Below are 72,089 nucleotides of genomic sequence, written 5' to 3' on the forward strand. Positions count from 1 at the left end.
ACATGTCCAGGCCCGTCTGAAGTTTGCTAGAGTGCATTTGGATAATCCAGAAGAGGATTGGGAGAATGTGATATGGTCAGATGAAACCAAAATATAACTTTTTGGTAAAAACTAAACTCGTCGTGTTTGGAGGACAAAGAATGCTGATTTGCATCCAAACACCATACCTACTGTGAAGCATGGGTATGGAAACATCATGCTTTGGGGCTGTTTTTTCTGCAAAGGGACCAGGACGACTGATCCGTGTAAAGGCAAGAATGAATGGGGCCATTAATCGTGAGATTTTGAGTGAAAACCTCCTTCCATCAGCAAGGGCATTGAAGATGAAACGTGGCTGGGTCTTTCAGCATGACAATGATCCCAAACACACCGCCCGGGCAACGAAGGAGTGGCTTCGTAAGAAGAATTTCAAGGTCCTGGAGTGGCCTAGCCAGTCTCCAGATCTCAACCCCATATAAAATCTTTGGAGGGGAGTTGAAAGTCCGTGTTGCCCAGCGACAGCCCCAAAACATCACTGCTCTAGAGGAGATCTGCATGGAGGAATGGGCCAAAATACCAGCAACAGTGTGTGAAAACCTTGTGAAGACTTACAGAAAACGTTTGACCTGTGTCATTGCCAACAAAGGGTATATAACAAAGTATTGAGAAACTTTTGTTATTGACCAAATACTTATTTTCCACCATAATTTGCAAATAAATTCATTAAAAATCCTACAATGTGATTTTCTAGAAAAAAAATCTAATTTTGTCTGTCATAGTTGACGTGTACCTATGATGAAAATTACAGGCCTCTCATCTTTTTAAGTGGGAGAACTTGCACAATTGGTGGCTGACTAAATAATTTCCCCCCACTGTATGGCTGCTGAACTAGGACGGGAGAGGTATGGCTGCTGAACTAGGACGGGAGAGGTATGGCTGCTGAACTAGGACGGGAGAGGTATGGCTGGAGAAGAGTCAACGCTAGCTCTCCATGTTGCGCCTTTTGCTTTATGATGATAAGATTTTGGGATTTTAGCTCGACTCACGTTGGTTGAGCACCCCCCAATTATTTCTATTAACAGATACTGTAGTAAACTATAGCCTAATCATATTTAAGTTAATTTCCTTGGAAAGATAACTGCCACGTGATTTATTCGCCCATTCATAGGTAGCCTGGTAGGCTAGTGTGTGAATAATTTGACAGAGGTGCTTTTAGTACAATAGCTAGGCTAACGCATACACAGCAGAAAGACACCGTTTCCAAATAATCTGCGGGGCAAGTATATTTATCACATTGTTTTCTGTCTGACCGCCCTTAACATGAAAAATATGGACCGCAGCCCGTACCTCCAAACGTCTTTGTTGTAACATTTGAAAGTGGAAAAAATATATACTGCTCAAAGAAATAAAGGGAACACTAAAATAACACATCCTAGATCTGAATGAATGAAATAATCTAATTAAATACTTTTTTCTTTACATAGTTGAATGTGCTGACAACAAAATCACACAAATTATCAATGGAAATCAAATGTATCAACCCATGGAGGTCTGGATTTGGAGTCGCCCTCAAAATTAAAGTGGAAAACCACGCTACAGGCTGATCCAACTTTGATGTAACGTCCTTAAAACAAGTCGAAATGAGGCTCAGTAGTGTGTGTGGCCTCCACGTGCCTGTATGACCTCCCTACAACGCCTGGGCATGCTCCTGATGAGGTGGCGGATGGTCTCCTGAGGGATCTCCTCCCAGACCTGGACTAAAGCATCCGCCAACTCCTGGACAGTCTGGTGCAACGTGGCGTTGGTGGATGGAGCGAGACATGATGTCCCAGATGTGCTCAATTGGATTCAGGTCTGGGGAACGGGCGGGCCAGTCCATAGCATCAATGCCTTCCTCTTGCAGGAACTGCTGACACACTCCAGCCACATGAGGTCGAGCATTGTCTTGCATTAGGAGGAACCCAGGGCCAACCGCACCAGCATATGGTCTCACAAGGGGTCTGAGGATCTCATCTCAGTACCTAATGGCAGTCAGGCTACCTCTGGTGAGCACATGGAGGGCTGTGCGTCCCCCCAAAGAAATGCCACCCCTCACCATGACTGACCCACCTCCAAACCGGTCATGCTGGAGGATGTTGCAGGCAGCAGAACGTTCTCCACGGGCGTCTCCAGACTCTGTCATGTCTGTCACGTGCTTCAGTGTGGACCTGCTTTCATCTGTGAAGAGCACAGGGCGCCAGTGGCGAATTTACAAATCTTGGTGTTCTCTGGCAAATGCCAAACATCCTGCACGTTGTTGGGCTGTAAGCACAACCCCCACCTGTGGACGTTGGGCCCTCATACCACCCTCATGGAGTCTGTTTCTGACCGTTTGAGCAGACACATGCACATGTATGGCCTGCTTGAGGTCATTTTGGAGGGCTCTGGCAGTGCTCCTCCTTGCACAAAGGCGGAGGTAGCAGTCCTGCTGCTGGGTTGTTGCCCTCCTACGGCCTCCTCCACGTCTCCTGATGTACTGGCCTGTCTCCTGGTAGCGCCTCCATGCTCTGGACCCTACGCTGACAGACACAGCAAACCTTCTTGCCACAGCTCGCATTGATGTGCCATCCTGGATGAGCTGCACTACCTGAGCCACTTGTATGGGTTGTAGACTCAGTCTTATGCTACCACTAGAGTGAAAGCACCGCCAGCATTCAAAAGTGACCAAAACTGAGAACTGAGAAGTGGTCTGTGGTCAACACCTGCAAAACCAGTCTTTTTATTGGGGGTGTCTTGCTAATTGCCTATAATTTCCACCTGTTGTCTATTCCATTTGCACAACAGCATGTGAAATGTATTGTCAATCAGTGTTGCTTCCTAAGTGGACAGTTTGATTTCACAGAAGTGTGATTGACTTGGAGTTACATTGTGTTGTTTAAGTGTTCCCTTTATTTTTTGAGCAGTGTATATACAGTACCAGTCAAAAGTTTGGACACCTGCACATTCAAGAGTATTATTTTATATTTTTACATTGTAGAATACTAATAATGTTGTAATTTGAAATTAGCACATCAATTACAAAAAATTATAATTGAATATATTTCAATCCCACTTTGTAACGTAACAAAATGTGAAAAAGGTTCAAGAGAGTGCAGACGTTCTAAAGGCAATGTATTATATTACATTAAGATTTCAAAATAGTCTGATGCATATCCTGAAGATCAGATCAAATAGCCTGTAGATCAGATCAAGGAACGCTGTCTATACTTCCATCCCTTTTGTTATTGGCTGATTCCATCGCCAGCAATGCCCAAAAATATTCTTGGAATTCTCACATAGAAACGTAATTAGGGTCTAAAATAAAAATAAGCTAAATCAATTTGCCCTTTTTCCCGATAGGGAATGTCCTATTGGTCTGAAGTGTAAGATATTAGTTTCTCCCGTGGGAGCCCCGGGTTCATATCGTGCGTGTTACATACAGTTACAATATTTGAGCGCTGCAAATCTGCGTAGCAAGCAAACAGACGATGTGTATTATTTTCAACATGCTGTGAAAGTAGTACTCACTTTTAGGAATGGGTAATCGCTTACAAGTTGCAAGCTATATCATAAACCCATCGTTGAAAACCACATTTTTCATCTTCTGTGGTTTGGTAACTTCCTGTTGTTCAACGGACCGGAATGAAGAAGCAGAGTTTGGGAAAAAATGTATTTGGTGTCCATTAAGTCTTAAACAGCAAAGGGGGCATTGTTTCCACTCGTTGTGGCCGCCCCCCATTTAAATGCAAGACCTCATCATACCATTGTTGTTGTTTTACCCTCAGTGTACTAACTTGAACTCCACTACCCTCTTTTTGGGATTTACAGGAAACACCTATCCTACCCCTCCTCCCTCTCCCTCCAACCCCTCCTCCCCCCTCCCCCTCTTGGGGTCCCCAGGTCGTGCCTCTCCTGGTAACTTACTGATGGGTCTGAAGAGGGTGTCTGTGCTGCTGGTCGACTGCAGGGAAAACACCGGGACGGAGTGAGTTTATGCTCTTACATACATTTATTTTGGGACACTCCTAAATGTCCTTAATTACCATTAAATACCTTCTTAAAATGTAGACTAATTAGAAGCACTCCTACCCCATTGGTTACATTGATGATTTTAACCCATCCAAAATGCTCAAATCCGATCACAAGAGTTTGGAAAGATGGGCCTTGAACTAACTTCGATATGAAGAAGGAACCCTAACTGTCTTTCTTTGTTTCACAGGGGACAGCCCTAACCGTCGCTCTCTCAGTAGAAGGGGCTTATCATCTGGGGAGGCTAACCAACATCATGATGCTGATGAGACAGAGAAGAGTCTCTCCAGATCAGAACACCTCAAGAAACACCAGCAGAGACTTACAGGGAAGAAACCTCACTGCTGCTTTGACTGTGGAAAGAGTTTCACCTCTTCAGCAAAACTTAAAACACACCAGAGAATACACACAGGAGAGAAGCTTTACAGCTGTGATCAATGTGGGGAAAGTTTTCCTAGATCAGACCAGCTGGTAATACACCAGAGAACACACACTGGAGAGAAAGATTATAGCTGTGATCAATGTGGGAAGAGATTCACTCAGTCAGGAACCCTGGCTAGACACAAGAGAATACACACAGGAGAGAAGCTTTACAGCTGTGATCAATGTGGGAAGAGATTCACTCATTCAGGAAGCCTGGAGTTACACAAGAGAATACACACAGGAGAGAAGCCTTTTGGTTGTGATCAGTGTGGGAAGAGATTCACTCAGTCAGGAAGCCTGGCTGGACACAAGAGAATACACACAGGAGAGAAGCCTTTTGGTTGTGATCAGTGTGGGAAGAGATTCACTCAGTCAGGAACCCTGGCTAGACACAAGATAATACACAGGAGAGAAGCTTTACAGCTGTGATCAATGTGGGAAGAGATTCACTCACTCAGGAAACCTGGCTAGACACAAGATAATACACACAGGAGAGAAGTCTTTTGGTTGTGATCAGTGTGGGAAGAGATTCACTCAGTCAGGAAGCCTGGCTGGACACGAGAGAATACACACTGGAGAGAAGCCTTTTGGTTGTGATCCGTGTGGGAAGAGATTCACTTGGTCAAGAAGCCTGGCTGGACACAAGAGAATACACACAGGCGAGAAGCCTTACCACTGCTCAGACTGTGGAATGAGCTTAACCACTTCACAGGGACTTGTAATACACAAGAGAACACACACAGGAGAGAAGCCTTACCACTGCTCAGACTGTGGGCATAGTTGTAGTACTTCAGGGTATTTCAAAGTTCACCAGCGAACACACACTGGAGAGAAGCCTTTTGGTTGTGATCAGTGTGGGAAGAGATTCACTCGGTCAGGAAGCCTGGCTGAACACAAGAGAACACACACAGGAGAGAAGCCTTACCACTGCTCAGAATGTGGGCATAGTTGTAGTACTTCAGGGTATTTAAAAGTTCACCAGAGAATACACACTGGAGAGAAGCCTTTTGGTTGTGATCAGTGTGGGAAGAGATTCACTCAGTCAGGAAGCCTGGCTGGACACAAGAGAAAACACCACACTGTTGGGTAACCTTTCCACTTTTGTTAGCTCAGTCCAGTTAATGGCAGACTAGTGTACACACACCGGAGAGAAGCCCTACAGGGTGAGTTTTGCCACCTCAAGCGTTCTTAATGTGGCCTTCCTTAGTGTAATTTGATGTACTGTCAACAAGGGGTCCACCCTCTGAAAACTTTAACTATCCATTATTTCCAGATTTCTATTAATTGCAATGTGAGTGAAGTAGTCTGTGTTTGAATGGTGTGGGCGTACGTACCCCAACAACAGAATGGTGTGGGTGTTTCCCAACAACAGGATTGGTCAGCTCAGAGAAAGCAGGAGGCGGTAGCTCCTCCCCCCTCTCTCTGCAAGTCTATCGTTAGGGGTTAATGCAAGGATCCGTTTAACATTTTGACTAGTTGGGATGTGGTCAGAAAAGTCCCTTAAGTCGCTGCCGTCCCACAGTCTGTTGACAGATGCTACGATACCAGTTGGGTCTGTTCACCAGAGATTACAGAAATGTTGGCAGGTAGATTTATTTGGTTTGCTTAGCGAGCAAGCTAGAGGGATCTGAAGACTGGAAACAATGTCTAAGGACAATTCACCATCACCATGATCAACCCTGTCTACCATCCAACTCACCATGATAAACCCTGTCTACCATTCGACTCACCATCACCATGATCAACCCTGTCTACCATCCAACTCACCATGATCACACCCTGTCTACCATCCAACTCACCTTATTTTGAAATGACACGATATTGTTTGGCAGAATGAACACAGTATAGTGAATATTTTCCCAAACTGCGTTACCCACTCCAGTCAGCAGATGACGATGTAAGTCTTTCAAGAGCTGTTTCCTCCAGTGGACAGGACGCTTTTTCAACAACAACACGGACTCATGAGCCGCCTCGGTAGCTTGCTAGCAAACAAACAAACCACAAAGTTTGCTGCTTCAGTGTTTTTAGATATTTTTCTCAGACGTTACTATGGTATACTGAAGTACAATTACAAGCATTCCATAAGTGTCAAAGGCTTTTATTGACAATTACATTAAGTTTATGCAATGAGTTAATATTTGCAGTGTTGACCCTTCTATTTCAAGACCTCTGCAATGGCATGCTGTCAATTAACTTCTGGGCCACATCCTGACTGATGGCAGCCCATTCTTGCATAATCAATGCTTGGAGTTTGTCAGAATTGGTGGGTTTTTGTTTGTCCATCCGCCTCTTGAGGATTGACCACAAGTGGTCCTCTGTAGCTCAATTGGTAGAGCATGGCGTTTGTAACGCCAGGGTAGTGGGTTTGATCCCCTGGGCCATCCATACGTAAAAATGTATGCACACATGACTGTAAGTCGCTTTGGATAAAAGCGTCTGCTAAATGGCTTATTATTATTATTATTATTATTATTATTATTATTAAGTTTTCAATGGGATTAAGGTCTGGGTAGTTTCCTGGCCCATGGATCCAACATTTCAATGTTTTGTTCCCCAAGCCACTTAGTTATCACTTTTGCCTTATGGCAAGATGCTCCATCATGCTGGAAAAGGCATTGTTCGTTACCAAACTGTTCTTGGATGGTTCATCAGAGAAAATGACTTTACCCCAGTCCTCAGCAGTTCAATCCCCTGTACCTTTTGCAGAATATCAGTCTGTCCTCCTGGAGAGTAGTGGCTTCCTGTCATGAGAATTTTGTTATCTAAATGGTTGAAGTCAACTACTTCTTAAATCTTTGAATAATTCCCAAAAGGTTGTAAATCTCTTAGTTTAAATAAATTCAACAAAGACTCAATCCTGCAATGGTCAGCATATTTATTCATGAGAGCGCTCTGAAACAAAATGGTCGTACAATATTTTTATACGCACACATCAGAGGAAAAATCCCACCACTCTTTAGGCGGGCTGTAGTTTTCCACTGGAAAACTGCTCTCCTGACCATCAGGTCACACACACACACACACACACACACACTGTTCTTATCTACTTCCTGCTAGGGCAGGCTGCATTCCTTAGATATCGCCGTCCTCACAATATTCTGAAACCTTTTCATACTCTCCTTGGGAACCAGTCTCCTGTTATTTGGTTTCAATTGTTTTCTGTTGCTGGGATATAAACACATTTGATTAACTCTCTAAGCTCTAGTCTACTAATTAGTCAGACATTATTAGTTTAACTGAGGGTGTTACATTTTAGTCATATCTTACTCACACATTTCTTTATCAATCCACCCTTTGACTAAATTTCACACACATTTAAAATACATTCTTATAAAATGAAACACACAAGAAGGCATACAACTTATTTTGCATATTAAATGAATCACTAGTACAAAACACACTATAAAATACAATTTGTCTTGTATGCTACCAAATTTTACTTCAACCATAACTCACTCTCCATGTTAGGAGATAGTATACTAAACATTAAACATTGTAAACATAAAGGCATGCCTTGAGCCACTTCATCCAATCTGGAGGAGTAATATGCAATGGGCTTATTTCCCCCATGTTTTTGTGTAAGGACTGATGTCATAAACCCCTGTCTACAATCTACAGTTTGTGTAAAAGGGCGGGGTCATATCTAGGGAAGGCTAGAACTGTATTTGATGTTAATAGTTTCTTTATGTTAGCAAACTGTACCTCAGCCTCCTCTGTCCACTCGATCTTATCCTTAGCAGCCATTGCTTTTCCATAGATATATCCACTTAGCTTCCCCGTATGTAATGCAATGTGTTGCACCCAAGCCCCTGCGGTAGTTAATCATACCCAGAAAACTCATAATTTGTTTCTTGTTAATAGGTTTTGGGGGCCTCTAAGATAGCCACCTTCCTAGAGGCATTCAAAGTCCTTCCCTCTTGAGTTAGTGTATGTCCTAAATAGATTACTTCCTCCTGCCATAGTTGTAACTTTTTCTTACTGACCTTGTGACCCTGCTCTGCCAAGAACCGCAACAGTGCTATGGTATCAACCTTCCTGGGTTCGCAACCAATATGTTGTCCACATATACTAACATTTGGCTGCCCTCCTGAGGGGTCAAACTGGCCTAAATCCTGGGTTATTGCCTGACTAAATATCGTGGGACTCTCCGAAAATCCTTGGGGATGACGCGAATATTTCAATTTCTGACCTTGAAAGGTAAAGCCGAACCAGCCTTGACTATCTGGGTGTACCTGTATGCTAAAAAAATGCATTAGCTAGATCTATCACTGGAAAATAATTATTCTCAGGTTTCAATTGGTTCAACAAAGTATGTGGGTGAGGCACACAAGGTGCCCTTGGAATTATACTATTGTTTACCCCTTGCAAATCCATCACCATTCTCCAATCTGTACTTGGAGCCGCTTTCTTAACTGGGAACAGGGGAGAATTACAAAATGCCTCATCTCCTGGAACAATTACCTCTCCCTTCCTTAACTGTTCAAAAGTTGGAGTAATACCTTTTTATTGCTTCTGGTTTCATAGGGTATTGCTTCTGATATGGCCTATGATTAGATTTGGGTATCACCTGTACTGGAATTACCTCTTTTATTAATCCTACGTCTGCTGGACCCCGGGACCACAAATGCTCTGGAACTTATTTTAAGTCTGACTCCTGTTGTTCTGTCAACAGGTATTCCTCTCCTCAGTATCTGCTATTCTCATCTAAATGTACTCCGGAACTGAATTGGCTCTCCAATTCAATTTCCGACGATACCTATCTGTGGATGGGCTGTGTTGATCTCCACTCACAATATTGACCCAATCAGTGATCCTCTTACCCTTGGATACCCACTGGCCCATGTCTTTCCAGTCCTCTGCTGGCTCCTTTGCTAGGGACACATGTGGGCTCCATCTCTCCCTGAACAGTTTCTGACTTTGGGGCACTAGTTCCACTTCCACTGCTGCGTGGGTGTTATCATAGTGAAACCATTTCAAGGCTACGGTCCTTTCTGTGGTTTTAAATAATGCTTCCTCATAGATTGCATCTGGACCTTGGTGTTGGTTATACCAGACAGTAGGTCATCGGGGGACATTTTAGTGGGGCCTGGTACCACATCATCAGCAAGTTCCATCAAGGTTCGGGAATATCAGTTATCCCCCCCTTAACAAATCTTGACTATACCAATAACATGGTTCCCCTTCCCCACAGACCACCATATTGTCTCTGACTATGTGTGCTTTCATCCCCCTCTCAGTGGAATTGACGGCCACATTCAATTTAGTCATTACATCACGTCCTAGTAAATTTACTGGACACAGCTTAGATATCAGGATGGGTATGGTTGCCTCTCCTCCTGATTGGTCATGTTATTGGGGCTGATAACCTTTCAATAAATTGATGACCAGATACCTTGATTTTCTCCCCATCAAACCTGACTCCATCTGGCTTGTCTGTTGCACAGATTGCTGTCCTGCAGGCTCCCATATCACAAAGGAATTTAATTTTCTTACCCATTATTGTCAATGTCAAATAAGGTTTCTGTTCCTGTTGAAGTGCTAAGTCAATAGTAGCCAATTCAAACACCTCACAATTTGGATCAAGGGTTCCTTAGTCTCCCCCTCACTAGAGTCTACTCTTTCTCCCTCAAGGGCTAGTCACGCCTCATCTTCCTCACGCTCAAAGCTGGGGGAATAGACGTCTGTTAGGCTTCTCTCTTTTTCTTTCTTTTCCCTTTCCTTTAGGTTTGCATTGAAAAGAGTTATGGCCTGTCTTACCACAGTATCTGCATGGGGCCTCACACTCTCTGGCGAAATACCTCCTTTGTTACAATTGAAGCACCGACCTCCCCGCTGTAGCCTTCACTTTTCCCTGTGTTTCTGCCTTTACCCGCTATTTCCCCAAGAGTGGCCATTAGGTACTCTGCTCCTTTCTGCTCTTTCTTGGCTCTGTTCTGTCTGTTATTCTGCTCATGATGGATTGCATATCGTTTAACCTCAGCTAGTGATGTCACCCCCCAACCCACCAAGGTCCTTTTTAATGGTTCTGCTGATCTCTGGTCTCATTCCACTGAGGAATGCTATCTTTAATTGCTGATGGTAGGGCGTATCATTCCCCAGTGCCTGGTCTGGCTCGGGTATGCCACTGTTTGCATTGAACACATCCCTAAGTATTGGCTGATAGACTCACTATCCTGTTGTTTACACTCATGTACTTTAGAGAAGTCTGCGTGACGATGGTAATGTTCCCTGAGGCTATTACACAATTAATTTATTTTCCCAACATAGTCTCATTGATTAGCCCATGGCAAAAGTGCTCCCTGGAACCCACTGGCCTCTAACGGCAGCCCAATCCTTTCCTACCATTTGTCTCACTGCTCTCTCAATCTCCCCGTGTTTAACTTAAAACTTGCTGCCAAGCCTTCCAGATCTCTCCTAAACCCTTCTATTTCTGTTTTGGGGTGGGTCATTCCTTCTACCGCTCGGGCCACGTCCCTCTGTGTCCATGGCCTGTATACATCTAATGTGGCTGGGGCTCCATCATTCCCTGCCAATGGGTTAGGTAAGACTATCATTGGGTACTACTCTAAATCCCCCTGTTCCTGTCTCCTAACTGGACTTTTGTTGTGGGGTTTGAGTCTGCTCAGGGACATGTCCTTTAACCTCCTTTTCTCTTTAAAAAATGTTTTTTTATAAAACCCTTGAATGAGTAGGTGTCCAAACTTTTGACTGGTACTGTATGTTATTACATTTTAGTACATTTGTCAGCCAAAACATGACACCCACCCTTTCTTAAATGTGTTCTATCGCAAACTGTCATAAACATAAAGCTTTCCCAACGTAACATCAACTATCCAATCAAAGCCACATTGACAATTTGAAAATTAGCACATCAATTACAAAAAAATATAATTGAATATATTTCAATACCACTTTGTAACGTAACAAAATGTGAAAAAGGTTCAAGGGAGTGTAGACGTTCTAAAGGCAATTTATTATATTAGGTTAACATTTCAAAATAGTCTCTGATGCATATCCTGAAGATCAGATCAAATAGCCTGTAGATCAGATCAAATAGCCTGTAGATCAGATCAAATAGCCTGTAGATCAGATCAAATAGCCTGTAGATCAGATCAAATATCTTTTAGATCAGATCAAATAGCCTGTAGATCAGATCAAGGAACGCTGTCTATACTTCCATCCCTTTTGTTATTGGCTGATTCCATCGCCAGCAATGCCCAAAAATATTCTTGGAATTCTCACATAGAAACGTAATTGGGGTCTAAAATAAAAATAAGCTAAATCAATTTGCCCTTTTTCCCGATAGGGAATGTCCTATTGGTCTGAAGTGTAAGACATTGGTTTCTCCCGTGGGAGCCCGGGTTCATATCGTGCGTGTTACATACAGTTACAATATTTGAGTGCTGCAAATCTGCGTAGCAAGCAAACAGACAATGTGTATTATTTTTAACATGCTGTGAAAGTAGTACTCACTTTTAGGAATGGGTAATCGTTCACAAGTTGCAAGCTATATCATAAACCCATCGTTGAAAACCACATTTTTCATCTTCTGTGGTTTGGTAACTTCCTGTTGTTCAACGGACCGGAATGAAGAAGCAGCAAAAATGTATTTGGTGTCCATTAAGTCTTAAACAGCAAGGGGCATTGTTTCCACTCCGTTGTGGCCGTCCCCATTTAAATGCAAGACCTCATCAGACCATTGTTGTGTTGTTTTACCCTCAGTGTACTAACTCCACTACCCTCTTTTTCGGATTTACAGGAAACACTTATTCCACCCCCTCCTCCCTCTACCTCCAACCCTCCTCCCCACCCCTCTCCCTCTTGGGGTCCCCAGGTCGTGCCTCTTCGGGGAACTTACTGCTGGGTCTGAAGAGGGTGTCTGTGCTGCTGGTCGACTGCAGGAAAACACCGGGACTGAGTGGGTTTATGCTCTTACATACATTTATTTTGGGACACTCCCTAGATGTCCTTAATTACCATTAAATACAATCACTAACCTTCTTAAAATGTACAATCATTAGAAGCACTCCTACCCCATTGGTTACATTGATGATTTTAACCCATCCAATATGCTCAAATCCGATCACAAGAGTTTGAAAAAGCTGGGCCTTGAACTACCTTCGATATGAAGAAGGAACCCTGACTGTCTGTCTTTGTTTCACAGGGGACAGCCGTAACCGTCGCTCTCTCAGTAGAAGGGGCTTATCATCTGGGGAGGCTAACCAACATCATGATGCTGACGAGGCAGAGAAGAGTCTCTCCAGATCAGAACACATCAAGAAACACCAGCAGAGACTTACTGGGAAGAAACCTCACCGCTGCTTTGACTGTGGAAAGAGTTTCACCTCTTCAGAAAAACTTAAAACACACCAGAGAATTCATACTGGAGAGAAATCTTATAGCTGTTCAGACTGCGGGATAAGTCTTTCGCATCTAAGAGACCTAACAATTCACCAACGAATACACACTGGAGAGAAGCCGTACCACTGCTCTGACTGTGAGAAGAGCTTTTCAACATCACAGACTTCATCACAGACTTCAAATGTGCACCAGAGAACACACACAGGAGAGAAACCTTACAGCTGTGATCAATGTGGGAAGAGTTTTCCTAGATCAGACCAGCTGGTAATACACCAGAGAACACACACTGGAGAGAAGCTGTACCACTGCTCAGACTGTGGGGTGAGTTGTACTTATTCAGGGGATTTAAACGTTCACCAGCGAACACACACAGGAGAGAAGCCTTTTGGTTGTGATCAGTGTGGGAAGAGATTCACTCACTCAGGAAGCCTGGCCGGACACAAGAGAATACACACAGGAGAGAAGCCTTACCATTGCTCAGACTGTGGAATGAGCTTTACCACTTCAAAGGGACTTCTACTACACAAGATAACACACACAGGAGAGAAGCCTTTTGGTTGTGATCAATGTGGGAAGAGATTCACTCGGTCTGGAAGCCTGGATGGACACAAGAGAATACACACAGGAGAGAAGCCTTATAGCAGTGATCAATGTGGGAAGAGATTCACTCAGTCAAGAAACATGGCTAGACACAAGAGAAAACACCACACTGTTGGGTAACATTTCCACTGTTGGTAGCTCAATCCAGTTAATGGTAGACTAGTGTACACACACCGGAGAAAAGCCCTACAGGGTGAGTTTTGCCACCTCAAGAGTTCTTAATGTGGCCTTCCTTAGTGTAATTTGATGTACTGTCAACAAGGGGTCCACCCTCTGAAAACTAACTATCCATTATTTCCAGATTTCTAGTTATTGCAATGTGAGTGAAATAGTCTGTGTTTGAATGGTGTGGGTGTTTCCCAATAACAGGATTGGTCAGCTCAGAGAAAGCAGGGCGGTAGCTCCTCCCCCTCTCTCTGCAAGTCTATCATTAGGGGTTAAGGCAAGGGTCCGTTTAACATGTTGACTAGTTGGGATGTGTTCAGAAAAGTCCCTTAAGTCGCTGCCGTCCCACAGGCTGTTGACAGATGCTACGATACCAGTTAAGTCTGTTCACCAGAGATTACAGAAATGTTGGCAGGTAGATTTATTTGGTTTGCTTAGCGAGCAAGCTAGAGGGATCTGAAGACTGATTACAATGTCTGAGGACAATCAACCCTGTCTACCATCCAACTCACCATGATCAACCCCGTCTACCATCCAGCTCACCATATTTTGAAATGACATGATATTGTTTGGCAGAATGAACACAGTGTAGTGAATATTTTCCCAAACTGCATTAAATCAAATCAAATCAAATTTTATTGGTCACATGCTCGAATACAACAGGTGCAGACATTACAGTGAAATGCTTACTTACAGCCCTTAACCAACAGTGCATTTATTTTTAACAAAAAAGTAAAAAATAAAACAACAACAAAAAAAAGTGTTGAGAAAAAAAGAGCAGAAGTAAAATAAAGTGACAGTAGGGAGGCTATATATACAGGGGGGTACCGTTGCAGAGTCAATGTGCGGGGGGCACCGGCTAGTTGAGGTAGTTGAGGTAATATGTACATGTGGGTAGAGTTAAAGTGACTATGCATAAATACTTAACAGAGTAACAGCAGCGTAAAAAGGATGGGGTGGGGGGCAGTGCAAATAGTCCAGGTAGCCATGATTAGTTGTTCAGGAGTCTTATGGCTTGGGGGTAGAAGCTGTTGAGAAGTCTTTTGGACCTAGACTTTGCACTCGGTACACAGCTGCCGTGCGGTAGCAGAGAGAACAGTCTATGACTAGGGTGGCTGGAGTTTTTGACAATTTTGAGGGCCTTCCTCTGACACCGCCTGGTATAGAGGTCCTGGATGGCAGGAAGCTTTGCCCCAGTGATGTACTGGGCCGTACGCACTACCCTCTGTAGTGCCTTGCGGTCGGAGGCCAAGCAGTTGCCATACCAGGCGGTGATGCAACCAGTCAGGATGCTCTCGATGGTGCAGCTGTAGAATTTTTTGAGGATCTGAGGACCCATGCCAAATCTTTTTAGTCTCCTGAGGGGGAATAGGCTTTGTCGTGCCCTCTTCACGACTGTCTTGGTGTGTTTGGACCATGATAGTTCGTTGGTGATGTGGACACCAAGGAACTTGAAGCTCTCAACCTGTTCCACTACAGCCCCGTCGATGAGAATGGGGGCGTGCTCAGTCCTCTTTTTTTCCTGTAGTCCACAATCATCTCCTTTGTCTTGGTCACGTTGAGGGAGAGGTTGTTGTCCTGGCACCACACGGCCAGATCTCTGACCTCCTCCCTATAGGCTGTCTCATCGTTGTCGGTGATCAGGCCTACCACTGTTGTGTCGTCGGCAAACTTAATGATGGTGTTGGAGTCGTGCCTGGCCATGCAGTCATGGGTGAACAGAGAGTACAGGAGGGGACTGAGCACACACCCCTGAGGGGCCCCCGTGTTGTGGATCAGTGTGGCAGATGTGTTGTTACCTACCCTTACCACCTGGGGCGGCCCGTCAGGAAGTCCAGGATCCAGTTGCAGAGGGAGGTGTTTAGTCCCAGGATCCTTTGCTTAGTGATGAGCTTAGAGGGCACTATGGTGTTGAATGCTGAGCTGTAGTCAATGAATAGCATTCTCACGTAGGTGTTCCTCTTGTCCAGGTGGGAAAGGGCAGTGTGGAGTGCAATAGAGATTGCATCATCTGTGGATCTGTTGGGGCGGTAAGCAAATTGGAGTGGGTCTAGGGTTTCTGGGATAATGCTGTTGAGTCAGCAGATGACGTACAATCCAAAACATCAGCTTTCTTTTGACCATTTTGTGTATATTAACATCAGGGTTTTAAACACAGTCTGTATGCTTACTATTTATTAAATGTCATATATATGTTGTTAGTCAGCTGGCTTGTTAAGATAGCATTAGCGTAGTGCTAGGCTAATTAACTAGCCAGCCAACTAACGTCCACAACCATGAGCTCAATAAGCTACTGCTACGCACTAAAGAAGAGGTCTGCTGGTCGGAGAAAGAAGCTCTGGGGCTGAACATTGTCGTGAAAGAGGAAGAGGAGGATATCACAGTGAAAGGGGAGGAGGGGGAGATGACTGTCACAGTGAAAGGGGAGGAGGGGGAGATGACTGTCACAGTGAAAGGAGAGGAGGGGGAGATGACTGTCACAGTGAAAGGAGAGGAGGGGTAGATGACTGTCACAGTGAAAGGAGGGTGACTGGCCTTTTTAACTATCCCAAAGCCTAGGACCAAGAGGCATGGAGAGGCAGCCTTTAGAACGAAACTGTGGCATTTTTTTAAATAGATCTTAAAACACCTTTTTAGTGGTGCTTTTCCTCAGGGTGCTTTTTAGTCGTGCATTTTTTATTGTAATTCTTTAGTTTTTTATCCTCTTATATTTGTGTAGTAAATATTTATTTTTATTTTTATTGTTTTTATTAGTTTTTTTCCTGTGAAGCACATTGTGTTCCATTCCATGTCTGAAATGTGCTGTATAAATAAAGCTTGATTCGATTCTCTATGGTGTTATTAGATTGACCTGGCCAAGGCTTTCGACTCTGTCAACCACCGCATTCTTATTGGCAGACTAAATAGCCTTGGTTTCTCAAATGACTGCCTCGCCTGGTTCACCAACTACTTCTCAGATAGAGTTCAATGTGTCAAATCGGAGGGCCTGTTGTCTGGACCTATGGCAGTCTCTATGGGGGTGCCACAGGGTTCAATTCTTGGGCCGACTCTTTTCTCTGTGTATATCAATGACGTCGCTCTTGCTGCTGGTGACTCTCAGATCCACCTCTACGCAGACGACACCATTTTGTATACATCTGGCCCTTCATTGGACACTGTGTTAACAAACCTCCAAACGAGCTTCAATTCCATACAACACTCCTTCAGTAGCCTCCAACTGCTCTTAAACACCAGTAAAACTAAATGCATGCTCTTCAACCCGACACGCTGCTTGCACCCGCCCACCGACTAGAATCACTACTTCGACGGGTCTGACCTAGAGTATGTGGACAACTACAAATACCTAGGTGTCTGGTTAGACTGTAAACTCTCCTTCCAGACTCACATTAAGAATCTCCAATCCAAAGTTAAATCTAGAATCGGTTTCCTATTTCGCAACAAAGCCTCCTTCACTCATGCTGCCAAACATGCCCTCAGTAAAACTGACTATCCTACCGATCCTTGACTTCGGCGATGTCATTTACAAAATAGCCTCCAACACTCTACTCAGCAAATTGGATGTAGTCTATCACAGTGCCATCCGTTTTGTCTCCAAAGCCCCATATAATACCCACCACTGTGACCTGTACGCTCTTGTTGGCTGGTCCTCACTACATATTCGTCGCCAAACCCACTGGCTCCAGGCCATCTATAAATCACTGCTAGGCAAATCCCCGCCTTATCTTAGCTCATTGGTCACCATAGCAACACCCACCCGTAGTCTGCGCTCCAGCGGGTATATCTCACTGGTCATCCCCAAAGCCAACACCTCCTTTGGCTGCAATTCCTTCCAGTTCTCTGCTGCCAATGACTGGAACAAATTGCAAAAATCTCTGAAGCTGGAGACACTTATCTCCCTCACTAACTTTAAGCATCAGTTGTCAGAGCACCTTACCGATCACTGCACCTGTACACAGCCCATCTGAAATTAGCCCGCCCAACTACCTCATCCCTATATTGTTATCTATTTTGCTCATTTGTACCCCAGTATCTCTATTTGCACATCATCTCTTGCACATCTATCATTCCAGTGTTAATACTAATTGTAATTATTTTGCACTATAGCCTATTTTATTGCCTACCTCCATAACTTGCTAAATTTGCACACTGTATATTATATGTATTTCTGTTGTATTTTTGACTTTGTTTTGTTTTACCCCATATGTAACTCTGTGTTTGTTTTTATCGCACTGCTATGCTTTATCTTGGCCAGGTCGCAGTTGTAAATGAGAACTTGTTCTCAACTGGTTTACCTGGTTAAATAAAGGTGAAATAAAAAAAAAAATAATCCCTAATATTTAGGCCTATAAGGTAAGATAGACTGATATGATTGAAATTTACATTTACATTTTAGTCATTTAGCAGACGCTCTTATCCAGAAGCGACTTAGTTTTAGTGAGTGCATACATTTTTTAATTTTTTATCATACTGGTCCCCCGACTGATATGTTTGAAATCTCTATGGTGTTATTGAATTTAAACAAGGCACTCAACCCCGTGGATTATTGTGAACAACTAATAGCTGTTCTCTAACATGACGTGAAGAGGAGTGAATAACGCAGTACTTTGTTTGTTTAAATAAGTATAGGGATAATTTACTACAACAATAGCAACTAAATAGCCGCTAAATACTGTATATACAGTGCCTTCAGAAAGTATTTATACCCCTTCCACTTTTTCATATTTTGTTGTTACAACCCTGAATTTAAAATGGATTAAATTGAGATTCATTTAGTCACTTGCATACACACAATACCCCAAAATGTCAAAGTGGAATCATGTTTTTCGAACAAATTAATTAAAAATGAAAAGCTGAAATGTCTTGAGTTAATAAGAATTCAACCTATTTGTTATGACAAGCCTAAGAAAGTTCAGGAGTAAAAATCTTCTCAACAAGTCACATAATAAGTTGCATGGACTCACTCTGTGTGCAATAATAGTGTTTAACATGATTTTTGAATGACTACCTCATCTCCGTACCCCAGACATACTGTACAATTATCTATACGGTCCCTCAGTCGAGCAGTGAATTTCAAACACAGATTCAACCACAAAGACCAGGGAAGTTTTCCAATGCCTCGGAAAGAAGGGCACCTATGGGTAGACGACATTGGATGTTCCTTCATTCATTACACTTTGGATGGTGTATCAATATACCCAGCCTCTACAAAGATAGAGACATCCTTCCTAACTCAGTTGCCGGAGAGGAAGGAAACCGCTCAGGGATTTCACCATGAGGCTAATGCTGACTTTTAAACAGTTACAGAGTTTAATGGCTGTGATAGGAGAAAACTGAGAATGGATCAACAACATTGTAGTTACTCCACAATACTAACCTAAATAACAGAGTGAAAAGAAGGAAGCCTGTACATAATAAAAATATTCCAAAACATGCATCCTGTTTGCAACAAGGAACTAAAGTAATAATGCAAAAAAATGTGGCAAAGCAATTAACTTTTTGTCCTGAATACAAAGTGTTATGTTAGGGCAAATCCAATCCAACACATTTCTGAGTACCACTCTTCAAATGTTCAAGCTTAGTGGTGGCTGCATCATGTTATGGGTATGCTTGTAATCGTTAAGGACTGGGGAGTTTTTCAGGATAAAAATAAATGGAATGAAGCTAAGCACAGGCAAAATCCTAGAGGAAAACCTGGTTCAGTCTGCTTTCCACCAGACACTGTGAGATGCATTCACCTTTCAGCAGGACAATAACCTAAAACACAAGGCCAAATCTACGCTGGAGTTGCTTACCAAGAAGATAATGAATGTTCCTGAGTGGCCGAGTTACAGTTTTGACTTAAATCTACTTGATAATCTATGGCAAGACCTGAGAATGGTTGTCTAGCAGTGGAGGCTCCTCTGAGTAGGAAAGGGATGAGAGCATCCTCCTCAGTGAATTTCATAAAAATAAAAATGGTAAAACATTGAAAAAGTTATCCTTTTTAGATAAAACTATACTGAATATATTCACCTGTCACCAAATAATTGATTGAAACACACTGTTGTGCAATGAAGGTCTCAACAGCACTCTGTACGATAGCACAACTCCCTTCCATAAACTTACACAGTAATTATGACAACTTCGGAGGAAGTCCTCCAACCTATCAGAGCTCTTGCAGCATGAACTGACATGTTGTCCACCCAATCAAAGGATCATCTAGTACTGAAAGCACAAGCTACAGCTAGCTAGCTAGCTAGCACTGCAGTGCATAAAATGTAGTGAGTAGTTGACTCAAAGAGAGATAAAGACAATAGTTTAGCAGTTTTCAACAAACTAATTTATTCAAAAATGAAGGAGAAGGAAGAGAGAGAGAATTCATCATTTCTTTTCACTTTCAGAGTCACTTACTTAGCTAGCAAATGCAGCTGGCTAGTTTAGTTACTCAAACAGAGTGATGCTATGTTAGCTAGCTGGCTAGTTTAGTTACTCAAACACCCTGCTCAAACAGAGTGATGCTATGTTAGCTAGCTGGCTAGTTTAGTTACTCAAACACCCGGCTCAAACAGAGGGATGCTATGTTAGCTAGCTGGATAGTTTAGTTACTCAAACACCCTGCTCCAACAGAGGGATGCTATGTTAGCTAGCTGGCTAGTTTTGTTACTCAAACACCCGGCTCAAACATATAAACATATCTGAATTTGTCCATTAGAAACTCTTGTTTGCAACTGTTGGACAAATGATTACACCGTAGATAAGCTAATTGCAGGCAATAGTGTGCAAGGGTGGTATTGAATGTGTCACTGTCCATATGTCACCTACGTTGTAAACTTTCATTCATAGACTAGGTTGTAGCAACCTCATGATGGGTATAGGGAAAATTTAAGTATCATGTAGTAGCCTAAACCTATCGATGTTGACATTGAACTGGGTGAATGGGATATGAATGACAGTCATCCAACATGCTGTCAAATCAAAACTTTGAAATAACACATGGAATCATGTAGTAACCAAAAAAGTGTTAAACAATTCAAAACATGTTTTATATTTGAGATTCTTCAAAATAGCCACCCTTTGCCTTGATGACAGCTTTGCACACTCTTGCCATTCTCTCTACCAGCTTCACCTGGAATGCTTTTCCAACAGTCTTGAAGGAGTTCCCACATATGCTGAGCACTTGTTGGCTGCTTTTCCTTCACTCTGCGGGTCCAACTCATCCAAAACCATCTCAATTTGGTTTAGGTCGGGGATTGTGGAGGCCAGGTCATCTGATGCAGCACTACATCACATTTACATTTCAGTCATCTTATCCAGAGTTACAATGTTTATTTTTATTTATTTTATGTTTTTATACTGGGCCAATTGTATAAATCCCTGCCGGCCATTCCCTCCCCTACCCTGGGCCAATTGTGCGCCGCCTCATGGGTCTTCCGGTCGCGGCCGGCTACGACAGAGCCTGGATTCGAACCAGGATCTCTAGTGTGGCACTGCTAGCACTTAGACCACTGCGCCACTCGGGAGACTCCTTCTTGGTAACATAGCTATAGTATCTGAAAATTATGCCTTTGTTAATGTTTTCATGAAGAAATGGAATGTGTTTATGTTAGTATCCAGAGGGAAGGTTTTAGGTGTAACGCCACATCCAGTAGACCGGAAGTGTCTTGGAGACTGGGGATTGGCCAGAAGAGGTCAGCTTCATTGTTATAAATAGGGGGTTAGGCGAGGAAGACGTCAGAACGGCCAAGCAATTGGGGAGCCGTTTTCCGGGTGTCATGTCACCTGTCATTTATGCTGTAAACCTCGTGATTTTATTAAAAGCCTCTAACACGATGCAGCATAAAAACGGACTCTTTGTTGACGGCAATAATTGCCACCACTCATCATATACGACATAATGGCGCCCAACGTGGGGCTGGGTTTGCGTCTCTTCTGTGTTTCAGTCAACCGACAGGCTAACTCTCTCTGAGGCATGGCCGAAAAAAGGGTGAGTGTTCTTACCGCTTCGGAGTTGGTTAGATTGGATATGACTTGTGTACACTGAAGAGATGTTCCATTATGACCTGGCCTCGGTGGTGTTATTGCTGGTCGACTGGAGTCTGCTAAAATTTATTCCATCGGAAACGGCAGTTAATTGGAATGTAGAGCATTAAACGGTAGGATTTAAGTATTGAAAGTGTATATTCCATTGGTAACGGGTGACAATGGATTGGTAGAGAATAAATGTTGGAAGACGTCTGCATAGTTAGGGGCACCGTGAATACGGAAAAGACCTCGGACCGAGCGATTCTTTAGGAATGGGCCATAAAATCCTTGCAACGCGTTAGGTGGTGTAAGGTTAATTCTGGGAATTATTAAGCTGGACGAATTATATGCATGTTATATACTCATCGTATGGTTGACGAACTATAATGCATGGGGTAACCTCTCTATGATTATTCAGAACTTACGGCAACAAAAAGTTAGACGGAGATAATTGCGATGATGATGATTTGTACGGTGCGGGTGTTCATTTGTATAGCTAGTAGGCCGCAGTTAGCTGGAGGCTAGGGCTAATGCTTGATTGTTTCAGGCCACGTGGTACATCGTTGCTAAGGCTAATTTTGTAAGGCTAAAGTGTGAATCATGCTACATTCTACATGGTGGCTGAGGTGGATGCTAATGCTACATGCTAATTGTGCTTTTGTGTCGCAGTGTACCTTAGGCTAAGCTAAATGCTAATGCTACATGCTAATTGTGTTACGTGCTACATGCTAACGGATATCCTTAGAGATTCCATTGCGATGGATTAAAGTCTCTTAAACTTGTCACTGTCTGTAAGTCAGGTTGTATGTTTTGTGAGCGCTGTTAAATGTTGTTTGACTAGGAGGGAGACGGAAGGTACAGCTGGACTGTTATCCGTTTAGTGGAGGTGAAACGTGTTTTTGATTGGATGTGCGCATGCGCTGGGATTTTCGGGCTAAAACTACAACATGTGGTTATGTGCTAAGCCTACAAAACACGGCATTATGGGTAAGGGTCATAGGTCCCATTTGGGGGGTCTGAAGGGAAAATAGCCACCGAATGAGAGATTTTTGGAAAGAATCTCCTAGGTGTTAAACGGCTGTTATTCGAACGTGAAACTATTTGTTGAGATGTAGTAAATTTATAAATTAAATATAGGATAACGGATTATAATAGATTGAATTAAATTAAATTAAATGACGGATGAAAATAAAATTTAAAATGTTTTTTTGAGCGATCTATAATTCGGTCCTGAGTTAAAGTCTTAGAGCGAATGTAAAACGGACGAATATTGAATGTGGATAACTTGGTTAATTGCATAAACTGCTGAAATCTTGTCTGTTTCTAGGTTTTTTGAAATATGAGAGGAACATGGAACGAGAGGAGAGAGAGAGAGGAGGGGCTGACGTGTGCGTCACGTGACAAGGTGTGACGAGGCAGACGAGAGGATCAGATCAGGCTAGTACACAAAATCATCCTAACAAAATATGTGATGTTATGACAATTTTACATAGGCTTGGCAAATACTATTTCATTAAAAATTGCATTTTGGAGGCTCTGTGTATCACTGGGGTTTGATGGGAATTGGAGTATTGAAGGGTTGTAAGGTTAGAAGGCTTTGTTTATGGGTATTTTAGTCTGAAGATGACTAACTTGCATTTACTTGCAGTTGATGGGTTGTGGTTAGATAGCCAACACTAATTGATAAATTGGTAATATAGGAATAAAAAATTGGTTTTAAATTATTCATAATTTTTAATTGAGTTTTTAATTGGTTTTTATTTTTAATTAAAGGGTTTTTGAATAAGGCATTTAATTGATTTTTTTTTTTGGGGGGTTCTTAGGGTTATATTAATAATTTAAGGGGGAAGCCATAGGCTATACAGTCTAAAATAACATAGTTCACAATAAAGGAATATAAAGAGGCTTGATATAGGGAAAATTGATTAAAATAGTCATTTTTAATCAAAGTAGGGTTAGAGAGTAGTGTTAGAAAGACTAATGGCAGATGTTAGTACACCTTTTCACATACTGGATTAAGCAAAAGACACCCACCTTACGAGAAGAAAAGTACAGCTTAGGGGTGTTTATCCTCAGCTTTCAGTGATCATCTAGCATGGTGATTATGGCATCAGAGATGAAGACGAATACAAGCAGAAACGGACTTGATGAAGATGAATTCAAAACTCCAGAAGGAAGGAAAACCGGGGATGTCTGGGAACTTAAAGAAGATGAGGATGATGAAGATGAGAGTGATTTGAGAGAGGGTCATGGGTGGATATGACTCTGTGATCAGAAGGAAGTTGGCAAGAGAGAAACGAAGAAGGATACACGAGATTTGATCTCTGATGAAAGTTGAACGAAGAAGGGGACAAGAGATTCGAGTTCTGATGAAGAAAGCGATGAAGATTTGGAGATTAAAGGGCTACCGACGTTAAGGCTAATCTAAAGATGGTGCTGGCTAAAGCTAAAACTGGCGAGTGTAGAGAGTATAGAGATATTGTTATCCACGTCGGCACCAACGATGTTAGGATGAAACAGTCAGAGGTCACCAAGTGCAACATAGCTTCAGCGTGTAAATCAGCTAGAAAGATGTGTCGGCATCGAGTAATTGTCTCTGGCCCCCTCCCAGTTAGGGGAAGTGACGAAGCTCTACAGCAGAGTCTCAGCACTTAATCGCTGGTTGAAAACTGTTTTCTGCCCCTCCCAAAAGATAACATTTGTGGATAATTGGCCCTCTTTCTGGGACTCACCCACAAACAGGACCAAGCCTGACCTGCTGAGGAGTGACGGACTCCATCCTAGCTGGAGGGGTGCTCTCCTCTTATCTACCAACATAGATAGGGGCTCTAACTCCTCTAGCCCCACAGTGAAATAGGTGCAGGCCAGGCAGCAGGCTGTTAGCCAACCTGCCAGCTTAGTGGAGTCTGCCAATAGCACAGTCAGTGTAGTCAGCTCAGCCATACCCATTGAGACTGTGTCTGTGCCTCGATCTAGGTTGGGCAAAACTAAACATGGCGGGTGTTCACCCTAGCAATCTTATTAGGATAAAGACCTCCTCCATTCCTGCCATTATTGAAAGAGATCGTGATACCTCACATCTCAAAATAGGGTTACTTAATGTTAGATCCCTCACTTCAAAGGCAGTCATAGTCAATGAACTAATCACTGATCATAATCTTGATGTGATTGGCCTGACTGAAACATGGCTTAAGCCTGATGAATTTGCTGTGTTAAATGAGGCCTCACCTCCTGGTTACACTAGTGACCATATTCCTCGTGCATCCCGCAAAGGCGGAGGTGTTGCTAACATTTACGATAGCAAATTTCAATTTACAAAAAAAAAATGGCGTTTTCATCTTTTGAGCTTCTAGTCATGAAATCTATGCAGCCTACTCAATCACTTTTTATAGCTACTGTTTACAGGCCTCCTGGGCCATATACAGCGTTCCCTCTCTGAGTTTCCTGAATTCCTATCAGACCTTGTAGTCATAGCAGATCATATTCTAATTTTTGGTGATTTTAATATTCACATGGAGAAGTCCACAGACCCACTCCAAAAGTCTTTCGGAGCCATTATCGACTCAGTGGGTTTTGTCCAACATGTCTCTGGACCTACTCACTGCCACAGTCATACTCTGGACCTAGTTTTGTACCATGGAATAAATGTTGTAGATCTTAATGTTTTTTCCACAAAATCCTGGACTATCGGACCACCATTTTATTACGTTTGCAATCGCAACAAATAATCTGCTCAGACCCCAACCAAGGAGCATCAAAAGTCGTGCTATAAATTCTCAGACAACACAAAAATTCATTGATGCCCTTCCAGACTCCTTCTGCCTACCCAAGGACGTCAGAGGACAAAAATCAGTTAACCACTTAACTGAGGAACTCAATTTAACCTTGCGCAATACCCTAGATGCAGTTGCACAAAAAAAAAAAAAAAACATTTGTCATAAGAAACTAGCTCCCTGGTATACAGAAAATACCCGAGCTTTGAAGCAAGCTTCCAGGAAATTGGAACGGAAATGGCGCCACACCAAACTGGAAGTCTTCCGACTAGCTTGGAAAGACAGTACCGTGCAGTACCGAAGAGCCCTCACTGCTGCTCGATCATCCTACTTTTCCAACTTAATCGAGGAAAATAAGAACAATCCAAAATTTCTTTTTGATACTGTTGCAAAGCTAACTAAAAAGCAGCATTCCCCAAGAGAGGATGGCTTTCACTTCAGCAGTGATAAATTCATGAACTTCTTTGAGGAAAAGATCATGACCATTAGAAAGCAAATTACGGACTCCTCTTTGAATCTGCGTATTCCTCCAGGGCTTAGCTGTCCTGGATCTGCACAGCTCTGCGAGGGCCTGGGATTGGAGAGACACTTAAGTGTTTTAGTACTATATCTCTTGACACAATGATGAAAATAATCATGGCCTCTAAACCTTCAAGCTGCATACTGGATCCTATTCCTACTAAACTGCTGAAGGAGCTGCTTCCTGTGCTTGGCCCTCCTATGTTGAACATAATAAACAGCTCTCTATCCACCGGATGTGTACCAAACTCACTAAAAGTGGCAGTGATAAAGCCTCTCTTGAAAAAGCCAAACCTTGACCCGGAAAATATAAAAAACTATCGGCCTATATCGAATCTTCCATTCCTCTCAAAAATTTTAGAAAAAGCTGTTGCGCAGCAACCTCACTGCCTTTCTGAAGACAAACAATGTATACGAAATGCTTCAGTCTGGTTTTAGACCCCATCATAGCACTGAGACTGCACTTGTGAAGGTGGTAAATGACCTTTTAATGGCGTCAGACCGAGGCTCTGCATCTGTCCTCGTGCTACTAGACCTTAGTGCTGCCTTTGACACCATCGATCACCACATTCTTTTGGAGAGACTGGAAACCCAAATTGGTCTACACGGACAAGTTCTGGCCTGGTTTAGATCCTACCTGTCGGAAAGATATCAGTTTGTCTCTGTGAATGGTCTGTCCTCCGACAAATCAACTGTACATTTCGGTGTTCCTCAAGGTTCCGTTTTAGGACCACTATTGTTTTCACTATATATTTTACCTCTTGGGGATGTTATTCGAAAACATAATGTTAACTTTCACTGCTATGCGGATGACACACAGCTGTACATTTCAATGAAGCATGGTGAAGCCCCAAAATTGCCCTCGCTAGAAGCCTGTGTTTCAGACATAAGGAAGTGGATGGCTGAAAACTTTTTACTTTTAAACTCGGACAAAACAGAGATGCTTGTTCTAGGTCCCAAGAAACAAAGAGATCTTCTGTTAAATCTGACAATTAATCTTGATGGTTGTAAAGTCGTCTCAAATAAAACTGTGAAGGACCTAGGCGTTACTCTTGACCCTGATCTCTCTTTTGACGAACATATCAAGACTGTTTCAAGGACAGCTTTTTTCCATCTACGTAACATTGCAAAAATCAGAAATTTTCTGTCCAAAAATGATGCAGAAAAATTAATCCATGCATTTGTTACTTCTAGGTTAGACTACTGCAATGCTTCTATTTTCCGGCTACCCGGATAAAGCACTAAATAAACTTCAGTTAGTGCTAAATACGGCTGCTAGAATCCTGACTAGAACCAAGAAATTTGATCATATTACTCCAGTGCTAGCTTCCCTACACTGGCTTCCTGTTAAGGCAAGGGCTGATTTCAAGGTTTTACTGTTAACCTATAAAGCGTTACATGGGCTTGCTCCTACCTATCTTTCCGAGTTGGTCCTGCCGTACATACCAATACGTACGCTACGGTCACAAGACGCAGGCCTCCTAATTGTCCCTAGAATTTCTAAGCAAACAGCGGGAGGCAGGGCTTTCTCCTATAGATCTCCATTTTTATGGAACAGTCTGCCTACCCATGTGAGAGACGCAGACTCGGTCTCAACCTTTAAGTCTTTACTGAAGACTTATCTCTTCAGTAGGTCATATGATTGAGTGTAGTCTGGCCCAGGAGTGTGAAGGTGAACGGAAAGGCTGGAGCAACGAACAGCCCTTGCTGTCTCTGCCAGGCCGGTTCCCCTCTCCACTGGGGTTCTCTGCCTCTAACCCTGTTGCAGGGGCTGAGTCACTGGCTTGCTGGTGCTCTTTCATGCCGTCCCTGGGAGGGGTGCGTCACTTGAGTGGGTTGAGTTACTGACGTGATCTTCCTGTCTGGGTTGGCGCCCCCCTTGGTTTGTGCTGTGGTGGAGACCTCTGTGGGCTATACTCGGCCTTGTCTCAGGATTGTAAGTTGGTGGTTGGGGATATCCCTCTAGTGGTGCGGGGGGCTGTGCTTTGGCGGAGTGGGTGGGGTTATATCCTTCCTGTTTGGCCCTGTCCGGGGTTTCTTCGGATGGGGGCCACAGTGTCTCCGGACCGCTCCTGTCTCAGCCTCCAGTATTTATGCTGCAGTAGTTTATGTGTCGGGGGGCTGGGGTTAGTTGGTTATACCTGGAGTACTTCTCCTGTCTTATCCAGTGTCCTGTGTGAATTTAAGTATGCTCTCTCTAATTCTCTCGTTCTCTCTTTCTCTCTGAGAACCTGAGCCCTAGGACCAAACGTCAGGACTACCGGGCATGATGACACCTTGCTGTCCCCAGTCCGCCTGGCCTTGCTGCTATTCCAGTTTCAACTGTTCTGCCTGCGGTTATGGAACCCCTACCTGTCCCAGACCTGCTGTTTTCAACTCTTAATGATCGGCTATGAAAAGCCAACTGAGATTTATTCCTGATTATTATTTGACCATGCTTGTCACTTATGAACATTTTTGAACATCTTGGCATGGTTCTGTTATAATCTCCACCCGGCACAGCCAGAAGAGGACTGGCCACCCCTCATAGCCTGGTTCCTCTCTAGGTTTCTTCCTAGGTTTTGCCTTTCTAGGGGAGTTTTTCCTAGCCACCGTGCTTCTACACCTGCATTACTAGCTGTTTGGGGTTTTAGGCTGGGTTTCTGTACAGCACTTCGAGATATTAGCTGATGTAAGAAGGGCTATATAAAATAAAATTGATTGATTGATTGATAAAGGTGCTTTATTTTCAAGAGGAGTTTGTCCTACAAGGACAGACACAGAATTGACGAGAAGAAAAGTAAGAAGATGATGGAAGATGATATTTCGAGGACAGAACTTAGAACTAAGGTTGAAGAATACTGATATGTCAACGACGAGAAGGAACAGGACCAAGAAAACCTGCTGAGAAAATAATCCCAAGAGTTGGAGAAGGAGAAAATAAGTTTTGGTTATGAAGAATCAGAATGAACCAAATCAACAATCACGGGTTACAGCTTCAACTGAACAATATCAAATGCAATTGTACCAGCCAAGGGGGGTACCAGATGTTCCATATCCACAATCAGTTTCTGGACAGACACAGAATGAGAGGAAGAGGATGAGAAGACTTAGGAGGAGGAAGATTTCGGCTACACTTCCAGCAACTCTCAGACTTTACCTGGGATGGAAATGCGCCAGGAGAAAACAACAGAGGAAGATGAAGGAGCAAGTGAAGATCACCTGTTCTAGAAGAGATGGAGGGGGGTGTCCGCTGAGAGAATCGATTAGAGAAGAAGAGAAAATAGCTAACAATTGAAGTAAAAACAACCGACCATTGGAAGTGATAGTGAATAGGGGAAAACTTATCTGTGTTCAGCCTAAAGAGGTTAAACATCTCACTAATTGATAACTAATTAGGATAGTGATTTGAGGTAGTAAAACAGTTACTTACTCTTAAGGTACTAATATTAGAAGATGCTGTTATGGCAGTGTTGGGAAGAGATGCATGGTTTGAATTGAATTGTACAATAAAATGTACACTAGACGACTGTCTATTAGACGATCTGTCTGGGAAAATAAAGTTAAAAGGGGGTGACTATTATTCTGGGTTACATTCTTACACTAAGGGATTTCAGGCTAGGCTAAAAGGTGTTTAGTCGTTTTGCCAAGTCTGTGTGTAATGAGTCAGAAGCAGGTGGGGAACTTTCCCAATCACATATTCTACAAATTTGGTGGTAAGGGATTTTGTGAAAATCAGGGGAACAGGTTTTAAAGGTTATGAGAGAAAAGATCAGATTAAAATAAGTTAGGAGTAGATTAGGGTTGAAGGAACTCTGAGACAGTAAGCTAAGTTTCAAAGTTAGTAGTAAGACAGAGAGAGAACAGGGATGAAGGACATTTTAAAGTTTGGTGGGAAGATATGGTAGGAGTTTAGATCTGATAGGGGCAAATGCATTGAGAAAGTATGTGTTGCTGAATGATAAGAGAAGATTGAGGGTGATTGAGTATCTATATTTACAGTTCCCAGCAGGGAGATCAAGGTAATTATGGGTGTATTTTGTGTAATCAAAAGTTTGAAAGTCAGGGATTTAGAGAAAGGACTGAGATTTGGGGAAAAAGTGACACTAGTGGTGATAGATGGAAGGACAAGCAAAGACAACTTTTATATTGGGGGAAAAACTAGGAGTAACTAAGGACATTCACACTTCAGTCTATTATAACAACAGTGAGAAGCAAGTTAACTCTTTCAACATTGATAGGTATTAAAGTCATAAATATATCGCATTTGATTATAAGGGAACCAATACAGCACCAATTTTAGGGGGAAACATACTTATTAGGGTTTAGGATGGGGACGTTTCTCCCATATGGAGAGATAATTATGGAGAATAAGTATTGTTATCAGGACCAGGAGTAAAAGGAGGTATAGTTTAGAAGAGGGTTAGGAGTGACTGTTCACTTATGTTGCGTAATGTTACAGAGAAAGGTCAGGGAGAATATTTGTATACTTATCTAGTGCAAGCATTAGAAGTTGTTCCGGTTAGGAATTATTGGTTAAAGGGCTATGTAATTCATAAAGTAACGCTTATAATGGAAGAGTTAAGGTTTGTAGCCTCCACAGTCACCAAAGGAGTTCAGGAAGAGTAGATTACAGTCACTCCAACAGTAGATAAGACACAGAGGATAATGGGAATGGGAACTTTTGCACTAGAAGTAATTAGGGTTGATACAGCAGCTAAATCAACTACTTTAATGGTAACTTTGGAAGGGATTAGTGATACGATGGCAATAGCAAAAGAGGGAGTATGACATCGACAACAACTTTTCTGAAATTAAATGGGGGATTGTAGACTCATGGGTTGTGTTACGGATGGAGAGTGCTGTCAATGATAGTACGAATGGGGTTAAAATAGGAGAACAGATAGTAGTAGAGAGAATATAGATTCATCATGGAGGACAGGATGAGGTCTTTGATTTTGATGACAGACAGGGAGAGGTATCTGATCAGTACCGCTCGTTCTTCTGTTGTGGAAATTAGAGATAGATTAACTCATTCTGTAAGATCAGTGAGGAATCTTGAAGGTCCATGTCTGTTGAGGATTCCAGCACCAGACATGTTAGACGGTCGCGCGGCCTCTATCAGGTGTGGTTCAGTCTTATGATTTGTCATAACTGTGGTATCAGCAACAGTCATTGACAGATAGAATAATGTCGTTGTCAGAACAGTGGTTTAAGCCTAGGGTTAGGTGGAATTGGGTTAAGTGAATTAATATGGGAATTGTTAAATGGGAAAGGAAAAGCAGGTAACAACAGAATCCTGAAGTATTCAGGTGAAACATTGAGGGCTAAAAAGTTGTTTTATTCTAATAAAACATATGAGGTAAGGGGTGTGTTTATGGGAAGATCAGATTGGGATGTTATATGATAACTTTGGATAAGCATGACCTTAAGGGTAGTAATGAGAAATATGTTACTTTTTAGGTAGCAGGTAGTAAGAAAAGCAGGACTTTGATGGTTAAACAATTAGCTTTTGACTGACAATGTGACTATGGAGAATTTTAGAGATATTTGGTGGGTTTGTGATGATAAAATATATATTCTTACATTATGAATGGACAGGATTTGGTTACATGTCAACGTTGAAGCTTCCATATGAGGCTTTTACTATTAAAAGAGGAGTAGCACCGAACACAGATCAATTTGAAACTAGAGTTCAAAATAGGATGAAAAGCGACATGTCATAGGCTTCAAGCCTATCATTGAAGAATAAGTCTAAGGGAGAAGGGGGGACTTTATTCATGGTATGGTGTAACATTTGGGAAGATCATATTGATAAATATTAGTTATACTTTGAGTCCAGATAGTTCAGATAATATTGGGGTTATAGAGGCATTGAAGGAAATAAGGGATGCATTTGGAAGACTTGGTTGCAAGATCAATTAGGCCAGTAGGGGCAGTGATGGGTCAGATTTTAGTTTCAGCTTTGATAACACTGTGATGTTTGTAATTTGTTACTGACCTTTGAGAAAGTTATGATATGGAGATAGGTTGGAGAGTGATGCCTGGAGACAACACTCAGATGCAGGTGTTGACTGTTCCTGATCTGGATAAAGATGGACACGTGGAACTGATGGATAAATATCATTTTTTTTTTTTTTTATGAGTTGATTATTTTTCGATTTTTTCCAATATTGGGGTGATTTTGATATGATTTATGAATCAAAGGGGGGGAATAGGTTTATGTGATTCATACATCATTTATATATCATTTTTTTAAATTCTTAGGTGAAATTGAGGTTTAATTTGAAAGTGTTTGTTTTGCAAAAGATACTGTTTGGTTGTTTCTTTTCTTTTCATTCCAGACGCATTTGGGGGAACATGTGGAGATTGAAATACTCAAACAAAGACAATATGAAGGGACAATATGACTGGAGGAGATGAAACAAGGAGGGTGTGGCTGATTCCATCATCAACAAGTCCATTGGAAGAGGACACTACAGGGAGATGAAGTGTAGTGGACTACATTCCAGTGTTTGCAATGAAATATAGACATGTGTAATACATAATTGTGTAATAGTCTCAGGGATTAATTTTTGTAGAATGATGTTTGATGTAATTGGATACATGGGAGGATCTTAGATGTTTTTGTTTATTTCGTGAATGTTTAGGGACAGAGAGGCTAGGAAGGGGAGAGTTTCATTGTACGGTCCTATGGGTTGACCAGCCGTACAATGGATGTTTATGGATAGGAGTTTGTTTGCAGGGGCTTACATGTGTATTTAATTGCATCATAGTTTCAAAATGCATTTACATGGTTAATGAGTTATCTGGAGTACCGACGGTGGTTGCCTGGGGCAGAGGGACCGTGAGAGAATTTTACTGTCTTGATTGATATGGATGGATGGCTGCCAGACAGTTTTTCGCTCTTACACTCCATAGAGATTTCTTCATATGTCATAGTAATGTATTCACACTTCATAAACAGGTATTTCATAGAAAGGTATTTACACTCTAGAGGAGAATGGTTTTGGTTTAATGTTAAAGATACTCAATAAGATAAATTGTTACTAGTCATAATCCTATTCTGTTTGTTTTCGAGACGTTTAGTTCGTCTCGAAAGGGGGAATATAGTATCTGAAAATTATGCCTTTGTTAATGTTTTCATGAAGAAATGGAATGTGTTTATGTTAGTATCCAGAGGGAAGGTTTTAGGTGTAACGCCACATCCAGTAGACCGGAAGTGTCTTGGAGACTGGGGATTGGCCAGAAGAGGTCAGCTTCATTGTTATAAATAGGGGGTTAGGCGAGGAAGACGTCAGAACGGCCATAGCAATTGGGGAGCCGTTTTCCGGGTGTCATGTCACCTGTCATTTATGCTGTAAACCTCGTGATTTTATTAAAAGCCTCTAACACGATGCAGCATAAAACGGACTCTTTGTTGACGGCAATAATTGCCACCACTCATCATATACGACATAGCCCTTACATAGCCTGGAGGTGTGTTGGGTCATTGTCCTGTTGAAAAACAAATGATACTCCCACTAAGTTCAAACCAGATGGGATGGCGTATCGCTGCAGAATGCTGTGGTAGCCATGCTGGTTAAGTGTGCCTTGAATTCTAAATAAATCACAGACAGTGTCACCAGCAAAGCACCCCCACACCATAACACCTCCTCCTCCATGCTTTACGGTGGGAAATAAACATGCGATCATCCGTTCACCCACAACGCGTCTCACAAAGAGACGGTGGCTGGAACCAAAAATCTCCAATTTGGACTCCAGACCAAAGGACAAATTTCCACCGGTCTAATGTCCATTTCTTGTGTTTCTTGGCCCAAGCAAGTCTCTTCTTCTTATTGGTGGCCTTTAGTAGTGGTTTCTTTGCAGCAGTTCGACCATGAAGGACTGATTCACACAGTCCCCTCTGAACAGTTGATGTTGAGGTGTGTCTGTGACTTGAACTCTGAAGCATTTATTTGGGCTGCAATTTCTGAGGCTGGTAACTCTAATGAACTTATCCTCTGCAGCAGAGGTAACTGGGTTTTCCATTCCTGTGGCGGTCCTCATGAGAGCCAGTTTCATCATAGAGCTTGATGGTTTTTTGCGACTGCACTTTTAAGAAACTTTCAAAGTTCTTGAAATGAGTGACTGATCTTCATGTCTTAAAGTAATGATGGACTGTTGTTTCTCTTTGCTTATGTGAGCTGTTCTTGCCATAATATGAACTTGGTCTTTTACCAAATAGGGCTGTCTTCTGTATACCCCCCTTACCTTGTCACAACACAACTGATTGAATCAAACGCATTAAGAAGGAAAGAAATTCCACAAATTAACTTTTAAGAAGGCACACCTGTTTATTGAAATGCATTCCAGGTGACTTCCTCATGAAGCTGGTTGAGAGAATGTCAAGAGTGTGCAAAGCTGTCTTCAAGGCAAAGGGTGGCTATTTGAAGAATCACAAATATTTTTTTCGACCTCAGGAAGAGTAGCTGCTGCCTTGCGAGCAGCTAATGGGGATCCTAATGAATACAAATACTTTTTTGGTTACTACATGACTCCATATGTGTTATTTCATAGTTTTGATGTCTTCACTATTATTCTACAATGTAGAGCATATAAAAAATTAAGAAAAACCCTTGAATGAGTAGGTGTTCTAAAACTTTTGACCGGTAGTGTATGTAAATGAGATTTTTCTTTATTTAATTTAAATAGATTTATGCACAACAGCATTCTATCCAAGCTTGGAGAGAGCACGAGGAGGGTTCATGTCATGCAGGTTCAGGTAGCAGCTACAGGACAGTTGTATATTATTTTTTAAAATCTATTAGTAGCTGATTAGTATACATGGAACATTTATTTTAAAATCTGCAATGTTTGAATGTCCAGTTTTAATTACTGAACAATAAATGACATTATTACCACCAGCCAGCAGGCTATAAAATTGCAGCATTACGACACCGTGTATAGATTTCGTGAAATGTTAGGCCCCGTGTAGTTCAGTTGGTAGAGCATGTCGTTTGCAACACCAGGGTTGTGGGTTCGATTCCCACGGGGGCCAGTATGAAAAAATAAATAGCGTCTGCTAAATGACTAAAATGTTTAACATGAGAAAATGACGACCAAATAGAGACCTACCAATTAGCTAAAGCAAAGCTTTACATTCTCTTGCACCACAGGAACCCTATCATCGATTAATTAGGCATGCAGCCGCATAGACATGTCTCTATTTCAGCACGATGTACAGCGATCGGTTTGTGAGTGGATATCTGGCTGAAACATTCAATGTTATTTTATATATAGAGGCCCAAAGTCCAACCTTGCGGGGTCCAGAGAAACTGCGTTAACTTTAGAAAATGAGTTACTAAAAGCAGAAGGCTTCCTAAGACTGGAGTATTATTTGTATGTTGGCCGAATCCCAACGTTTAAGTTGAACGGAAGTGAAGGCGGAGCCTGGCTCTTTTTTCTTGTGACTTTACGCTCCGTGCAGAGTAGAACACCAGACAACATGATTGAACAAAGGAGGAATGTTAAAATTATATCGGACTGTAACTTTTGAAAATGAGCTAAGCAGACTACTGCTGTATTATTATTTGTATGTTGGCGGAAGTCCTATTTTTCATTCGAACGGAAGTGAAGGTGGAGTTACATGTTCTCTATTCTCCATTTTGTCTTTAGGCAGAGAGTCGCATGTTGAAATATAACGTCTCGGTCCTCTACCTCCCTGATCTAAAAGGTCCGTAGACTAGAGATACACATCTAGTTAACTTCGCCTGAACTCTGCAATCGACCATAAACACACGTTTCTACAATGAATCAGGTGAGTTTAGATTAATTTAATCATTTTTATAACGTGTCTTCGTGGCCTACTTTCTGCTTTTACACTGCGCGCATTTAATGGTCCTTGACTTTTGGAAAATCATTTGTGTAGTTTAGCTGGTTACTCGTAGGCAGGCCCGGCGGCAGGATGAACTCGGCAAGGGAGCATCAGAAATGACTAAGGGGGCACAACTATTTTCGCTTGCTAATAACACAGGATCGATAATAATCGATAGTACAATTACACACAATGTATTTGCAGCCACGCACGGCTGTCTTGCAGCAAGAATACAGGCTACTGCACCGCTTTACAAACATGGACAATCCATAAATAGCAAGTCATGACAATGCTACACAGTTACATGCACAATACCGAACAATCCAATGCAAAACAGTTGCTAATTACCGTAATAACACTAACTCATGCCAATACAATGCATTTCCAATCGCGGAAAGCAAACAATAATGCACTACCAATGACTTATCGGTACAATGCAGCTAGTTGGAGCTTGCCAGTTGGCTGTAGGCTACTCCACTAGCAGCTTGCCAGTTGGCTGTAGGCTACTCCACTAGCAGCTTACCAGTTGGCTCTAGGCTACTCCACTAGCATCTTGCCAGTTGGCTGTAGGCTACTCCACTAGCAGCTTGCCAGTTGGCTGTAGGCTACTCCACTAGCAGCTTGCCAGTTGGCTGTAGGCTACTCCACTAGCAGCTTGCCAGTTGGCTGTAGGCTACTCCACTAGCAGCTTGCCAGTTGGCTGTAGGCTACTCCACTAGCAGCTTACCAGTTGGCTGTAGGCTACTCCACTAGCAGCTTGCCAGTTGGCTGTAGGCTACTCCACTAGCAGCTTGCTAAAAACTGTAAGCAAGCTAGCCTTTTAGCTTCCCACAGATTTAGATGTGGCTTAGTGTTGTAGGTTACGGTCTTGCTGAAAGGTGAGTTCCTCTCCCAGTGTCTGGTGTAAAGCAGACTGAAGCAGTCTTTCCTCTAGGATCTCCCGTTTCGTTTCATCCTGTAAAACTCCCCAGTCTTTGACGATGTCAAGCATTTCCTTACCATGATGCAGCCATCACCATGCTTGAAAATAAGGAGGCAGTTACTCAGTGATATTATGTTGGATTTTACCCAAACTTAAGGCTTTGCATTTAGGCCCAAAAAGTGAATTCATTTGCCCTGTTAATTCTTTAGCAGTATTACTTTAGTGCCTTGTTGCAAACAAGATCTGGAATATTTATATTCTCCTTTCACTTTGTCATTATTGTGAATAGTCACATGTACAGGGTTGCAGGTGGTCACTGTGGTCTAAGGCACTGCATCGCACTGCGTCGTCCAGGGTAGGGGAGGGAATGGCCGGCAGGGATGTAGCTCAGAGCATGTCGTTTGCAACGGCAGGGTTGTGGGTTCGATTCCCATGGGGGGGCCAGTATGAAAAACTAGTCACATGTACAGTGTTGCAGGTAATTATTGTGAATAGTCACATGTACAGGGTTGCAGGTGGTCATTATTGGGGATTATTGTGAATAGTCACATATACAGGGTTGCATTTAGTCATTATTGGGGATTATTGCGAATAGTCAAATGTACAGGGTTGCAGGTAGTCATTATTGGGGATTATTGTGAATAGTCAAATTTACAGGGTTAAAGGTGGTCGTTATTGTGAATAGTCACATGTACAGGGTTGCAGGTGGTCATTATTGGGGATTATTGTGAATAGTCACATGTACAGGGTTGCAGGTGGTCATTATTGTGGATTATTGTGAATAGTCACATGTACAGGGTTGCAAGTGGTCATTATTGTGGATTATTGTTAATAGTCACATGTACAGGGTTGCAGGTAGTCATTATTGGGGATTATTGTGTATAGTCACATGTATAGGGTTGCAGGTGGTCATTATTGGGGATTATTGTGAACATCTTTGACGTGTCTGGGTGGCTTAATACACCATACACAACATCATTATTAACAGAGGACGGGTTAGTCATTCATGTCACACAATTACTATTTTAGTTATTGTTTTGTATTTGTTTGTACAAATTTGTAGAATTTTGTTTTTACTTATAAAAATTATAATCAAATCTATTTCAATCCCACTTTTTAAAGCAACAAAATGTGAAAAAAGTTATAGTTGGTGTAGACTTTCCATAGGAACTGCATAGCCTAATAATATTTAGGAAGTTAATTTCCTTGGGAAGATAACTGCCGTGCTTCTCCATCCATTCATATATAGACTACTCTATTTAATTGAGACCAAACACTCACCTAATCTGGCACGCCCAACTAGGAGAGGAGAGGTATGGCTGCTGAACTAGGAGAGGTATGGCTGCTGAACTAGGACAGGAGAGGTATGGCTGCTGAACTAGGAACGGGAGAGGTATGGCTGCTGAACTAGGACGGGAGAGGTATGGCTGCTGAACTAGGACAGGAGAGGTATGGCTGCTGAACTAGGAGAGAGAGGCTGCTGAACTAGGAGAGGAGAGGAGAGGTATGGCTGCTGAACTAGGAGAGGAGAGGTATGGCTGCTGAACTAGGACGGGGAGAAGTATGGCTGCTGAACAAGGACGGGGAGAGGTATGGCTGCTGAACTAGGACGGGAGAGGTATGGCTGCTGAACTAGGACAGGAGAGGTATGGCTGCTGAACTAGGAGAGGAGAGGTATGGCTGCTGAACTAGGACGGGAGAGGTATGGCTGCTGAACTAGGACGGGAGAGGTATGGCTGCTGAACTAGGAGAGGAGAGATATGGCTGCTGAACTAGGACAGGAGAGGTATGGCTGCTGAACTAGGACAGGAGAGGTATGGCTGCTGAACTAGGACAGGAGAGGTATGGCTGCTGAACTAGGAGAGGAGAGGTATGGCTGCTGAACTAGGACAGGAGAGGTATGGCTGCTGAACTAGGACAGGAGAGGTATGGCTGCTGAACTAGCAGAGGAGAGGCTGCTGAACTAGGACAGGAGAGGTATGGCTGCTGAACTAGGAGAGGAGAGGAGAGGTATGGCTGCTGAACTTGAAACAGCAAGAAAGATGAGCGGTCCGTTGCACTTTCTCTTGACCTACGTTTTGCACGTAGGATATAGCCTGTCTTTTAGGAGCGGGAATATTTTCAGTCAGAGACAAATAAATGGATAATTAATATATATTGAGAAGGAGAAGACTCAACGCTCGATCCCCATGTTGCGCCTTTTGCTTTATATTGATAATCACATTTTGGGATTTCACCTCGACTCACGTTGGTTGAGTCGTCCCCAACTTATTTCTATTAACAGACACTGTAGTAAACTATAGCCTAATTATATTTAAGTGAATTTCCTTGGAAAGATAACTGCCATGTCATTTATTCTCCCATTCATAGGTAGCCTGGTAGGCTAGTGTGTGAATAATTTGACAGAGGTGCTTTTAGTACAATAGCTAGGCTAACGCATACACAGCAGAAAGACACCGTTTCCAAATAATCTGTGGGACAAGTATATTTATCACAACGTTTTCTGTCTGACCACCCTTAACATGAAAAATACGGACCGCGCTGCAATGATCTCTGTCGGAGCCCGCAGCCCTCTACCTCCAAACATCTTTGTTGTACCATTTGAAAGTGGAAAGAAATATATACAGTACCAGTCAAAAGTTTGGACACACCTACTCATTCAAGGGTTTTTCTTTATTTGTACGTTGTATAATAATAGTGAAGATATCAAAACTATGAAATAACACATATGGAATGATGTAGTAACCAAGAAAGTGTTAAACAGATCAAAATATGTGATGTTTGAGATTCTTCAAATAGCCACCCTTTGCCTTGAAGACAGATTTGCACACTTGGCATTCTCTCAACCAGCTTCATGAGGTAGTCACCTGGAATATATTCTGATTTGTTTAACACTTTGTTGGTTAGAACATTATTCCATATGTGTTATTTCATAGTTTGGATGTTATTACATTTTCGTACATTTGTCAGCCAAAACATGACACCCACCCTTTTTTTATGTGTTCTATCGCAAACTGTCATCAACATGAAGCTTTCCAACGTAACATCAACTATCCAATCAAAGCCACATTGACAATTTGAAATTATCACATCAATTACAAAAAATTACAATTTAATATATTTCAATCCCACTTTGTAACGTAATAAAATGTGAAAAAGGTTCAAGGGAGGGCAGACGTTCTAAAGGCAATGTATTATATTAGGTTAACATTTCAAAATAGTCTGATGCATATCTTGTAGATCAGATCAAATAGCCTGTAGATCAGATCAAGGAACGCTGTCTATACTTCCATCCCTTTTGTTATTGGCTGATTCCATCGCCAGAAATGCCCAATAATATTCCTGGAATTCTCACATAGAAACGTAATTGGGGTCTAAAATAAAAATAAGCTAAATCAATTTGCCCTTTTTCCCGAAATGTCCTATTGGTCTGAAGTGTAAGATATTGGTTTCTCCAGTGGGAGCCCCGGGTTCATATCGTGCGTGTTACATACAGTTACAATATTTTAGCGCTGCAAATCTGCGTAGCAAGCAAACAGACAATGTGTATTATTTTTAACATGCTGTGAAAGTAGTACTCACTTTTAGGAATGGGTAATCGTTTACAAGTTACAAGCTATATCATAAACCCATCGTTGTTCAACGGACCGGAATGAAGAAGCAGAGTTTGGAGAATTTTTTTGGGGTGTCCATTAAGTCTTAAACAGCAAGGGGCATTGTTTCCACTCCTAACCGTCGCTCTCTCACTAGAAGGGGCTTATCATCTGGGAAGGCTAACCAACATCATGATGCTGACGAGGCAGAGACGAGTCTCTCCCAGATCAGAACACCTCAAGAAACACCAGCATAGACTTACAGGGAAGAAACCTCACCGCTGCTTTGACTGTGGAAAGAGTTTCACCTCTTCAGCAGGACTTAAAACACACCAGAGAATACACACAGGAGAGAAGCCTTTTGGTTGTGATCAGTGTGGGGAAGAGATTCACTCAGTCAGGAAGCCTGGCTGGACACAAGAGAATACACACAGGAGAGAAACCTTACAGCTGTGATCAATGTGGGAAGAGTTTTCCTAGATCAGACCAGCTTGTAATACACCAGAGAACACACACTGGAGAGAAGCCTTACCACTGCAACTGTGGGAAGAGTTTTGCTCAATCGGGAAATCTGATAAAGCACCAGCGCATACACACAGGAGAGAAATCTTACAGCTGTGATCAATGTGGGAAGAGTTTTCCTAGGTCAGACAAGCTGGTAATACACCAGAGAACACACACTGGAGAGAAGCCTTACCACTGTTCTGACTGTGGAATGAGCTTAGCCACTTCACAAGGACTTCTACTACACAAGAGAACACACACTGGGGAGAAACCTTATAGCTGTGATCAATGTGGGAGGAGATTCACTCATTCAGGAAGCCTGGCTGAACACAAGATAATACACACAGGAGAGAAACCTTTTGGTTGTGATCAGTGTGGGAAGAGATTCACTCGGTCAGGAAGCCTGGCTTTATACAAGAGAAAACACCACACTGTTGGGTAACCTTTCTACTTTTGTTAGCTCAATCCAGTTAATGGTAGACTAGTGTACACGCACCGGTGAGAAGCGCTACAGGGTGAGTTTTGTCACCTCAAGCTTTCTTAATGTGGCCTTCCTTAGTGTAATTTGATGTACTGTCAACAAGGGGTCCACCCTCTGAAAACTGTAACTATCCATTATTTCCAGATTTCTATTAATTGCAATGTGAGTGAAATAGTCTGTGTTTGAATGGTGTGGGCGTACGTACCCCAACAACAGAATGGTGTGGGTGTTTCCCAACAACAGGATTGGTCAGCTCAGAGAAAGCAGGGGCGGTAGCTCCTCCCCGTCTCTCTGCAAGTCTATCGTTAGGGTTAAGGCAAGGGTCCGTTTAACATGTTGACTAGTTGGGATGTGGTCAGAAAAGTCCCTTAAGTCGCTGCCGTCCCACAGTCTGTTGACAGATGCTATGATACCAATTAGTATGTTCACCAGAGATTACAGAAATGTTGGCAGGTAGATTTCTTTGGTTTGCTTAGCAAGCAAGCTAGAGGGATCTGAAGACTGATAACAATGTCTGAGTACAATTCACCATCACCATGATCAACCCCATCTCACCATCCAGCTCACCTTATTTTGAAATGACATGATATTGTTTGGCAGAATGAACAGTGTAGTGAATATTTTCCCAAACTGCGTTACCCACTCCAGTCAGCAGATGACGATGTGAGTCTTTCAAGAGCTGTTTCCTCCAGTGGACAGGACGCTTTTTCAACAACAACACGGACTCATCAGCCGCCTCGGTAGCTTGCTAGCAAACAAACAAACCACAAAGATTGCTGCTTCAGTTTTTTTAGATATCTTTCCCAGATGTTACTATGGTATACTGAAGTATAATTACAAGCATTCCATTAGTGTCAAAGGCTTTTATTGACAATTACATTAAGTTTAAGCAATGAGTTAATATTTGCAGTGTTGACCCTTCTAGTTCAAGACCTCTTCAATTGCATGCTGTCAATTAACTTCTGGGCCACATCCTGACTGATGGCAGCCCATTCTTGCCTAATCAATGCTTGGAGTTTGTCAGAATTGTTGGGTTTTTGTTTGTCCAACCGCCTCTTTAGGATTGACCACAAGTTCTCAATGGGATTAAGGTCCGGGGATTTTCCTGGGCATGGACCCAACATTTCAATGTTTTGTTCCCGAGCCACTTAGTTATCACTTTTGCCTTATGGCAAGGTGCTCCATCATGCTGGAAAAGGCATTGTTTGTCACCAAACTGTTCTTGGATGGTTGGGAGAAGTTGCTCTCTGAGGATGTGTTGGTACCATTCTTAATTCCTGGCTGTGTTCTTAGGCAAAATTGTGAGTGAGCCCACTCCCTTTGCTGGAAAGCAACCCCACACATGAATGGTCTCAGGATGCTTTACTGTTGGCATGACACAGGACTGATGGTAGCGCTCACCTTGTCTTCTCCGGACAAGCTTTTTTCCGTATGCCCCAAACAATCGGAAAGGGGATTCATCAGAGAAAATGACTATACCCTAGTCCTCAGCAGTTCAATCCCTGTACCTTTTCCAGAATATCAGTCTGTCCCTGATGTTTTTCCTGGAGAGTAGTGGCTTCCTTGCTGCCCTTCTTGACACCAGGCCATCCTCCAAAAGTCTTTGCCTCACTGTGCGTGCAGATGCGCTCACACCTGCCTGTTGCCATTCCTGAGCAAGCTCTGCACTGATGGTGCCCCGATCCCGCAGCTGAATCAACTGTAGGAGATGGTCCTGGCGCTTGCTGGACGTTCTTGGGAAGAACAATGATTTCAAGCACCACCCTCCTTTTAAAGCTTCCAGTCTGTTATTCTAACTCAATCAGCATGACAGGGTGATCTCCAGCCTTGTCCTCGTCAACACTCTCACCTGTGTTGAGAGAATCACTGACATGATGTCAGCTGGTCCTTTTGTGGCAGGGCTGAAATGCAGTGGAAATGTTTTTGGGTGATTAAGTTCATTTTCATGTTAAAATGCAATTAATTGCAATTCATCTGATCACTCTTCATAACAGTCAGGAGTATATGCAAATTGCCATCATAAAAATTGAGGCAGGAGACTTTGTGAAAATTTATATTTGTGTCATTCTCAAAACCTTTGACCAAGACTGTATATTAACAGCAGGGTTTTAAACACAGTCTCTGTGCTTACTAGTTATTACATGTCATATACAGTTGAAGTCGGAAGTTTACATACACTTAGGTTGGAGTCATTAAAAGTCGTTTTTCAACCACTCCACAAATTTATTGTTAACAAACTATAGTTTTGGCAAGTCGGTTAGGACATCTACTTTGTGCGTGACACAAGTAATTTTTCCAACAATTGTTTACAGACAGATTATTTAACTTATAATTCACTATATCACAATTCCAGCGGGTCAGAAGTTTACATACACTATGTTGACTGTGGCTTTAAATAGCTTGGAAAATTCCAGAAAATGATGTCATGGTTTTAGAAGCTTCTGATAGGCTAATTGACATAATTTGAGTCAATTGGAGGTGTACCTGTGGATGTATTTCCAGGCCTGAGGGTGGATATCTGATTAACAGCAGTGAGTTTTAACTATCCCAAAGCTTAGGACCAAGAGGCATGGAGAGCCAGCCTTTAGTTACTATGCCTCCCAGCCTCTGGAATAGCCAGAGAACCTAAGGGGGAAGGAAACTGTGGCATTTTTAAAAATAGATCTTAAACACACCTTTTTAGTGGTGCTTTTCCTCAGGGTGCTTTTTAGTCGTGCATTTTTTATTGTAATTCTTTAGTTTTTTATCCTCTTATATTTGTGTAGTAAATATTTAGTTTTATTTTAATTGTTTTTATTAGTTTTTTTCCTGTGAAGCACATTGTGTTCAATTCCATGTCTGAAATGTGCTGTATAAATAAAGCTTGATTTGATTCTCTATGGTGTTATTAGGTCCCTAATATTGAGTTAGGCCTATAAGGTAAGATAGAGATTTCAATCATATCAGTCTATGATGGTATTGAATTGAAACAACAAGACACTCAACCCCATGGATTATTGTACAACTAATAGCTGTTCTCTAACATGATGAATAACACACAACTAACGTTGCCGGAGAGATTCAACCACAAAGACCAGGGAAGTTTTCCAATGCCTCGCATGGAAGGGCACCTATGGGTAGACGACATTGAATATTCCTTCATTCATTACACTTTGGATGGTGTATCAATATATACCCAGCCACTACAAAGATAGACATCCTTCCTAACTCAGTTGCCGGAGAGGAAGGAAACCATTCAGGGATTTCACAATGAGGCTAATGCTGACTTTTAAACAGTTACAGAGTTTAATGGCTGTGATAGGAGAAAACTGAGAATGGATCAACAACATTGTAGTTACTCCACAATACTAACCTAAATGACAGAGTGAAAAGAAGGAAGCCTGTACATAATAAAAATATTCCAAAACATGTATCCTGTTTGCAACAAGGAACTAAAGTAATAATGCAAAAAAATGTGGCAAAGCAATTAACCTTTTGTCCTGAATACAAAGTGTTATGTTAGGGGCAAATCCAATCGAACACATTACTGACTACCACTTTTCAAAAGTTCAAGCTTAGTGGTGGCTGCATCATGTTATGGGTATGCTTGTAATCATTAAGGACTGGGGAGTTTTTCAGGATAAAAATAAATGGAATGGTGCTAAGCACAGGCAAAATCCTAGAGGGAAACCTGGTTCAGTCTGCTTCCATCAGACACTGGGAGATGCATTCACCTTTCAGCAGGACAATAACCTAAAACACAAGGCCAAATCTACGCTGGAGTTGCTTACCAAGAAGATAATGAATGTTCCTGAGTGGCCGAGTTACAATTTTGACTTAAATCTACTTGAAAATCTATGGCAAGACCTGAAAATGTTTGTCTAGCAGTGGAGGCTCCTCTGAGTAGGAAAGGGATGAGAACCATCCTCAGTGAATTTCATAAAAATGGTAAAACATTGAAAAAAGTCATCCTTTATAGATAAAACTATACTAAATATATTCACCTGTCACCAAATAATTGATTAAAACACACTGTTTTGCAATGAAGGTCTACAGTAGCCTCAACAGCACTCTGTACGATAGCACAACTCCCATCAAGCTAGCTGGCTAGTTTAGTTACTCAAACATGCTGCTCCAACAGAGTGATGCAATGTTAGCTAGCTGGCTAGTTTAGTTACTCAAACACCCTGCTCCAACAGAGGGATGCTATGTTAGCTAGCTGGCTAGTTTAGTTACTCAAACACCCGGCTCAAACAGAGGGATGCTATGTTAGCTAGCTGGCTAGTTTAGTTACTGAAACACCCTGCTCCAACAGAGGGATGCTATGTTAGCTAGCTGGCAAGTTTATTTACTCAAACACCAGGCTCAAACATATAAACAAATCTGAATTTGACCATTAGAAACTCTTGTTTGCAACTGTTGGACAAATTATTACACACTAGATAAGCTATTTGCAGGCAAGAGTGTGCAAGGCGGTATTGAGTCACTGTCCGTATGTCACCTACGTTGTAAACTTTCATTCATAGACTAGGTTGTAGCAACCTCATGATGGGTATTGGGAAATGTTGAGTATCATGTAGTACCCTAAACCTATCGATGTTACATTGAACTGGGTGAATGGAATATGAATGACAGTCATCCAACATGCTGTAATAGAAATAAGGCCATGCTCATTAAAAAATAAATAATGGTCCTCCCTCATCTTAAACGGCACTTACGGCCACTGTTGTCTAGCAATGATCAACAACCAATTTGACGGAGCGTGAAGAATTTGTAAAATAATAATGGGGAAATGTTGCACAATCCAGGTTTAGAAAGCTCTTAGAGACTTACCCAGAAAGACTCAGCTGTAACCACTTCTAAAAGGTGCTTCTATAAAGTATTGACTCGGGTGTGAATACGTACACTACCGGTCAACATATTTAGAACACCTAATCATTTAAGGGTTTTTCTTTAATTTGACTATTTTCTACATTGTAGACTAATAGTGAAGACATCAAAACTATGAAATAACACATGGAATCATGTAGTAACCAAAAAAAGTGTTAAACAAATCAAAATATGTTTTATATTTGAGATTCTTCAAATAGCCACCCTTTGCCTTGATGACAGCTTTGCACACTCTTGTCATTCTCTCAACCAGCTTCACCTGGAATGCTTTTCCAACAGTCTTGAAGGAGTTCCCACATATGCTGAGCACTTGTTGGCTGCTTTTCCTTCACTCTGCGGTCCGACTCATCCCAAGCCATTTCAATTTGGTTGAGGTTGGGGGATTGTGGAGGCCTGGTTATCTGATGCAGCAGTTACATCACTTTCCTTTGTAAATTAGCCCTTACACAGCCTGGAAGTGGGTCATTGTCCTGTTGAAAAACAAATGATAGTCCCACTAAGTTCAAACCAGATGGGATGGTGTATTGCTGCAGAATGCTGTGGTAGCCATGCTGGTTAAGTGTGCCTTGAATTCTAAATAAATCACAGACAGTGTCACCAGCAAAGCACCCCCACACCATAACAACTCCTCCTCCATGCTTTACGGTGGGAAATACACATGCGGAGATCATCCGCCAAAGCCTATTCCCCCTCAGGAGACTGAAAATATTTGGCATGGGTCCTCAGATCCTCCAAAAATTACACAGCTGCACAATCGAGAGCATACTGACTGGTTGCATCTCAGACTGTTATGGCAACTGCTTGGCCTCCGACCGCAAGGCACGACAGAGGGTAGTGCGTACGGCCCAGTACATCACTGGGGCCAAGCTTCCTGCCATCCAGGACCTCTATACCAGGCGGTGTCAGAGGAAGGCCCTCAAAATTGTCAAAGACTCCAGCCACCCTAGTCATAGACTGTTCTCTCTGCTACCGCACGGCAAGCGGTACCGGAGTGCCAAGTCTAGGTCCAAAAGACTTCTCAACAGCTTCTACCCCCAAGCCACAAGACTCCTGAACAGCTAATCATGGCTACCCGGACTATTTGCACAACCCCCCCCCCACCCCCCACCCCCCAGCTTTTTACGCTGCTGCTACTCTGTTAATTATTTATGCATAGTCACTTTAACTCTACCCACATATACATATTACTTCAACTACCTCAACTAGCTTGTGCCCCCGCACATTGACTCTGCACCTGTACCCCCCCTGTATATAAAGCCTCCCTACTATTATTTTACTTCTGCTCTTTTTTCTCAACACTTTTTTGTTATTTTATTTATTCTACTTTTATTTTATTTTATTAAATGCACTGTTGGTTAAGGGCTGTAAGTAAGCATTTCACTGTAACGGTAATGTCTGCACCTGTTGTATTCGGTGCATTTGGCCAATAAGATTTGATTTGATTTGATCCGTTCACCCACACTGCGTCTCACACAGACACAGCGGTTTGAACCAAAAATCTCCAATTTGGACTACAGACCAAAGGACAAATTTCCACCGGTCTAATGTCCATTGCTGGTAACTCTAATGAACTTATCCTCTTCAGCAGAGGTAACTCTGGGTCTTCCATTCCTGTGGCGGTCCTCATGAGAGCCAGTTTCATCATAGAGCTTGATGGTTTTTGTGACTGCACTTTAAGAAACTTTCAAAGTTCTTGAAATTTTCCGGAGTGACTGATCTTCATGTCTTAAAGTAATGATGGACTGTCGTTTCCCTTTGCTTATGTGAGCTGTTCTTGCCATAATATGGACTTGGTCTTTTACCAATTATGGCTATATTCTGTGTACTTCCCTTACCTTGTCACAACAAAACTGATTGAATCAAACGCATTAAGAAGGAAAGAAATTCCACAAATTAACTTTGAAGAAGGCACACCTGTTTATTGAAATGCATTCCAGGTGACTACCTCATGAAGCTGGTTGAGAGAATGTCAAGAGTGTGCAAAGCTGTCATCAAGGCAAAGGGTGGCTATTTTGAAGAATCACAAATATTTTTTAGACCCCAGGAAGAGTAGCTGCTGCCTTGGGAGCAGCTAATGGGGATCCCTAATGAATACAAATACGTTTTTGGTTACTACATGATTCCATATGTGTTATTTCATAGTTTTGATGTCTTCACTATTATTCTACAATGTAGAGCATATTAAAAATTTAGAAAAACCCTTGAATGAGTAGGTGTTCTAAAACTTTTGACTGGTAGTGTATGTAAATGAGATTTTTCTGTATTTAATTTAAATAGATTTATGCACAACAGCGTTCTATCCAAGCTGGGAGAGAGCACGAGGAGGGTTCATGTCATGCAGGTTCAGGTAGCAGCTACAGGACAGTTGTATATTATTTAAAACATCAATTGGTAGCTGATTAGTATGCATGGACAATTTATTTTAAAATCTGCAATGTTTGAATGTCCAGTTTTAATTACTGAACAATAAATGACATTATTACCACCAGCCAGCAGGCTATAAAATTGCAGCATTACTACACCGTGTATAGATTTCGTGAAATGTTAGGCCCCGTTTAGCTCAGTTGGTAGAGCATGTCGTTTGCAACACCAGGGTTGTGGGTTCGATTCCCACGGGGGTCAGTATGAAAAAATAAATAAAACATATTCACTCACTAACTGTAAGTCGCTCTGGATAAGAGCGTCTGCTAAATGACTAAAATGTTTAACATGAGAAAATGACGACCAAATAGAGGCCTACCAATAAACCATTAGCTAAAGCAAAGCTTTACATTCTCTTGCACCACAGGAACCCTATCATCGATTAATTAGGCATGAAGCCGCATAGACATGTCTCTGTTTCAGCACGATGTACAGCGATCGGTTTGTGAGTGGCTGTCTTGCTGAAACATTCAATGTTATTTTATATATAGAGGCCCAAAGTCCAACCTTGCGGGGTCCAGAGAAACTGCGTTAACTTTAGAAAATGAGTTACTAAAAGCAGAAGGCTTCCTACGACTGGAGTATTATTTGTATGTTGGCGGAAGTCCCATTTTTCAGTCGAACGGAAGTGAAGTTGGAGTCACATGTTCTCTATTCTCCATTTTGTCTTCTGACTTTAGGCAGAGAGTCACATGTTGAAATATAACGTCTCGGTCGTCTACCTCCCTGATCTAAAAGGTCCGTAGACTAGAGATACACATCTAGTTAACTTCGCCTGAACTCTGCAATCGACCATAAACACACGTTTCTACAATGAATCAGGTGAGTTTAGATTAATTTAATCATTTTTATAACGGGTCTTTGTAGCCTGCTTCATGCTTTTACACTGCGCGCATTTAATGGTCCTTGACTTTTGGAAAATCATTTGTGTAGTTTAGCTGGTTACTCGTAGCCAGGCCCGGCGGCAGGATGAACTCGGTAAGGGGGTATCAGAAATGACTAAGGGGGCACAACTATTTTCGCTTGCTGATAACACAGGATGGATAATAATCGATAGTACATTTACCCACAATGTATTTGCAGCCACGCACGGCTGTCTTGCAGCAAGAATACAGGCTACTGCACCGCTTTACAAACATGGTCAATTCATAAATAGCAAGTCATGACAACGCTACATGCACAATACCCAACAATCCAATGCAAAACAGTTGCTAATTACCGTAATAACACTTCCTCATATGCATATGTCTACACATATAACATACAGAACAATGGAAGCTTTCAATTAGTCATCATCTCCCCCTGCTCCACTGGCTGCTGGTAGATATGGAATCTCTGCTTACATTTTACATTTTTAGTCATTTAGCAGACGCTCTTATCCAGAGCGACTTACAGTTAGTGCATACATTATTTTTTATTTTTCATACCCCCGTGGGAATCGAACCCACAACCCTGGCGTTGCAAACGCCATGCTCTACCAACTGAGCTACATCCCCGCCCGGCCATTCCCTCCCCCTTCCCTGGACGACGCTGGGTCAATTGTGCGCCGCCCCATGGGTCTCCCGGTCGCGGCGGCTACGACAGAGCCTGGATTCGAACCAGGATCTCTAGTGGCACAGCTAGCACTGCGATGCAGTGTCTTAGACCACTGCGCCACTCGGAAAATGTTTCCAATAGCTAGATTGCCTTTTAACTGCATAGGAGTAGGAGGACTTAGCCTATCCATGACAGGAAACACTAGGGGAACAGGTACAGTTTCAATTTCTCTTACTTCGGTAGGTTGCTCGTCAACAGATTCCAATGCATCTCGTTCTCTCTGCTGTCACGTTTTTTGCTAGCTAGCGTCTTCGACTACTCACGTCTATTGACTTGTAGAATGTTTTGCGTACATTTTCAGAGTTAGTGCTTTCTTTTCTCTGTCTCGTCATAGCGACTACCAATCTGACACCATGTTATGTTTGTTCCTTGTTTAATGACAAACCGGGCGTAGGTTGACCTTCTTTTAATAATCAGATACTACATCTACCAATATCCTTGTGTAGCCACGGAAGGCATTCTTCAACTCCCCCACCCTTGCATTGCCTGCTGGGTAACGTAGTCTTAATGTTATTAACACACAACAACACACTCTGGTTTCATTATGGATTCGTTATATTCATGACTGACAAAAATGGTTTTTTAGCAAATAGCTCAAGTTGTTGATACCAGACATTTGCTTAATATCTATCAGTTATTTTGGTACTTTTGACATTTGACATTTTAACATTGTTGCGTAGGCCTACTGTAGCATATTATAATTAGTCTCTGACATCCCTGACCTAGGGAAACAGCACGTGGTCTGGGTAAAGCATATTATAATTAGTATCTGACATCCCTGATCTAGGGAAACAGCACGTGGTCTGGGTAAAGTGGGGGGTTAAGGCCAATCCAGAGATCACTGGTTTTTTTTTTGGTGTGGGCATGTGCTTGGGCGGACTGAGATCTTTTGGAGCAATATGCACCTGTTGGCAACATGATACCCTCACCGTTCCATGTGTGCCTAGACCCCCAAATAGCAATATTCACAATGGGGATAGCAGTGACTCTCCATTTGGGATAAAGCAAAAAATAATCCTGTTGAAAACATCACCACTGTTAGCTCATTTCAAAGAAATTGCATATTTGAATAATAGCTACATGTAATACAAGTTTAGGTTTGTATTACATTTACATAGTTTTGTGCCAGTTGGCTGTAGGCTACTCCACTAGCAGCTTGCCAGTTGGCTGTAGGCTACTCCACTAGCAGCTTGCCAGTTGGCTGTAGGCTACTCCACTAGCAGCTTGCCAGTTGGCTGTAGGCTACTCCACTAGCAGCTTGCCAGTTGGCTGTAGGCTACTCCACTAGCAGCTTGCCAGTTGGCTGTAGGCTACTCCACTAGCAGCTTGCCAGTTGGCTGTAGGCTACTCCACTAGCAGCTTTGCCAGTTGGTTGTAGGCTACTCCACTAGCAGCTTACCAGTTGGCTGTAGGCTACTCCACTAGCAGCTTACCAGTTGGCTGTAGGCTACTCTACTAGCAGCTTACTGAGTACAGGGTTGCAGGTCATTATTGTGAATAGTCACATGTACAGGGTTGCAGGTGGTCATTATTGTGAATAGCCAAATGTACACGGTTGCAAGTGGTCATTATTGTGGATTATTACGAATAGTCACATGTACAGGGTTGCAGATGGTCATTATTGTGAATAGTCACATGTACAGGGTTGTAGGTGGTCATTATTGTGGATTATTGCGAATAGTCACATGTACAGCGTTGCAGGTGGTCATTATTGGGGATTACTGTGAATAGCCAAATGTACAGTGGTGCAGGTGGTCATTATTGGGGATTATTGCGAATAGTCACATGTACAGGGTTGCAGGTGGTCAGTATTGTTGATTTTGGGAATAGTCAAATGTACAGGGTTGCAGGTGGTCATTATTGGGAATAGTCACGTACAGGGTTGCAGGTGGTCATTATTGGGAAAAGTCACATGTACAGGGTTGCAAGTGGTCATTATTGGGAATAGTCACATGTACAGACAGGGTTGCAGGTGGTCATTATTGGGAATAGTCACATGTACAGGGTTGCAGGTGGTCATTATTGGGAATAGTCACATGTACAGGGTTGCAGGTGGTCATTATTGGGAATAGTCACATGTACAGGGTTGCAGGTGGTCATTATTGGGAATAGTCACATGTACAGGGTTGTTGGTTGGTCATTATTGTGGATTATTGCGAATTGTCACATGTACAGGGTTGCAGGTGGTCATTATTCGGGATTATTGTTGATAGTAACATGTTCAGGGTTGCAGGTGGTCATTATTGAGGATTGTGAATAGTCACATGTACAGGGTTGCGGGTGGTCATTATTGGGAATAGTCACATGTACAGGGTTGCAGGGTGGTCATTATTGGGAATAGTCACATGTATAGGGTTGCAGGTGATCATTATTGGGAATAGTCACATGTACAGGGTTGCAGGTGATCATTATTGGGAATAGTCACATGTACAGGGTTGCAGGTGATCATTATTGGGAATAGTCACATGTATAGGGTTGCAGGTGGGCATTATTGGGAATAGTCACATGTACAGGGTTGCAGGTGATCATTATTGGGAATAGTCACATGTACAGGGTTGCAGGTGGTCATTATTGGGAATAGTCACATGTACAGGGTTGCAGGTGGGCATTATTGGGAATAGTCACATGTACAGGGTTGCAGGTGGGGATGAATTACAGAAAATTATAATCAAATCTCTTTCAATCCCACTTTTTAAAGCAACAAAATGTGAAAAAGTTATAGTGGGTGTAGACTTTCCATAGGCACTGTATAGCCTAATAATATTTAGGAAGTTAATTTCCTTGCGAAGATAACTGCTGTGCTTCTCCGTCCATTCATATAAAGACTGCTGTATTTAATTGAGACCAAACGCTCACCTGATCTGGCACGCCCAACTAGGAGAGGAGAGGTATGGCTGCTGAACTAGGAGAGGAGAGGTATGGCTGCTGAACTAGGAGAGGAGAGGTATGGCTGCTGAACTAGGAGAGGAGAGGTATGGCTGCCGAACTAGGACAGGAGAGGTATGGCTGCTGAACTAGGACAGGAGAGGTATGGCTGCTGAACTAGGAGAGGAGAGGTATGGCTGCTGAACTAGGACAGGAGAGGTATGGCTGCTGAACTTGAAGCAGCAAGAAAGATGAGCGGTCCGTTGCACTTTCTCTTGACCTACGTTTTGCATGTAGGATATAGCCTATCTTTTAGGAGCGGGAATATTTTCAGGCAGAGACAAATAAATGGATAATTAATATATATTGAAAAGGAGAAGACTCAACGCTCGTTTCCCCATATTGCGCCTTTTGCTTTATTTTGATAATCACATTTTGGGATTTCACCTCGACTCACGTTGGTTGAGCGTCCCCAACTTATTTCTATTAACAGACACTGTAGTAAACTATAGCCTAATTATATTTAAGTGAATTTCCTTGGAAAGATAACTGCCACGTGATTTATTCGCCCATTCATAGGTAGCCTGGTAGGCTAGTGTGTGAATAATTTGACAGAGGTGCTTTTTAGTACAATAGCTAGGCTAACGCATACACAGCAGAAAGACACCGTTTCCAAATAATCTGCGGGACAAGTATATTTATCACAATGTTTCCTGTCTGACCGCCCTCAACATGAAAAATACGGACCGCGCTGCAATGATCTCTGTCGGAGCCCGCAACCCTCTACCTCCAAACGTCTTTCTTGTACCATTTGAAAGTGGAAAAAAATATACAGTTCCAGTCAAAAGTTTGGACACACCTACTCATTCAAGGGTTTTTCTTTATTTTTACGTTGTAGAATAATAGTGAAGACATCAAAACTATGAAATAACACATATGGAATCATGTAGTAACCAAGAAAGTGTTAAACAAATCAAAATATGATGTTTGAGATTCTTCAAATAGCCACCCTTTGCCTTGATGACAGCTTTGCAATCTCTTGCCATTCTCTCAACCAGCTTCACGAGGTAGTCACCTGGAATATATTCTGATTTGTTTAACACTTTGTTGGTTACAACATTATTCCATATGTGTTATTTCATAGTTTGGATGTTATTACATTTAGTACATTTGTCAGCCAAAACATGACACCCACCCTTTTTTTTATGTGTTCTATCGCAAAACTGTCATCAACATGAAGCTTTCCAACGTAACATCAACTATCCAATCAAAGCCACATTGACAATTTGAAATTAGCACATCAATGACAAAAAATTAAAAATCCCACTTTGTAACGTAACAAAATGTGAAAAAGGTTCAAGGGAGTGCAGACGTTCTAAAGGCAATGTATTATATTAGGTTAACATTTCAAAATAGTCTGATGCATATCCTGTAGATCAGATCAAATAGCCTGTAGATCAGAGCAAATAGCCTGTAGATCAGATCAAATAGCCTGTAGATCAGATCAAGGAACGCTGTCTCATACTTACCATCACTCCTTTTGTTATTGGTGATTCCATGAGCAATGCCAGACTAAATATTAGATCTTGGAACTCTGTCCCCACAATAGAAATTGCGTAATTAGGGGTCTAAAATAAAAATAAGCTAAATCAATTTGCCCTTTTTCCCGATAGGGAATGTCCTATTGGTCTGAAGTGTAAGATATTGGTTTCTCCCGTGGGAGCCCCGGGTTCATATCGTGCATGTTACATACAGATACAATATTTGAGCGCTGCAAATCTGCGTAGCAAACAGACAGACAATGTGAATTATTTTTAACATGCTGTGAAAGTGGTACTCACTTTTAGGAATGGGTAATCGTTTACAAGTTGCAAGCTATATCATAAACCCATCGTTGAAAACCAAATTTTTCATCTTCTGTGGTTTGGTAACTTCCTGTTGTTCAACGGACCGGAATGAAGAAGCAGAGTTTGGAAAAAATGTATTTGGTGTCCATTAAGTCTTAAACAGCAAGGGGGCGTTGTTTTCACTCCGTTGTGGCCGTCCCCATTTAAATGCAAGACCTCATCATACCATTGTTGTGTTGTTTTACCCTTAGTGTACTAACTTGAACTCCACTACCCTCTTTTTGGAATTTACAGGAAACACCTATTCCACCCCCCTCCTCCCTCTCCTCCCTCTCCTTCCAACCCTCCTCCCCCCTCCCCCTCTTGGGGTCCCCAAGTCGTGCCTCTCCTGGTAACTTACTGCTGGGTCTGAAGAGGGTGTCTGTGCTGCTGGTCGACTGCAGGAAAACACCGGGACGGAGTGGGTTTATGCTCTTACATACATTTATTTTGGGACACTCCCTAGATTTCCTTAATTACCTAACTGTCCGTCTTTGTTTCACAGGGGTCAGCCCTAACCGTCGCTCTGTCAGTAGAAGGGGCTTATCATCTGGGGAGGCTAACCAACATCATGATGCTGACGAGGCAGAGAAGAGTCTCTCCAGATCAGAACACCTCAAGAAACACCAGCAGAGACTTACAGGGAAGAAACCTCACCGCTGCTTTGACTGTGGAAAGAGTTTCACCTCTTCAGCAAGACTTAAAACACACCAGAGAATACACACAGGAGAGAAGCCTTACAGCTGTGATCAATGTGGGAAGAGTTTTTCTATATCAGACCAGCTGGTAATACACCAGAGAATACACACAGGAGAGAAACCTTATAGCTGTGATCAATGTGGGAAGAGATTCCCTCGGTCAGAAAGCCTGGCTGGACACAAGAGAATACACACAGGAGAGAAGCCTTATAGCTGTGATCAATGTGGGAAGAGATTCACTCGGTCAGGAAGACTGGCTGGACACAAGAGAATACACACAGGAGAGAAGCCTTACAGCTGTGATCAATGTGGGAAGAGTTTTTCTATATCAGACCAGCTGGTAATACACCAGAGAATACACACTGGAGTGAAGCCTTTTGGTTGTGATCAGTGTGGGAAGAGGTTCACTCAGTCAGGAAACCTGGATTTACACAAGAGAATACACACAGGAGAGAAACCTTATAGCTGTGATCAATGTGGGAAGAGATTCACTCAGTCAGGAAGCCTGGCTCGACACAAGAGAAAACACACAGGAGAGAAGCCTTACCACTGCTCAGACTGTGGAATGAGCTTAACCACTTCAACGTGGACTTGTAGTACACAAGAGAACACACACTGGAGAGAAGCCTTTTGGTTGTGATCAGTGTGGGAAGAGATTCACTCAGTCAGGAAGCCTGGTTGAACACAAGAGAAAACACACAGGAGAGAATTCTTACCACTGCTCAGACTGTGGAATGAGCTCAACCACTTCAAACGGACTTCTAGTACACCAGAGAATACACACTGGAGAGAAGCCTTTTGGTTGTGATCAGTGTGGGAAGAGATTCACTCAGTCAGGAAGCCTGGCTGGACACAAGAGAATACACACAGGAGAGAAGCCTTACCACTGCTCAGACTGTGGCATTAGCTTAACCACTTCACGTGGACTTGTAATACACAAGAGAACACACACAGGAGAGAAGCCTTACCACTGCTCAGACTGTGGGCATAGTTGTACTACTTCAGGAGGGATAAAGTTCACCAGAGAACACACACAGGAGAGAAGCCTTTTGGTTGTGATCAGTGTGGGAAGAGATTCACTCAGTCAGGAAGCCTGGTTGGACACAAGAGAAAACACCACACAGTTGGGTAACATTTCCACTTTTGTTGGCTCAATCCAGTTAATGGTAGACTAGTGTACATACACCGGAGAGAAGCCCTACAGGGTGAGTTTTGCCACCTCAAGCGTTCTTAATGTGGCCTTCCTTAGTGTAATTTGATGTACTGTCAACAAGGGATCCACACTCTGAAAACTTTAACTATCCATTATTTCCAAATTTTGATTAATTGCAATGTGAGTGAAATAGTCTGTGTTTGAATTGTGTGTGCGTACGTACCCCAACAACAGAATGGTGTGGGTGTTTCCCAACAACAGGATTGGTCAGCTCAGAGAAAGCAGTGCGGTAGCTCCTCCCCCTCTCTCTGCAAGTCTATCGTTAGGGTTAAGGCAAGGGTCCGTTTAACATGTTGACTAGTTGGGATGTGGTCAGAAAAGTCCCTTAAGTCGCTGCCGTCCCACAGTCTGTTGACAGATGCTATGATACCAGTTAAGTCTGTTCACCAGAGATTACAGAAATGTTGGCAGGTAGATATCTTTGGTTTGCTTAGCGAGCAAGCTAGAGGGATCTGAAGACTGATAACAATGTCTGAGGACAATTCACCATCACCATGATCAACCCTGTCTACCATCCAACTCACCATGATCAACCCTGTCTACCAGCCAACTCACCATCACCATGATCAACCCTGTCTACCATCCGACTCACCATGATCAACCCTGTCTACCATCCAACTCACCATCACCATGATCAACCCTGTCTACCATCCAACTCATCATCACCATGATCAACCCTGTCTACCATCCGACTCACCATGATGAACCCTGTGTACCAGCCAACTCACCATGATCAACCCTGTCTACCATCCAACTCACCATGATCAACCCTGTCTACCATCCAATTCACCATGATGAACCCTGTCTACCATCCAACTCACCATGATCAACCCTGTCTACCAGCCAACTCAGCATCACCATGATCAACCCCGTCTACCATCCAGCTCACCATATTTTGAAATGACATGATATTATTTGGCAGAATGAACACAGTATAGTGAATATTTTCCCAAACTGCGTTACCCACTCCAGTCAGCAGATGACGTTGTGAGTCTTTCAAGAGCTGTTTCTTGCGTGACGTATAGTCCAGTGGACAGGAAGCTTTTTCAACAACAACACAGACTCATCAGCCTCCTCGGTAGCTTGCTAGCAAACATAGAAACCAAAACATCGGTGCTCTTTTGACCATTTCATGTACAGTCGTGGTCAAAGGTTTTGAGAATGACACAAGTATTGGTCTTCACAAAGTTTGCTGCTTCAGTGTGTTTAGATATTTTTCTCAGATGTTACTATGGTATACTGAAGTATAATTACAAGCATTCCATAAATGTCAAAGGCTTTTATTGACAATTAAATTGTTTATGCAAAGAGTCAATATTTGCAGTGTTGACCCTTCTATTTCAAGACCTCTGCAATGGCATGCTGTCAATTAACTTCTGGGCCACATCCTGACTGATGGCAGCCCATTCTTGCCTAATCAATGCTTGGAGTTTGTCTGAATTGGTGGGTTTTTGTTTGTTCACCCGCCTCTTGAGGATTGACCACAAGTTCTCAATGGGATTAAGGTCACACACACGAATGGTCTCAGGATGCTTTACTGTTGGCATGACACAGGACTGATGGTAGGGCTCACCTTGGCTTCTCCGGACAAGCTTTTTTCCGGATGCCCCAAACAATCGGAAAGGGGATTCATCAGAGAAAATTACTTTACCCCAGTCCTCAGCAGTTCAATCCCTGTACCTTTTGCAGAATATCAGTCTGTCCCTGATGTTTTTCCTGGAGAGTAGTGGCTTCCTCGCTGCCCTTCTTGACACCAGGCCATCCTCCAAAAGTCTTCGCCTCACTGTGCGTGCAGATGCACTCACATCTGCCTGCTGCCATTCCTGAGCAAGCTCTGCACTGGTGGTGCCCCGATCCCGCAGCTGAATCAACTTTAGGAGACGGTCCTGGCGCTTGCTGTACGTTCTTTGGCGCCCTGAAGCCTTCTTCACAACAATTGAACCTCTCTCCTTGAAGTTCTTGATGATCCGATAAATGGTTGATTTAGGTGCAATCTTACTAGCAGCAATATCCTTGCCTGTGAAGCCCTTTTTGTGCAAAGCAATGATGACGGCACGTGTTCCTTGCAGGTAACCATGGTTAACAGAAGAAGAACAATTATGATTTCAAGCACCACCCTCCTTTTAAAGCTTCCAGTCTGTTATTCTAACTCAATCAGCATGACAGGGTGATCTCCAGCCTTGTCCTCGTCAACACTCTCACCTGTGTTAACGAGAGAATCACTGACATGATGTCAGCTGGTCCTTTTGTGGCAGGGCTGAAATGCAGTGGAAATGTTTTTGGGGGATTAAGTTCATTTTCATGGCAAAGAGGGACTTTGCAATTAATTGCAATTCATCTGATCACTCTTCATAACAGTCTGGAGTATATGCAAATTCCCATCATAACTGAGGCAGCAGACTCTGTGAAAATTTATATTTGTGTCATTCTCAAAACTTTTGACCACAACTGTATATTAACAGCAGGGTTTTAAACACAGTCTGTGTGCTTACTAGTTATTACATGTCATATACAGTTGAAGTCGGAAGTTTACGTACACTTAGGTTGGAGTCATTAAAACTCGTTTTTCAACCACTCCACAAATTTCTTGTTAACAAACTATCGTTTTGGCAAGTCGGTTAGGACACCTACTTTGTGCATGACACAAGTAAATTTTCCAACAATTGTTTACAGGCAGATTATTTCACTTATAATTCACTATATCACAATTCCAGTGGGTCAGAAGTTTACAGACACTAAGTTGACTGTGCCTTTAAACAGCTTGGAAAATTCCAGAAAATGATGTCATGGTTTTAGAAGCTTCTGATAGGCTAATTGACATAATTTGAGTCAATTGGAGGTGTACCTGTGGATGTATTTCCAGGCCTACCTTCAAACTCAGTGCCTCTTTGCTTGACATCATGGGAAAATGAAAATAAATCAGCCAAGACCTCAGAAAAAACATGGTAGACCTCCACAAGTCTGGTTCATCCTTAGGAGCAATTTCCAAAAGCCTGAAGGTACCACGTTAATCTGTACAAACAATAGTACGCAAGTATAAACACCATGGGACCACGCAGCCGTCATACCGCTCAGGAAGGAGACGCGTTCTGTCTCAAAGAGATGAACATACTTTGGTGCGAAATGTGCAAATCAATCCCAGAAAAACAGCAAAGGACCTTGTGAAGATGCTGGAGGAAACGGGTACAAAAGTATCTATATCCACAGTAAAACGAGTCCTATATCAACATAACCTGAAAGGCCGCTTGGCAAGGAAGAAGCCACTGCTCCAAAACCGTCATAAAAAGCCGATGAACACCATCCCAACTGTGAAGCACGGGGGTGGCAGCATCATGCTGTGGGGGTGATTTGCTGAAGGAGGGACTGGTGCACTTCACAAAATAGATGGCATCATGCGGAAGGAAAATTATGTGGATATATTAAAGCAACATCTCAAGACATCAGTCAGGAAGTTAAAGCTTGGTCGCAAATAGGTCTTCCAAATGGACAATGACCCCAAGCATACTTCCAAAGTTGTGGCAAAATGGCTTAAGGACAACAAAGTCAAGGAATTTGAGTGGCCATCACAAAGCCCTGACCTCAATCCTATATAACATTTGTGGGCAGAACTGAAAAAGCATTTTGTGTATATTATAATAATAATAATATGCCATTTAGCAGATGCTTTTATCCAAAGCGACTTAGTCATGTGCGCATACATTTTTACGTATGGGTGGTCCCGGGGATCGAACCCACTACCCTGGCGTTACAAGCGCCATGCTCTACCAATTGAGCTACAGAGGACCACTATTAACAGCAGGGTTATAAACACACAGTCTGTGTGCTTACTAGTCATATATATATGTTGTTATTCAGCTAGCTTGTTAAGATAGCCTAGCACTACGCTAATGCTAATTAACTAGCTAGCCAACTAACGTCCACAACCATGAGCTCAATAAGCTACTCGCCCCGTACAAAAGAAGATGTGTGCTGGTTGGAGAAAGAAGCTCTGGGGCTGAACATTGTTGTGAAAGAGGAAGAGGAGGATATCACAGTGAAAGGGGAGGAGGGGGAGATGACTGTCACAGTGAAAGGGAGGAGGGGAGATGACTGTCACAGTGAAAGGGGAGGGGAGATGACTGTCACAGTGAAAGGGGAGGAGGGGAGATGACTGTCACAGTGAAGGGGAGGAGGGGGAGATGACTGTCACAGTGAAAGGGGAGGAGGGGAGATGACTGTCACAGTGAAAGGGGGAGGGGGAGATGACTGTCACAGTGAAAGAGGAGAAGGAGGAGGATGGATATCTGATTAACAGCAGTGAGTTTTGTCTTGGGGAGAGGCAGAAAGCTCTGATTAGAGAAAAGGCCTGCAGTGTCACTGGCCTTTTAACTATCCCAAAGCCTAGGACCAAGAGGCATGGAGAGGCAGCCTTTAGTTACTATGCCTCCCAGCCTCTGGAATAGCCAGAGAACCTGAGGGGGAACGAAAATGGCATTTTAAAAAATAGATCCTAAAACACACCTTTTTAGTGGTGCTTTTCCTCAGGGTGATTTTTAGTCGTGCAGTTTTTATTGTAATTCTTTAGTTTTTTATCCTCTTATATTTGTGTAGTAAATATTTAGTTTTATTTTAATTGTTTTTATTAGTTTTTTTACTGTGAAGCACATTGTGTTCCATTCCATGTCTGAAATGTGCTGTATAAATAAAGCTTGATTTGATTCTCTATGGTGTTATTAGGTCCCTAATATTGAGTTAGGCCTATAAGGTAAGATAGACTGATATGATTGAAATCTCTATGGTGTTATTGAATTTAAACAACAAGGCACTCAACCCCGTGGATTATTGAGAACAACTAATAGCTGTTCTCTTACATGACGTGAAGAGGAGTGAATAACACAACTAAGAGCTGTTCGTATTGGAGATTTTTAGTTAACTACTTAGACAACGTAACAAACCAATTATATGATTTATAAAATGTTGTAAAGTATTTATACCTCTTCCACTTTTTCACATTTTGTTGTTACAACCCTGAATTTAAAATGGATTAAATTGAGATTAATTTAGTCACTGGCATACACACAATACCCCAAAATGTCAAAGTGGAATCATGTTTTTGAAACAAATTAATTAAAAATGAAAAGCTGAAATGTCTTGAGTTAATAAGAATTCAACCTATTTGTTATGACAAGCCTAAGAAAGTTCAGGAGTAAAAATCTTCTCAACAAGTCACATAATAAGTTGCATGGACTCACTCTGTGTGCAATAATAGTGTTTAACATGATTTTTAAATGACTACCTCATCTCCGTACCCCAGACATACTGTACAATTATCTGTACGGTCCCTCAGTCGAGCAGTGAATTTCAAACACAGATTCAACCACAAAGACCAGGGAAGTTTTCCAATGCCTCGGAAAGAAGGGCACCTATGGGTAGACGACATTGAATATTCCTTCATTCCATTACACTTTGGATGGTGTATCAATATACCCAGCCTCTACAAAGATAGAGACATCCTTCCTAACTCAGTTGCCGGAGAGGAAGGGAAACCGCTCAGGGATTTCACCATGAGGCTAATGCTGACTTTTAAACAGTTACAGAGTTTAATGGCTGTGATAGGAGAAAACTGAGAATGGATCAACAACATTGTAGTTACTCCACAATACTAACCTAAATGATAGAGTGAAAAGAAGGAAGCCTGTACATAATAAAAATATTCCAAAACATGCATCCTGTTTGCAACAAGGAACTAAAGTAATAATGCAAAAAAAAATGTGGCAAAGCAATTAACTTTTTGCAATAAAATGCAAATTAATTACTTAAAAATCATACAATGTGATTTTCTGGATTTTTGTTTTAAATTCCGTCTCTCACAGTTGAAGTGTACCTATGATAAAAATTACAGACCTCTACATGCTTTGTAAGTAGGAAAACCTGCAAAATCGGCAGTGTATCAAATACTTGTTCTCCCCACTGTATATAATAATGTATGCACCCACTAACTGTAAGTCGCTCTGGATAAGAGTGTCTGCTAAATTACTAAAATGTAAATGTCCTCCCTCATCATCAATGGCACTTATAGCCACTGTTGTCTAGCAGTGATCAACAACCAATTTGACGGAGCTTGAAGAATTTGTAAAATAATAATAGTAAATGTTGCACAATACAGGTTTAGAAAGCTCTTAGAGACTTACCCAGAAAGACTCAGCTGTAACCGCTGCTAAAAGGTGCTTCTATAAAGTATTGACTCAGGTGTGAATACTTACACTACGGACAAAGGTTTTAGAACACCTACTCATTCAAGGGTTTTTCTTTATTTGGACTATTTTCTACATTGAAGACTAATAGTGAAGACATCAAAACTATGAAATAACACATATGGAATCATGTAGTAACCAAAAAAGTGTTAAACAATTCAAAACATGTTTTATATTTGAGATTCTTCAAATAGCCACCCTTTGCCTTGATGACAGCTTTGCACACTCTTGCCATTCTCTCTACCAGCTTCACCTGGAATACTTTTCTAACAGTCTTGAAGGAGTTCCCACATTTAAATTCATTAAAAATCCTACAATGTGATTTTCTGGATTATTTTGTCTCATTTTGTCTGTCAAAGTTGACGTGTACCTATGATGAAAATTACAGGCCTCTCTGATCTTTTTAAGTGGGAGAACTTGCACAATTGGTGGCTGACTAAATACTTTTTTCCCCCACTGTATCTGCAAGAGTTAGCTCCAGGTAAATATTGCAATCCTTTAGCCATTCCTGAATCCGGTGTTCTTTTTCCGTATCACTTCATAAACACTCTGCCATGGGATCGGTACGTCAAAAATCTCTTCCCAACTATTTTGCAATCTATATGGGATGGCTGTCAATCATTTGGTCCTTAAATGAAACTGGTATACTTTTTCTTTATTTTTATCACAGTTTTCTTTAACCAATTATGTTCTTGAATGAAAGGCCGACAGACAAGTTCCTTACTTTCTCCCCCTTCCACTTTCCTCTTCCATTTTTTGCGTTAAGGCTGCAATTATTTTGTTGTAATTTTGGGTAGAGCAGACATTTCCATATGTTTTTGTTAGCTGCATGTGCGACAACTCCACCAGTCCTACCGATGATATCATTTACGAAGATTATACCTTTTTAAAACATTTTGTCAAAAAAATAGGTTTAGTATACATACATGGGTCATTATAACAGGTAACAGTGGAACTATTCATGTGAAAAAGAACAAACAGAGGATTCCTTTTATTAATAATGTACAGTTGAAGTCGGAAGTTTACATACACCTTATCCAAATATATTTAAACTCAGTTTTTCACAATTCCTGACATTTAATCCTAGTAAAAATTCCCTGTTTTAGGTCAGTTAGGATCACCACTTTATTTTAATAATGTGAAATGTCAGAATAATAGTAGAGAGAATGATTTATTTCAGCTTTTATTTATTTAATCACATTCCTAGTGGGTCAGAAGTTTACATACACTCAATTTAGTATTTGGTAGCATTGCCTTTAAATTGTTTTAACTTGGGTCAAACGTTTCGGGTAGCCTTCCACAAGCTTCCTACAATAAGTTGGGTGAATTTTGGCCTATTCCTCTTGACAGAGTTGGTGTAACTGAGTCAGGTTTGTAGGCCTCCTTGCTCGCACACTTTTCAGTTCTGCCCACACATTTTCTATAGGATTGAGGTCAGGGCTGTGTGATGGCCACTCCAATACCTTGACTTTGTTGTCCTTAAGCCATTTTGCCACAACTTTGGAAGTATGCTTGGGGTCATTGTCCATTTAGAAGACCGATTTGGGACCAAGCTTTAACTTTCTGACTGATGTCTTGAGATGTTGCTTCAATATATCCAAACAATTTTCCGTCCTCATGATGCCATCTATTTTGTGAAGTGCACCAGACCCTCCTGCAGCAAAGCACCCCCACAGCATGATGCTGGCACCCCCGTGCTTCACGGTTGGGATGGTGTTCTTTGTCTTGAGATGTTGCTTCAATACATCCAAACAATTTTCCTTCCTCATGATGCCATCTATTTTGTGAAGTGCACCAGTCCCTCCTGCAGCAAAGCACCCCCACAGCATGATGCTGCCACCCCCGTGCTTCACGGTTGGGATGGTGTTCTTTGGCTTGCAATGACCCCCTTTTTTTTCCTCCTCCAAACATAACGATGGTCATTATGGCAAAACAGTTCTATTTTTGTTTCATCAGACCAGAGGACATTTCTCCAAAAAGTAAGATCTTTGTCCCCATGTGCAGTTGCAAACCGTAGTCTTGCTTTTTTATGGCTGTTTTGGAGCAGTGGCTTCTTCCTTGCCGAGCGGCCTTTCAGGTTATGTCGATATAGGACTCGTTTTACTGTGGATATAGATACTTTTGTACCTGTTTCCTCCAGCATCTTCACAAGGTCCTTTGCTGTTGTTCTGGGATTGATTTGCACTTTTCGCACCAAAGTACGTTCATCTCTAGGAGACAGAACACGTCTCCTTCCTGAGCGGTATGACAGCTGCGTGGTCCCATGGTGTTTATACTTGCATACTATTGTTTGTACAGATGAATGCGGTACCTTCAGGCATTTGGAAATTGCTCCCAAGGATGAACCAGATGTGGAGGTCTACAAAAAAAAATTCTGAGGTCTTTGCTGATTTCTTTTGATTTTCCCATGATGTCAAGCAAAGAGGCACTGAGTTTGAAGGTAGGCCTTGAAATACATCCACAGAAACACCTCCAATTGACTCATTTACATTTACATTTTAATCACTTAGCAGACGCTTTTATCCAGAGCGACTTACAGTTAGTGAGTGCATTCATTTTCGAACAGCCAAGCCACATCTGTAGCCTATTGGCTGGTCTTGACTGAGTCTGCTTCTGGCACCAATAACATCCCTTCTCCTTCTATAGCAGCTCCTTTTATTGGTCACTTAGCAGGATGTTACAGCTCTATGTCTAACTATCTATTCCTTTCAGTGCCAATATGACTGTGATGACAATTTGTAAGTCGCTCTGGATAAGAGCGTCTGCTAAATGACGAAAATGTAAATGTAAATGTAAATAATATACATATGGCCTATTCATAAAAGGGTTGATTCATAATGTACAAATCCCTATTCAGCTTCTACATCTGCGTAAGAGGAAATTATTATCTGTAAGAAGTAAGAGAACTGGTTATTTACCAATTATTTGTTTACATTGTTTGCCAGAATACATTTTTGTTCAACTGCGTCACTCCAGTCAGCAGAGGCGATGTGAGTCTCCAGCAGCAGATGGCGATGTGAGTCTTTCAGGTGATGCAGTGAAAAGAAGAGAAGGAGAGGCGGGGGGCTCTCCACTCCAGTCAGCAGATGGCGATGTGAGTCTTTCAGGTGATGATTCTTGCGTGACGTATATTCTAGTGGACGGGACGGGATGCTTTTTTCAACAACAACAATTCAGCCGCCTTGGTAGCTTGTTAGCCAACATAAAACCAAAATTTTGAAGCTCTTTAGACCATTTTTGTGTATATTAACATCAGTGTTTTAAACACACTGTCTGTGTGTTTACCAGTTACCCCATTTGATTTCATATTTACATTATTAGCTATCTGGCTAAGTAACACTAGGCTAATGCTAACTAGCTAGATAACATCCCCAACCATGAGCTCACTAGCTACTCTCCCTCCTCCTAAAGAAGAGGAGGTCTGCTGGACAGAGAAAGACGTTACAGTGAAAGAAGAGGGAGGAAGATGAGGATGTCACAGTTAAAACAGAAGTAGAGGGTGAAGCTGTTACCGTGAAAGAAGAGGAAAAGTTACAGTGAAAGAGGAGGAGGCAGTTTTTGGAGTGAAGGGGAGGAGGGGGAGATTACTGTCACATTGGAGGAAGAAGAGGAGACTGGAGAGCTGATTAACACCAGTAAGTAGTATTTTAAAAACAGTGGCACAAACTCTGTAGTTGTTGAACTATTGAACTAATGTGTCAGTCTTAAAGACTGTGGTCAAGTGATCCATCATTCGCAAAACGTGGTCAAGACGCCCACCCTTCTGTTTCCGCCTGAATTTTCTTACCGAATAGATACCACTTAACTGTACCGCGTGTTTTCTGGGAGGGGGAACTGAGTCGGATGCTCTCTAATGCTCCGACAGAAACGATAGCTACAAATCATTCTAAAAATGACTTTGATATCACGGGTAGAGTGGAGGCTGCTAGAGTGAGACTGCAGAGGTTGCAGTAGCCCAACGTTGGTGCTGTTTAGGAAATGTTAAATTGTCAAAGCAAGATGTTGTTTACGGTCATGATACACACACAGGAAGTTGATCTAAATGAGCTTGATATGTTTTTAGTATATAATTAATCCAGTGTGATGACCGTTGCTTACCATACGATGTCCATATTATGCCATCTTAAAATATGGGTTAATATAATTACTTATTCTATATTACAGTTAACGCTTTTGAAGTAAATTGGATGGTAAACATTTTGTCATGTCTGCCACTAGTCCGTCACTAATCCATTTTCATTAACATGGCGTTATGCTGGCTTCAACATAGGGGAACACTAGTTTACTGCCCAGTGCATTAGGAAAGGATTCAGACCCCTTAACTTTCTCCACATTTTGTTACGTTGAAGCCTTATTCTAAAATGGATTAAGTCGTTTTTCCCCCTCATCAATCTACACACAATACCCCATAATGACAAACTGTTTTAGTAATTTATAAAGAAAAATACTGAAATATCACATTTACGATAAGTATCTCCAGACCCTTTACTCAGTCTTCTTGGCTATGACGCTACAACACAGCTATTTTCAGGTCTCTCTCCAGAGATGTTCGATCAGGTTCAAGTCCGGCTCTGGCTGTGGCCACTCAAGGACATTCAGAGACTTGTTCCGATGCCACTCCTGCGTTGTCTTGGCTGTGTGCTTAGGGTCATTGTCCTGTTGGAAGGTGAACCTTCGCCCCAGTCTGAGGTTCTGAGCGCTTTCTGGAGCAAGTTTTCATCAAAGATCTCTCTCTGTACTTTGCTCCGTTCATGTTTCCCTCGATCCTGACAGAGTCTCCCAGTCCCTGCCTCTGAAAAACATCCCCACAGCATGATGCTGCGACAACAATGCTTCACCGTAGGGATGGTGCCAGGTTTCTCCAAAGAATCTTGTTTCTCATGGTCTGAGAGTCTTTAGGTGCCTTTGGCTGAGCTCCAAGCGGGCTGTCATGTGCCTTTTACTGAGGAGTGGCTTCCGTCTGGCCACTCTACCATAAAGGCCTGATTGGTAGAGTGCTGCAGAGATGGTTGTCCTTCTGGAAGGTTCTCCCATCTCCACAGAGGAACTCTGGAGCTCTGTCAGAGTGACCATCGGGTTCTTGGTAACCTCCTGACCAACCACTTCTCCCCCGATTGCTCAGTTTGGCTGGGCTACCAGCTCTAGGAAGAGTCTTTTGGTGGTTCCAAACCTTTCCATTTAAGAATGATGGAAGCCACTGTGTTCTTGGGGAACTTCAATGCTGCAGACATTTTTTTGGTACCCTTCCCCAGATCTGTGCCTCGACACAATCCTGTCTCAAAGCTCTACGGACAACTCCTTCGACCTCATGGCTTTTGCACTGACATGCACTGTCAACTGTGGGACCTTATGTAGACAGGTGTGTGCCTTTCCAAGTCATGTCCAATCAATTGAATTTACCGTAGGTGGACTCCAATCAAAGTTGTAGAAACATCTCAAGAATGATCAATGGAAACAGGATGCACCTGAGCTCAATTTGGAGTCTCATAGCAAAAAAAAAGTGAAGGGGTCTGAAAACTTTCCGAATGCGCTGTAAACAGAGAAAAGAGTCTCACCAAAGCAGTGCAAAATATCCGGTTAGAAATGATTATTTTCTCTCTTGAACATTGGATGATCTGGGCCAATAGCTGAAGTGTATTTTTATAGCGGACACTCCAGTGTCTTATTGATAATAATAATAATAATATGCCATTTAGCAGACGCTTTTATCCAAAGCGACTTACAGTTATGCGTGCATACATTTTTGTGTATGGGTGGTCCCGGGATCGAACCCACTACCTTGGCGTTACAAGCGCCGTGCTCTACCAGCTGAGCTACAGAGGACCACATGTTCTTGCCCACATGTTCTATCCTCTCTATTTGATATGAATATGACTTGGCCCATTAAGACACTCAGGTTAATGCAGGTTAGATTTCCTCTCTATTTGATATGAATATGACTTGGCCCATTAAGACACTCAGGTTAATGCAGGTTAGATTTCCTCTCTCATTTGATAGGAATATGACTTGGCCCATTAAGACACTCGGGTTAATGCAGGTTAGATTTCCTCTCTATTAGATATGAATATGACTTGGCCCATTAAGACACTCAGGTTAATGCAGGTTAGATTTCCTCTCTATTTGATATGAATATGACTTGGCCATTAAGACACTCAGGTTAATGCAGGTTAGATTTCCTCTCTATTTGATATGAATATGACTTGGCCCATTAAGACACTCAGGTTAATGCAGGTTAGATTTCCTCTCTATTTGATATGAATATGACTTGGCCCATTAAGACACTCAGGTTAATGCAGGTTAGATTTCCCTCTCTATTTGATATGAATATGACTTGGGCCCATTAAGACACTCAGGTTAATGCAGGTTAGATTTCCTCTCTATTTGATATGAATATGACTTGGCCCATTAAGACACTCAGGTTAATGCAGGGTAGATTTCCTCTCTATTTGATATGAATAGTGACTTGGCCCATTAAGACACTCAGGTTAATGCAGGTTAGATTTCCTCTCTATTTGATATGAATATGACTTTGGCCCATTAAGACACTCAGGTTAATGCAGGTTAGATTTCTCTCTATTTGATATGAATATGACTTGGCCCATTAAGACACTCAGGTTAATGCAGGGTAGATTTCCTCTCTATTTGATATGAATATGACTTGGCCCATTAAGACACTCAGGGCAATGCAGGTTAGATTTCCTCTCTATTTGATATGAATATGACTTGGCCCATTAAGACACTCAGGTTAATGCAGGTTAGATTTCCTCTCTATTTGATATGAATATGACTTGGCTTATTAAGACACTCAGGTTAATGCAGGTTAGATTTCCTCTCTATTTGATATGAATATGACTTGGCCCATTAAGACACTCAGGTTAATGCAGGTTAGATTTCCTCTCTATTTGATAGGAATATGACTTGGCCCATTAAGACACTCAGGTTAATGCAGGTTAGATTTCCTCTCTATTTGATATGAATATGACTTGGCCCATTAAGACACTCAGGTTAATGCAGGTTAGATTTCCTCTCTCTATTTGATATGAATATGACTTGGCCCATTAAGACACTCGGGTTAATGCAGGTTAGATTTCCTCTCTGTTGATATGAATATGACTTGGCCCATTAAGACACTCAGGTTAATGCAGGTTAGATTTCCTCTCTATTTGATATGAATATGACTTGGCCCATTAAGACACTCAGGTTAATGCAGGTTAGGTTTCCTCTCTATTTGATATGAATATGACTTGGCCCATTAAGACACTCAGGTTAATGCAGGTTAGATTTCCTCTATTTGATATGAATATGACTTCGGCCCATTAAGACACTCAGGTTAATGCAGGTTAGATTTCTGCTGCTGAGCTATTTCATGATCAAACAATGAATGAATCTAACAGAGTTCTAGGCTATATCATAAAGTTAGAACAATGATGGTGTTCTCGGGGTGATCAGAGATGTTGGGTTTGCGCCAGACAAATCACATGAGAAATTCGAACAAACCGTACAGTTCAGCAAAGCATTATATAGACAGAAATGATTGCATGCATGCAAGGCCCATTGCGACCCAAACGACCAAAAACCTAATCCTACTCATTTAAATATCATAAAAGCATTAAGACAAATTCAAGTTATGAAGAGTATTTTCCAAGCTATTCTACTGAGGGGTTTAATATCCTACATTTGAATGACAAATATTTGAGATCACAAGAAGTTAAACTGAGCAAACAGCACATCATCAACAGTTGCTTCAGTAAAACTCTGAAGAATAAATCTCAGATTAAACCCAATGTGGTGAAGGCACAAGCTAAGATCTGATGCACTCAATTTCCACAGGGGCGGCGCACAATTGGCCCAGCGTCGTCCAGGGTAGGGGAGGGAATTGCCGGCAGGGATGTAGCTCAGTTGGTAGAGCATGGCGCTTTGCAACGCCAGGGTTGTGGGTTCGTTTCCCACGGGGGCCAGTATAAAAAAATAACAATAAGCAATAATGTACTCACTAACTGTAAGTCGCTCTGGATAAGAGCATCTGCTAAATGACTTTAAAAAAATAAAAAAATATCCATCCCATCCACAACAGTTATGGATGTTTACGGATATCGTTACGCTTGAAAAACCATCCTGACAATGAAAACCGAGAAACCAATTATAGACCATATAAAACCTTGATGAAAGTTAGCTTTAGAGAGAAATGTTCAAGATGATACGATGTTTTACAAAAACTTTTCCTAAAAAACTTAATGGATGTTACCTGTCTATCCCAGTCAACCCCCTATCTTTAGAAGACTGTCGAACACGTAAACAAAACCCAAGACTCTTCAATATGGTCTTCATTGCTTCATTAACATCTGATCTTCATAACTAATACTGGGAGACAGCTGTAAGTGGAAGAACCAGCTCTGTAAGCCCTTTGTAAAAGCTTTTGAAATATGATTGAATGAAAAGCCTTTTTCTAGACTTGGCTTCCTACTCTGTAACTCTCAGGACATTTAATCCATACCCAGGCCTCCTTTAATACTCCATAATGTTTCGTCATTAGATGCTCCAGTCCTCCTTTAAGACTCCATAATGTTTCATCTGTAGGTGAAGCCTCCTTTAAGACTCCATAATGTTTCATCTGTAGGTGAAGCCTCGCTTAAGACTCCATAATGTTTCATCTGTAGGTGAAGCCTCCTTTAAAACTCCATAATGTTTCATCTGTAGGTGAAGCCTCCTTTAAGACTCCATAATGTTTTATCTGTAGATGAAGCCTCATTTAAAGACTCCATAATGTTTCATCTGTAGGTGAAGCCTTCTTTAAAACTCCATAATGTTAAAGGGATACTGTGAGATTCTGGCAATTTTACAGAGTCAGATTAAATACTGTAGTCCTAAATATCCTGTTATTCTAGTGCTCTGCTCAGCCTAAAAAACATGACATTCCATGAGAGCAAGATTCTAGTTGGAGCTCTACATCTTTGTTTTACACCAAGATTATTTTAAATGAGACAATTTTTGTAAACTGGCCTCAGGTTATTGAGGGGATCTGATTTGGATTCAACCTCCAAGCAAGAGATTTGTGAGGGTTTCATTCAGGTCTCTATTTAAATAAACACTGTCTTTGGCAGGAGA

At 42.0% G+C, this 72,089-nt stretch overlaps 1 long non-coding RNA gene across 1 annotated transcript; it reads left to right on the top strand.

Annotated features, from left to right (window-relative positions):
- Nucleotides 1-14,070: 14,070 nt before the first annotated feature.
- On the top strand, nt 14,071-41,877 carry LOC123488239. Its single transcript, XR_006659978.1, has 3 exons — nt 14,071-14,163; nt 31,873-31,876; nt 41,818-41,877. It is a non-coding gene; the product is annotated as an uncharacterized LOC123488239 (long non-coding RNA).
- Nucleotides 41,878-72,089: the final 30,212 nt, after the last annotated feature.

Source organism: Coregonus clupeaformis, unplaced genomic scaffold (assembly GCF_020615455.1).
Source record: "Coregonus clupeaformis isolate EN_2021a unplaced genomic scaffold, ASM2061545v1 scaf2087, whole genome shotgun sequence".
In the NCBI taxonomy this organism is placed as follows: Eukaryota; Metazoa; Chordata; class Actinopteri; order Salmoniformes; family Salmonidae; genus Coregonus; species Coregonus clupeaformis.